The sequence below is a fragment of the Centruroides sculpturatus genome, unplaced genomic scaffold (assembly GCF_000671375.1).
Source record: "Centruroides sculpturatus isolate CEXI.00-Female unplaced genomic scaffold, Cexi_2.0 scaffold1213, whole genome shotgun sequence".
NCBI classification, from domain to species: Eukaryota; Metazoa; Arthropoda; class Arachnida; order Scorpiones; family Buthidae; genus Centruroides; species Centruroides sculpturatus.
In genome coordinates, this window is record NW_019385456.1 from 71705 (window position 1) to 143793 (window position 72089).

Consider the following 72089-nt stretch of genomic DNA (forward strand, 5'->3'; position numbering starts at 1 on the left):
ACAGAAATATTGAAGTTTTACATTATTCGAATTACTAGCTTCATTTAAATAAAATTTATTTTTCATCTTTTAGCAAGTATAAGTTTCAGTCGCCATCTAACTATGATTTACCCTACAATTTCAAGTTTAAAAATAATTATCATATTTTATATTGTATGTAATAGATCAAAAGACAACATAATTTCTCAAATCTTTGCTATCATTAAAATTTTTTTTTTGAGTAAGTAGAAACTAATAAAGAGTTTTCATTTTCATACTAAAATAAAAGTATACAATGTTGACAGATTAACAAAATACACCTTAACTTTCTGGGATAATTTATTTAAACGTAATATAACGTTTTCGACCTATTCAATAGGCCATTATACAATTTTTACCAAATATAATCGTTAACCTATAATATGAAACCATTTAAATAAATATTAAAACAACGGGATCGTTTATCATGAACGTTAAAACATTTATAAACGATTACATTAACCGTTTACATTGCCAATACTTTTATATTCTAACAAAATGTCCCTGCGTGCATCTACACATGCACCGGTATTTAAATTAATAGCATTTACATAATTTTTGATGCAATAATGTTCGACAATATGTTTCGTTACAAAATTTTCTATTTTATACAATATTTTGATATTATTTCGGTCCATAATAAAATTTGTCACACTACAATTCTGTTGCCACGGGGGGGATTCAGTTCTATTTAGTCGAATTGCCGCCTCGTGTTTTTTCAGTCTCGCTTCAAGTTTTCTTCTTGTCTTGCTAATATAGCACTTTCGTTCCGTACATGTACACATATAGTTATAAACGACTCCTGCCACTTCCACAGAATCTTTCGACTGTTTCACGTTTCTTTTGTTAATCAAATAAACACTCTTATTTAGCCTATTTCCCTGTTTACCCACTAAGTTGACAAAATAATTTTTTATATTTTTCGTAAAGTTTTGTAATATATGGAATTTTCATATATAAATTATCTATTTATATTCTATTTGTAATTAGTATTGATGCATATTAGTTACAATTACTTATAAAAATCACCAAATCGCTAACAACAGGATTACATTTTTATGGGTGTTTCTCTCCGTGTGACTCGAAATTCATCTTGTTTATTGTTTATGCAATCCAATTATCGGCTGAATGTCTTGCGCCATTCATTCTTTTATCGCAATATTGCGAATCTATCTAATTTGTTATACTTTGCTTACATTGTAAAAAAATTAAGTATTATTAATAGATTTTTACAATTTTTAAAATTATTTGGGGGGATGATAATTCTATGACTTTAATCAAAACACGAGAAATATAATAAAATAAATGAGTTGATTTTTGATTGATATGAATAGACTAAGCAAAAAACATTTTTTTTGTATTGAATTTCGTATTCAGATGTATTGAAAATAATTAAAAATTCAAAATTGTTCTTATTTGAGATATTTTTATAAATTATTAATATTAGAAGCAGTTTATAAAAAGAATATAGGCCCTAATAAATAATAAAATCAATTCGCTTATAATAGATTTTTTCATTGTGAACCTGATTTTATTTATGGTTTATCGAAAGATATTTCTGATTTTTGTTAAAACTTTTTAAAAGCATTTTCTTTTTTCCTCGAAAGAGAAGCTTGTTTCTTGCTATTTTTAGTTGCTTCATGACCTTTTTTTTTCCTCGATGAAGTTTTAATGTAGATTCTTGGAAATGACATCCGATTAAATATGAATACATTTAGAAATTTGAAATGATTTTTGTCATTAAGCATAAAACAATATGCATTTATTCATTATCTTTTATCGTTTTATCATTCTTAAAAGTTCAGACTCTACTAATATTTAAAATCTAAGTTGAAAAATAAAAATAATTTTTATGTCTTTTTTTGGTATTATATTTTATACAATTTCTATTTTAAAAAGTTAAATAATGCACATTTAAATGATTTGAGTTTTTACAGAATATTGTTATTTTATATACAGTAAGCTTTTGTTTATTTATGAACCTTAAAAATATTTTACTTTTTATTCAATAATTATTAAGGTTTTAGTATATTTTAATAATATTTCTCGGATTTCTTACTTTATATCGTTCTATTTTTTTTTGTTTCTGAATTAACATTTCAATATTTAGAATAATCATTTAAGATAATTGGATGATTGTTCATGTAATATTACAAGAGACTCATAAAAAATAGAAGATAAAATAAAAAAGAAGTTCTTTGATTGGAGAATTATTTTTTTAAAAAGATATTCACAATTATTTTTAGTAATAATTGTTCAAAAATAATTTTAAAAATTGCNGATAAACGACGCTCTACTGTAATCTTGATTTGTTTGTACATTTACCTCATAATTTATTAATATGTCTAATGAAAGTAAACTGTAAATTAATATAGTGGTAATATATATTACTGTATATATTATTCATTTTACTTCCGTTAATGTAAAATTATTTTAAAAGTTTTATATTGTGTTAAGCTGTTGCTGTTCAGTAAGTATTTTACAATAACATAAACAACATAGAGATTATAATTAATTTTTTATTTGTTATTTTACATTAGCATTTCTCATTTCTACAGATTGTTTACAGAAAAACTGCTTCGTGTTAGATACTTTTAAATTCTCGTTTTAAGATTGAGATTTTTGTTAGAAAACTTTTTCCTGTGATCGTGATAAAATATTTTAATTAATATATCTTTAATAAATTTACTGAATACATCGTATTTAGTAATTTATCACATTCTCAATTTGCCAATCTGTTGCTAGTGGCAAAGCCACTGATCCTCATTTTCTTGCTGGTCAGATGAATGTTTCGGTGTTTTTGTCTCGATCACACACCTAAATTAAACAGATTTTTACAAAATGTCATCTCTGGTGATACCCTTTCAAGCAGATTACTTAAATTCTCAGCTGTCATATATAATCGAAGTGCAAAAAATTTATTGTTTTATTTTAATGTATTAATGAAAACTCTAATTACTTTAATTTTGTCTATAAATTTATATAAAATTAGGAATATAATACAATAATTAAAAATCTAGGAGTTGACGCTTGTAAACACTTTTTCTTGTTGCTTGTCCACATTCGGATTCGGGTTCCTCAGAACAATAAAGTTATGTTTTACCTATAACGGATTGTAAAACTAATTGAATTTATTTAATGCAACACATGGGCAATTTGCCAAAGAAAAAAAGTTTTTAAGGAGGACTTTCCATGAATAATTGCTTTTTTAATACGTATAAGTTTAAAAAAATCCAAAAAATGCTATACAAACAATCTACTGTATTGGCTAATCATAAACTATCACTAACTTTGTTTAATTGTTATATGCACTTGCCTTTATCCAGTTTTACATACGTTTGGTCTTTCATAAACTATTGTTCACTCTTATGATAATTCACAACTTTTCAAATCATGCCCATAGTTTCATATTTAAAAAAGTAGAAATTTACAGTGTTTTGGATAATGCTTAGTTTTTCCACAATAAATATTTATTTGATCTAACAGTATATATTGACTAGTATGATATTTTTATGATTATTGTAGAACTAGCAGGTGGGCCCGGCATTGCTCGATCAAAAGTAACGATAGCGAAGATTAAGATTATTACGTTATAGGGTCAACCTTACCCGTTTTCACAGAATGCAAGAATTGGGTCCCCCTGTTTCCAGACTAATTAGAGAATTTTTACATGGGTCTAAAAATATCTTCAATTTCCTGCAAAAACGAAAACCAACTGCACTTTCTCTTAAAACGTCGCTTTCTCTTAACAATTCCATTGTTACGTAACACGTCCATTGTTACGTAACACTTCCATTGTTGACACTTCCATTGTTAACACTTTCATTGTTACTTAACACTTCTATTGTTGATGGAAGTGTTAAGCTTAATCCTGTCCCTCTCCCCCCAGGGGGGGCATTTCGAAAAATCCCTTCTTAGTGTGCGTTTTCGTGACGTACCCTAACTGTGTACCAAATTTCAGCTTACAACTCCTAACCGTTTAGGCTCTGCGCTGATTATTATTATCAACTTGTCTCCATTATATATATATAGATAGAAGCATAGTAAGCTACCAGATTTCTACTACGTGATTAACTATATGACCTCATTTCGAACTAGCAGCAATGAATTTCACAATTTGTCTAACTCTATGGTTAGTAGTGGTTTGACACACTCTAATTACAAAATTAATTTCTAAATAACAAATAATTTTTATTGTTGAATTTTAAGAAAATTTTACTAATTGTAATCGAGACAATTGGTATTTCATTCATATGACATTTTCCAGTTGTAAATTTTTTATACCTGTATTACTGAGATAGAGACTGGCGTTATATGTAATCAATAATTTTTGCATTCTTCGACTCAAGGGACTTTAAAATGTTAAAAAATGCAACAAATCTGGGTTTATTTCTGTATGTGTGTAGTACTCAAGTACTCAAGGTGTCTTGGAGGCTCTTATGGACAAGTTTACCACAAGGAGTTTTGTGGTTCCTCCATAACGGACTTATTTCAAGAGAATATGGAGTTACTCTGGGTGTTTTGCTTTGCACGTTTTTTCTCTATATTATTCCATTGAATTCTCTCGTTGCTTTAATTTTAGTTATTAATTAAGTTTATTTTTCTCATGTTAGTTATTAAGTTTTAAATACTCTGTCTAAACTATTTTCTACATATGATAACTCTGTATACATTGCTATTCTGTAATAATATTTTATTGTTATTCTGTATTAATGTTATTAATGTATTAATTATTCTCTCTGTAGTATTTTGTATTTTACTGACAGTTTTGTATACACTGTTAATATGTACTATTGTAAAATGTATATAATTTTTCTTAGCTGTGCACTTGCGGTGCTGAGTATGTGCCTCGAGCACCTAATAAAAACGATTGATTGATTTCATTGATTGATTGTATGTGATTGCTTTGAAATGTTGACACAACACGGTTTGTAAGATAAACAATATTAAAATAATGTAATTACTTTCAAGTAATCTTTTTTTTATTATACAATTTGTCTTTTCATTTTCAGACGGCCACTTTGTAGCTTTTGCCAATTGTCAATCAATAATAAATTTAAATGGACTACTTTATTCATCTTTTGTATTTAAATTTTTATTTGTTTTATCTGAAGATAATACAATTTATTGAAAGACAGTTGTTTTCAATTTATTTCTGCTGTTTATAAACACGCAATAAATAAAATTATTAGTACCATTTTGTCAAGAAAAATTTTACTTTTATTAGTAGAGGAAAAGGTGGTATTATGGAACACTGCAGGTATTATGGTACCACCCCATTTCGAACTGATAATAAAGGCGAACTGTAGCGGAATGTGGCTGAACTGAACTAGGAAGACATCCATAGCGAGGGGAAAACCCGTTTTACTTCAGTTAAACAGTTGTCCGTATTTAATCAGCAAATTTGTTTTTTTCAAAATTCGCAAGTTTTGAATGCTAAGTGAATTTAATTATTTTTAAAATATAAATCGTGTAGTTGTAGGTTCACTGGTGCATGTATTCCGTTCCAGAGACTTAGGGGTACATATTAATCTGTGTGATGTTCACGTTTTTTAAATTTTGGTCTTGACAGACATAAGTTAATTCGAGATGGCGATGCGTGAAATACGGACCCCATTGGTGCTTTTACAGTAATATGGAACTCAACTCCTCCGAACTTTCTATTTGCAAGCAGACATTCCTCCAGAGCAATTTGTGAAAAAGACACTAGGTAGAAAGCCAATTCTTCCTGAGAATATCGAAAAAGAGCTGCTGGAATATATATTGTTGATGGAGGTCATATTTTTCTATTATAAAAGCATTTTTGCGATAAAATACATTGGAGTAAATAATTTGGTAATTATTTAACATTTTTTGTCCTTTCCTATTTGTTTTTGGCTACATTAAAGCATTTTTTTGAAAATATACAGTAAGGTTCCATATTACCACCCGATTTTCTCTAAGCCTACTTTCGGACTTTTTGTACAAAAGCCTTCTAAAACCATATTTATAGTTACACTAGCGAAAAATCCAATTAGGAACATTTAGTTTACTAGTTACCAGTACTTTACGCACAAAAAATGTGGGTGTAGTTATGATACTTCGTTTACAATTCACTAAAATATAATTGGGGTTCCATAATACCACCTCCTCTACTTTTTCTCTATTGCAACCTACTAAATCTACAGTTACCTTATTGTAAACGAGGTAACTGTATAACATATTATTTTACTGTTTATATTATAATATAGGTCCACCAGTAGTCAAGCAGTTCCATTTCCTGAACATTGAAAGTTCGGTCTTGGGTTCACGCCTCGCCAAGACTGTCTGGCCACGCGGTGCTTTCCGGTATTTTCCACATCTGTAACGCCTGAATATGAGCCAATTACTTTTAAATACACTTCCCAGAAGGCATACCTTCCGACGCAGATCGTCCAAGTGTTGCGATGTCATAAATAAATAAATAAACAAACTTTATATTATATTAGACTTTTTTTATTTTCACTATTACTTCCACAGAAAAGTCAAAGATATGGTCAAAATAGAAAGGGTGCACTCCTATGTGGAAAAAAATAAGCTGTGCGTCATAAGATTCAACTGAATTAGACTGACAGAGTGAAGCAATGCAAGACATGCCATCTGCCTAAAAATAAATGCCTACAAACAGGAATTTTTGTGAGAATATGTCCAGTATATACTGTATGACTGGAAAAAATATTCCGGAAACTGTACCAGATCATCCTGCGAGTCAAATTCCAATCCGCAAATAATGTTCGTTGGTTTTACAAATTGATGTGTTGTTGGATATGCAAGAGGGTGGTTAACAGTAAATAGTGGTCCTCAACAACTACTTCCTCTTCTTGTTCATTATCGTCCTCTAACTTGTGGATTTCCTTACACTAGAAGGAGATAAACCACACATAGTACTTTACATTGCCACTTAGCGTACACGAAATTATCTCCCGAAAAATTACGCTGCTTCGATCGATAATAAATACGTAACTTATTTTAGATTTCAATGTTAGAAATTTAAGAAAGAAGAAATAAACAAATGAATATTTAACTTTGCAGTTTACTTTTGAAACAAAAGAACAATAGCATTTTGAATTTTTAATCAAACGTTTTAATTAAAATATAATTAAAATTGTACAATATAATTTGAATTTTCGATTAGTTAAAAGTAAACATTAATTAATGTTTTATCGATGAGAATAAGTACGTCAGTTGTCATAGAGAAAATCCATTTGTTACATTCGTAGTACACAATTCCCTTAAAGTATATTTCAGGTAATCGACGTCTCCTATGCAGCGTGTGAGTATTTATACAGTATTACTCTTAAAACTTATAGTAGTAATTTACAATCGTTTTATTTATAATATATAATCACAACATGACTATTATAAAAGTTATAGAAATCCACCGCCGATCAAATCAAACTAGAAAATTGTTCGAAACAAACCATGTTTTATTGGAAGTTACAATATCCAGGTCACACACGTTGTGTGGAAGCCATTTTCCCATCTTTGCCGTTACGTGACGTGATGTTTATTTTTTATTGTGCTTTATACAAAGTTATTGATTAGTTTAATCCATAATAAAACGTTATTTATTTTATATAAATAAAGTTCTGGAGAGTTTCTGGGAATTTTTGTACCAAGCACTATTCAGATGAAACAGTTACCAAAATTCGAGTTCGCTCGATAACCTTATGTGTTAATCCTATACTTTGCGAAAAAACGACTTTAATCTATATCAGTTCAAAGTAATTAGATTCCACTTTATCTAGATATAAAACCAGTGTACATAGGCCTATAGTATATACAATATTCCACTGCAGATACACGTAAAATTTTACATAAAAATTCGTTTTTCTAATATCCGATATTCTATAATTTTTGAATAGTCTAGCAATTTTCGAAAAGTTCTCAATAATGCAGACTTTTCTTACTATTATATCGCAAGCTATTATTCTTCCCATGTGTTGGCATATTATAGTATATGTATAGTACACAATACACAGTGTGTATCTTCAGAATACAGCAGACCCCCTTATAAAATGTGTTCAAACAATACGGATTCGTATATAACGGCGAAAAAATTCCGATCGTATTCGTATAAATACGCTAAAAGAGACTCGTATAATACGGTAAAACGTCATCGCCGACTCGTGTCGCAACAGGATTGGTCGAATTTAGACTAATAGCGAATATTGCACAAACCGTTCAGTTTAAACGAGCAGCGGACCTACATAAAACCGTTTATTATTTAACAACCATAAAAAATTATATTTATATTAATTATGTTTTCAAAGTTGAGCGAATTTTTCGCAGAAAAATAACTTATCAGGGAACACGCGCCCGCCGTTATATGCGCCGCTCCACGATGAAAACAAGCTTAACTACCCCTTAAGGACATTGAGATTTTTGATATTTTATAATTATTTATTTAATTAAACGTAAAAAATACTTAAAACTAGAAAAAAACGAAAGAAATGCATTAATTTTGAAGAAAAAGCTTCAAATTTTATTTTCTTTTGTCTTGCCTTTCTGTGAAAACTTAACACTGATGAGTCATTGTTTACACAGCTGGATGACCTTGAACACAGCTAGAGTCGGATTTCCCGGGACATTCTCATAAACTTCTAGGGAGGACAAGGGTTTAAAGTAGGATGAATATAAGCAACACGTATATTTAATAAAATATTTTAAAAAATTATAATTTTTATTGCGATTTCCAACCCCCCTAATTAATTAAACTTATATATAATAAAATCTATTAATTAAAAAAATTAAAAAACTATTGAAAGTCGTTTTCGACATCAGAAAGCAGCTTTAAATAACTTTACCGAAGAAAAATTGGTGCACTACAACTTTACAACGATTAATTAATTTTGATAAAAAACTCCCATTAAAAAAACATTAAAAGACAATTAAGCCTCAATCGAGCCTTATCAAAGGCTCATAAAAATCGTGATAAATTTTTATCGCGCAGGCAAAAAATTCTGAAAAAATTTGGGGACCTAAAAAACATTCCAAAAATTCAAAAAAAATTGGGGTCACCCAAACCTCCGTGTTTATCGTAACGCTATGTAACTTGCCCGAGTTTTCTCGGGTTATGGGCTTAAGGTGTTTTAATAAATTATGCAATGGCGTCATCAAACGGTGTACACTCGGTAAGTAATCCTGTAATTCGTTTATAGCTTAGTTTATACGGATTATTTCCAAAAAATTATACGTGTTTCGGAAATATTGAGTCAAATTAGTCTAAAATCGATTCATTTTATGGAAGAAAACCTTTCAAACAGCCATAGTCCGTAAACTGCACTCGTCTGTGATTGGCTCATATATTCAAGTGATCGTAAAACACGAATTTATATAAAACGGAGCGTTTTATCGTATTATAGGAGGGTTTAGGATATTATAGCAGGACATATCCAGCCGCTGCCACACCATGTTACAAATTAACTAAAATATAATTATTTACAGTATAGCGTCGCTTATCCGAATCAATTGGTGACTGGGGTTGTTCGGATAACCGATTATGTACGAAAAATTATATTACCCTATTTCATCCTAAAATTTTTTTCTGTTGCGTGTCGCTTTGCAGTAAATTTTCGTCGATGTTAAGCGTAACGTAAACATTTTACAATAATAATCATGGCTATTGTATCGTTAAAAATTATTTCTTTATTTCGTAAAAAGAAAATAAATATATTGAAAAATATAAAAACAATAAAAAATTATACTTCAGAAGTTAATTTAGTATCAAAAACGTAAAATATTTAAGTAGCCCAAGACATAGACAAAGATTGCAGCACCACAGCACTAGCAAAAATTTAAATTTGCCAACTGGAATTCTTTCGGATAACTAATGTTTCGGATAACCGACTTTCCGATAAACGACGCTCTATTGTATATTAAAATGTCATAGATTGTAAATGAACTTACTATGTAGAAAAAATTACAGTATGCTTTTGTACATTAGCGTGCTTTTGTACTAAATGTACAAAAAATCTCAATAATTCAGATTGTATAACACTTATTAAATTATAAGAAGATACAAAAACGTGCACAAATCTAGCACTACTCCAGTTTTTTAAATTGGTCACGAAGTATGCAGGGAAAATGTTGTATGAGGAACTGACTGTCATTTACTTTTTATGCACGTAAAGAAAACTTTCCAATCTCTACTCGGCAAATTCATTGATTTTCAGCAACACGTGAAAAAGTAGTTATGTAGTCACGAATATGCTAGACTAACAAACTTCTACTGTAGATTTATACACATACACAATAAACTATAAATATTTATAACTTCTTTATATCTATCCGTTTCTATAAACTATTTTATAAATTATTTGTTCGTTTAAGTTATAGAATTACACCATTAAAATAGGGTAAAGAATTATTATTTACTTGTTTTCTTTGAAATAATTACACGATTTGTTTATGGTTTTGATTTATTTTACTGTAGACGAATATTCGACATGATACTTGAATTGGAACTACGTTTTGTACTGATTACTTTTACTAAGATGCATTACTTACAGAATTTCGTTGATAGTAAGTATTATTCTACATTCTTGTTGAAAATGATAATGTAAGAAAAGTAAAGCTTACTTTTTGTATGGATTTCAGCAATAAGTCTCTTTGTTTACATCAGAGGTTACTTATGAGTTTTAAATGTATTAATTGATTATAGAAAAATATCGATATAAATAAATGTTTTTAGACAAAATAGACACTATATTATTCCAGTAATATTTGAGTTTTCAGATGTAGAATTGAGTTTAATACCAAAACCATAATTTATATATAAAAATTAAATTAATGTTTTTTGATAGTTTATAGCTTAGTGTCGATCTAGGCTCTGAGAAATGTCCGAACAAACATAAGTACACTAAAGTTTGTACACATACAAAATGTATGTTGCAAATCTTTTAATTTAAGTAACTTCACAAATAAATAAAATTTGCGTTAATTTCAGGATCTATTCCAAGCAAATTCATTCAGAATGAATACATCGTAGATGTGGTGGAAGAGCGCATCCTTTCTGGAAATACAGTGACTTTCTTTTATGATTCTGGTAATCAACGTTTTGCATTTACTGAAAGTATTGAAAAGCCTTCATTTATACAAGTAGAAAAAAGTTACGTTAAAATTGTAAGTTATTAATATTATTTATTTACTAAAACTGATTCAACATTTAACACTTTAAATGTTGACTCGTTAATATTTAATAGATTACAGTTTATAATATTGACCGAATTTTACATATTTTCAAAATGGCGTTATTAATTTATTTTTAATTTTTCGTGCTTTGTGATGAAGCTACCTAACCTCACTTTATGAGTGCCACGCAGACATTTCAGAGTTTCCACCACACTCAGACTTCTAAATGAAACCAATTTTTTTATAAAAAGCAATCCCTGGAGGCATCTTTTTTAGCACATCGCTTAAATTTCGAGCTGCCATATCGAAATAATAAATCTGTTTTTGCTTTTATTTAAGTATATTAATGAAAACGTAAATCATTTTAGCCTACCACTGGCCGAGTGGTCTTCGTACCCTGAACACTAAGAGTTTGGTCGTGGGTTCGCGCCGCGATCGGACAGGCAGGCTGATTGGAGTTTTCCGGGTTTTCTCCTTGCCGATAACGACTAAATATAAGGTGAGTTCCCCATAAAAGTCCTCTCGGAAGGCATTCTTTCCCCTCGCGTAACATCGCGCCCCAGAGAAGGCAACGGTAAAACCACTGTGGATAGTAACTTTTCCTAGTAATACCTTGACGTATTATTAACTACTTCCTAATCTGCACAGGGTGTCGCCGACGTCAGGAATCTGATATGGGGAAATCACTTTAATATTGTCGATAATTTCATTTAAAACGTTGTAGATGGTATGTAATGGTAGATTTATCATTTCGGCTTTTTACACTGTAGACACCAAGAGGTTAGTTTTTCATTTTTGCGTGGATATAGCCAAGCTTAAGGTCGATCGTGCAGTGAGGGCAGAGACTAGATATAATTAAGACTTAGAGTGATTACTGTATAAGCCCTTTTTGTGATTAATCGTTTACATTCAATCTTGTGTTCCTAAATGTAATAAAATTATGCCTTATTTTTTTTTATCAGATTCAAAAATTAATTGTATTTAATCAATGTAACACATGGGAAATTTGCGAAAGAGAAAAATTCCTCATGAAGATTTTCCATGAGGAACTGTTTTTAAGTACGTATGACTTCCTTAAAAATAATTTCTAAAAACTCCATACAACTAGCCAATTGCGAAGGCTAACCAAGACTAACTAATTTCGTTCAACGCATTTAACCACTCGTTTAGTGGTGAGCTTTTTTCACCTGACCAATTCGAGTCAGAATGATGCAGTGTTAGTATATTTCAATATTTTGTATCTGTAATTAAGAATACTTTAATTGTTCATACGTTTAGTCTCTCACAGACTATTAGTCACTAGTATGTACTAGAAACATCTTTCGTTTTCTAAATTAGACATTCTACATCAGCGGTTTTAGTGATCAGCACCCCCTTGAATCTGAAAATAAGCTTTTGCATCCGCTTAAAAATGTGTGTATATTTTTTATTTTTAAGAAAAACATTTATTGCATAAACAAATGCCGTGTTTATTTACAATATATATATTACTATGTAACATAAAAAGCAATACGTAAATTTTAATGGCTAGGTTGTTGTTGTTTATTCATAATAATTCTATTAAATTTATCAATGTAAATTTATGCTTTATTTTGCACATCAAAAAACAGTCGTTATACAATGATCGTGAATTTTGCCAAATCCACAAAAAAGGCAAATGGATTCATGATATTCCTAAAACAGACCACAGCCTGAATATGTCTTGCAGTTATTTGATCCATCGCATTCAATTATGGATATACAATAGTGGTAGGCTAATGCTTTAATGAAGAGTTACAATATTAATTACAATATTACAATTACAAGAGTTACAATAACATGAATTACAATATTAAGATCACTTGTTATTATTACTGTAATTATACATTATTTACAGATTTAATCATTTGTTTGCTTAAATTGTTGTTATTATAAAATGTTTCAGTGCAAAGTTTATCCAATGATTTCCTGTAAGTTGTACAATAGGACAAAAATAATTGAAAAACAATCGTTCATACCACAGGAAATATGTATTGGAACAAATTTCGTAAGTATAAATATTCTAACGTCTAAATGTTTTTTTCCTTTCACAATTTAAAACACTATAACCTTGTTTATGTTTAATGTTGTAGTAGTTCAAATCAGTATGATCAACCGCGGCCATTTGGTCATATTTTTCTGCTTCCTCTACCACATAATAGATAAATCGAATAATGTGAATGCATTTTACAGCTTCTGATATCTTTAAGAACCCCGCAAAAGTATATATATTCATTGTTTTCTGATAAGTAATAAAGTTATGAACATATATATATTTATTGTGTAATTATGTAAATTATAAGTCTACAATATTTTGCAACATTTCGTTACCGAATACCTAAATTTTTACTGCTTTAAATTGCACTAGCCTGATAGTGCAATATATTCCTTTTGTAAAAAATGATAATTAATCGGAATCACGAGCTTATTCCTCTATGAATAACATGTTGTAAAAAAGCTGTGAAGTCATTCCATTGAATTGTGGCTAAATTAATATTTTCAGCGGACATAACACAGAATAAAAGTAAGACTATGTCTAAAGATTCATTTTGCAATTTATCCAGGACATATAACTGCGATGGGCAGAAGACAAAATGGCGCTGGTTATTCTACAGTTAAGTAATATTGGAACAATAAGAATATTTTGTACAGAAAAGAGAAATTTGCTTATGAATTTGTCTCTCTTTAATCCGATAAATTCAGTTCGGTACACTATCAATACAGCTTTCAGGCTAGATACTTCTTTTATTGTTTTGACATATGCATTTCGGACTTATATAGATGTTAAATCCCTCTTCAGTGCAATACTACAAATTGTTAAAAAAACACAATTAGTAACATGACAAAAAATTCTTCGCGTGTAGGTCAAATTTACTGACAAAACTATCATACTTAAAACTGTCACACTTATACGATACCCATGGTTCTGTCTTCTAAAACCACGGTGTATAACGGGTAACATTGGAAAGATTTTAAAATACAGCCATTAAAAACACAAATTAATTATACGTAGCATAGTAATATTATCTGTAAAAAGATTATAATTGCAATGACTGCGACATTATATTGTAGAACATACAAATTCTTTAAAAGTTGCACTTATATAAGATTTTATGAATACATGTTAAAAGTGAGTATCGTGTTATATTGTTATTTTATTAAGATATATGGTGTTATAAAGTAAAAAATTATAAATTTCTTAATGTATTAGGTTTACCGTATTATTGTTGGGAAATGTATTTGAAGTGTTTTTAATGGCTGTATTTTAAAATCTTTCCAATGCTACGCGTTATGCACTGTGGTTTTTAGAAGACAGAACCATAGGTATCGTATAAGTGTGACAATTTTAAGTATGATAGTTTTGTCAGTAAATTTGACCTACACGCGAAGAATTTTTTCTATTTTTACGTTCCTGGCTCAATTGTTTATAATGGAGAAATTTCGACGATTCGTCAAACATTTTACAGTCATGGACTTAAGGCTGCTTGAGAAAACGAAAGATGCAAAAAAAAAATTTAAGATTTTTTCTGTATTTATTATTAGTGTGTATGGTGGGCACGATTTTGTTCAAGCTATTTTTTAGTCTTATTAACTGCTGCTGAAAATTTTTGAAATTTTGCATTGGGAGTTTGTATATTAGAGAGATTGATACTGTTTAATTTTGTTAGTTGAAGGTCGAAGAGATAAGAAGAAGGGTTTGTCTGTTTTTTAGAGTCAAACTTAATAACAATTTTACTGGTTATTCGTATTTCAATGTTTAATAAAACTCATTCATACCCTCAAAATTACCATTTTGCAAGTTCAGAATAATTAACTAGATAAAAGGTTTTATAAATAAAATATAATAAGAAATAACATTTTAAACTGAATTTGATTTAGTTTCCTAGAACATTAAGAAATTTGTTGGTAGGTTTTTTAGTTGGGCATTATAACGCATTTCAGCATTAATGCAAAAAAGAAAATTACATAACGATTAGATAGAATTGTTAATTGTCTGTACATTCAACTTTTCTTAAATTCGAATAACTCTGCACTTAGTTCAATTTGATTTCTCCGTTGAACTGTTACACGTTAAAAGTGTAATTTTAACTATAAACTTACAAAAAATAATATTTAAAATTATCTAACAATAATAACTTGTTTTATAGGAAACTTACATAAGCGAGAAAAACGAATCATTTATTCATAGATACATTGACCTATTAGCAGAAGTTTTTCATTCTACGTATGTTTTTTTTTAATAAAAAGTACACGTAAATCATATTAGATGTGTTAAATACATAATGCTTGTTTCCTTTCAGGTTGTACATCACCGCTCTCGCAGACGATGTAATAAATCTATATGAAGTAATTACACTGTCCTAATAAGTATTTTAATAATTTTATTTTATTTATCAGACAGAAATGGCCATTTACGGTGGTAATCTCAGAAAATCTTACTTGTCTTATTCTTCTTCCATAACACACATTCCAACTACGTTTGCAATACATAATGCAAGACCTTTAGATAAAGCCTTTATTTTGGTAAAACCCTTCGATGTAATGGTAATGTTTCGAAAATCATTATTTTTTTCTATATATTAACGTGTTAGATATTAAAAGAAAACCAGAACAACCACGTTGGTGAACGTTGGTGAGAAACAAACTCGAACTCAATTACAAGAGTTCTGTTGTGTCTTCTGTTTGGCCACCACTTGGCAATAAAACATCGAATGTCAAATGTTTGAAAATAAATCGTATTTTTAATGTAATTTGAAATAAAGTAATGAAACATTTCATTTTTCTAACCGCAGAAAAGATGCCAATGATTTTGCTTTTAATAATTTTAAAACTTTAAAATAATGTACTCTTAAAACCTCTCAAGAGCGACTACTGAAATAAAGATGAAAACTTTTTATGGTCCTTGCTTGGAGGTTATTTTATATACAAAAACAGCAACTTTTGGCCAAATAGCTGCAATTTATACATGGTCGTTATTAATTATTTGACTGTATTATAAAACATTAATATTTGAAAAGATTCAAAATAATTATTATGATCATTCTGTATTTCAGATTTGGTGTTGTATTCCTTTTTCTTTCTTTATTATTTTGTTAACTTTGTACGGAATAATGAAGAAAGATAGTGAGTATAGCAACAAGGAAATGCCAAAATTTTCCGCCATATTTTGGATTATATTGAGAAACTTCCTTCGACAAGGTGATCATTATTATACTTTGCATGACGTCAGTTTTCATAAACCGAATATTTTACCAAAATAATATATATATATACGAGGGGTGTTCAAAAAGTATCGGACTTTTGGTCGGCATAAATACATTTATTGATTTTGAGGTACAAAACCCTAATCCCCTTCAAAGTAGTCTCCTTGGTAATGTATACACTTCTCCCAGCGCTTTTGCCATTGCTGGAAACACTGCTGGAACGCATCTTTTGGAATGGCCATCAACCGGTCCGTCGCATTCCACATGATGTCTTCTCTTGACTAAAATTAGATTCCTTTTACCGACATTTTCAGCTTGGGAAATAGCCAAAAATCACACGGAGCCATGTCAGGAGAGTACGGAGCGTGACGAACCACAGGAATGTTGTGTTTGGCGAAGAAAGTCCGAATCAAATGCTCAGAATGGGTGGGTGCGTTATCATGATGGAGCTGCCAAGTTTTGGTTGACCGCAGATCCGGTCGTTTGCGTCGCACAGCATCACAAAAACGACGAAAGACCTCCTAGTAGTTCTCCATTGCAATGGTTAGGCCTTGTGGTGCGTACTCACGATACACCACCCCACGGGAGTCGAAAAAACTGTCAACATGACCTTGACATCGCTGTGGACCTACCGCGCGTTTTTTGCCTCGAGGATCGTCCCCGAAAGCTTGCTTGTTTCTGCTTGGGCCAAGCTTTTGGCAAAATTTAATGCATTATCGCTGCTCACGTTGTTCAGTCATTTTTCAACTTAGTGAAACCCGACGAGCGCTCATTACACGTCCTCACTCATAGGCCGACTGCCAGCGACTGACGCTTCCTGCAGGTGGGAAAAAATTCAGGACTGTGCATGGCTGTCCTCTCCACAACTCCACCGAAAGAGACCTCCTGTGCATCATTGGTTTACACGGGAAAAATAAAGGTCCGATATTTTTTGAACACCCCTCGTATGTGAGAAGCCGAGTGTCGGTTAATACCGATTTACACCCCTCTGCTCGGCAACGGGGTCTGGTGAAGACCGCTCACTTTGTCACTGCATGGCTTTTTCCGTTTTCTGACGTAAGAACAAACGTTCCCACGTTAGATTCTATTTTCCTGATACCAGTTACGAAATACCGCGTCTTAACTTACGATTTTCGTACGGAGGGCTCTAGATTGAGTTGGAGAGTCGCGGATATGTCGGTAGAATGACCGTTTTTCGAATTAAGACAGTCAAATAGGCTAACTAAACTAACGAATTTAATATACAAAATAAAGCATAGGATACAGTTATAGGTGTATGCATTCACAAGCATATGCATACGAGCCGACATCAATGGAGTCAGTGTTCTAGCCTATATTGAAACGCTATCTTTTGTTCTGCGTTGACAGAGATTGAGAGTTTACATAAACTGAGTAATTATCTTACCAGCAGTGTCTGTCGTTTACCAGTGAATTACCTGTAGAGAATCCGCGAAGATGTTTGGAAGAAAACTTGCACAAAGCACATAATTATAAGATAATTCTTAGGGACTTGATTATCACTGAACCTGTTTTATGTCTGCCTCAACTATGGCAGCACGATTTTCGGTTGTCGTCTTTTGATATGCCCGTCCTGAAAGTTGGGTAGGTGACCGTTATATCACTATCGGGCGTGGAAATTTGGTCTCGTGACCTTTTGTTTGTAATGATAACACTTGCCCCGTTTCATCGATGGGCCGGCTAGGGCGGTGGGAATTAAATTCGTTGTTCTCTCTCTCGCTAAATTGTTTAAATTCGCGTTTCTTAGTTGATTGTTTACTGTTAAAATTAACGTTCAATCATATCCCGTTTCTAACTTCGTGGGGAACAGATGGATTTCTAATGAGGTGTATCTTTTTTTTCAGTCAAATGTAAAAAAAAATAGCAATTAGGTTCTCACATAAATATGTCACATAAATACAGTCGACCCCCCTCTTAACACTGTTGATAATTCCGTTTTATATGAATTGCATGTTGTACGAGTCACTTAGACTTTACAAATACGTGAGCCGTTTACAGCCCGGCACACGTATTTGTAAAATCTAAGTGACTCGTACAACATGGAATTCATATAAAACGGAATAATCAACAGTGTTATAGGGGGTCGACTGTACTGTATTATTATTTATTAAGAGATCGATAATTATCTAAAGTAAAACGTTCTTATTCTTCTGGTAAATACATTTGTATTTTTTTAGACACAGGCATAAATCGTTATTTTCTCATAACGTTTCGTATCCTAATTGGCTGTTGGATTTTGATTGCATTTGTCCTGACATCAGCATACATCGGCACCTTGCCATCTTTTATGGTTAATCCCGGAACCGAAGCCATTCCTAAGACATTTCAAGAATTGGTTCGGTCAGTGAAAGAAGGACGATACAATATCACTTATTTCAGTTATAGTGATGAATGTCGTTATTTTGATCAATGTTCAATGAGTGTAAGTATCATTTTATTTTATTATGCACAGTATTGGTTATGAATTTAAAATATGAAGTAATTTAGAATTAAATGTTTTATATGATATTGGGGTGTATTCAGTATTAAAATTCGTGAATGAGAAAGAAAAATGATTGTTCATATTATTCGGTATTGTTATTCACGTTATAATAACAAAAATTGAGAAACGTGAGATTAAACTTATTATTCGCAGGACAAACAAACTCTATTTCTCACTGTAAATGAAAGCTATGAGCTCCTCATAATCGCGTTAATTAACACGTAAGATATACGTCGTTTTTACAATGAAATGCCAATTAATAATTGATCAGCTACTCAGATAATACTAGAGAAAGGATCCAGGCGATGAAAATCTATTGTAAGTGAAAATCATATGTTATATGCATCCCTACTGGAAGACAATTTAGATATTTCTACATTATACCAATAAACTTCGCATATAAACGTTTAGCCACATATAACAATATTTCCTTTCATTTAACCTGAAATACAGAATTATTGTTTTTACGTTTGTATTTATCAGAGTCTCTGTGGTAAAACACTAGCTTAATCTACACCTACAAAAACTTTGTTGCTTTGAATAATTGATGCACTTAATTCACCTTTGAAATGAATATAATATCTTGAAAATAACTATAATTAAATACGTTCGTACATAATTTTTAAAGCATCATAAAGTTGTGATTGTAAGTTACTTCGTCTATAAAAATATTATAGATTTGTGTGTATTTTAATTTACGTGAATTTCATTTATTCATATATTTGTAGATGTACTTCAAAAGGACAGTAATTAAAAATGATGTCATCGAAATATTTTATGAAAATGTTAAAAAATGTAATGAGTGGGGTGAGAAATCAATTGAAAAAGTACTTAGTAGAACTCATGCCATAATTGCATCGAGACAGCAAATTGAATTGAGCATGACTAAACGGCAAAAAGAAGAGGTCTTCATCTCGGAAGACATACTTTTTACGAAATTCCACTTTATCCAAATAAATTTAGTTAAAGTGAATTATGGTGTGGAAATCTCTAAAACGTAAGTATGAATAATGTATTTCTATTACATAGAATTTTCCTGTGGATAATGCCACTAAACATTAGTAGTTACTGTTTCTCTGTGAGAAGAATCGCCTAGAGATCAAGACGTCATTTCAGCTAAATCAATTAGTATTCTTCTTTATGATATTAGCGCTTTAGTTTAAAGTATTACATAAGTCAAAAAATGTACTTAACATGTACAGAAATTTAAGAGTATATATTTATATTTAACAGGGTAAATCGCATTGCACAAAGTGGATTATCTGAGAAAATTGACAAAGACATTCTTGATGAGAAAACAAGAAATAACTTCTTTTACGATGATCACACAATCGATACTAATAAAGAAGAACCTCTGGAAATGGATGATATTAAGGGTTTAATGTATTTATTAGTTGCTGGTTATTTGATCTCTTTTGTAGTATTTCTTGCAGAAGTTCTAGTAAACAAGATGAAAAAAATTACTAGAGGAAAATGCAGAGTAAAGCCGTTTAATATTGTTAATTAATGTTTAATCTTATTTTAAAATTTTCGTAATAGTGCTGTATTTGTTAAAATAGTTTCTTGTTTTATTAACTTTTTTTATCATATTCTACTGTTTAGAACAACAATACTTATAAAATGTGACAAAACCAAGTTTCACGTAAATTGAAATAGGCTTTTTTCGGTCATAGGCTGCGAGTATGTCACATAGATTGCGAGACAAACTCGCAGTCTATGTGGGTTCGCTCCTCATCAAGACCAACTGGCCACGTGGAGTTTTCCGGGTTTTCTCCACGTCTGTAACGCCTGAATAGGGGCCAGTTACTCTTAAAAAGACCTCCCGGAAGGCATTATTCTTCGAGTACAAACAAATATATATCATGAATATCTACGTCACATTGCACGTCACAATCTACCACGGGACACCATAGCCTGGTAGCTCACATCCAACCTGAATAAACAAGAAAAGTCACAACACTTCTTACTTAAAAGTTAATTTTATACGTTTTTTTCAAAAGAAAGTTTAATGGCTACTGACTAGAAATGTCCATTATTTGAAGATTCGAGTGTATATGCTTTTATTATCGATATTATAAATATATATCGTATATTTTTCATTTGTACTCCAGACATTAAGCCAATAAAATGATTATATCACTGATACGTTTGTGAAGTTTTAATCTTCCCAACTGAAAAAAAAAAAAAGAATTTAGCAACGAGTTGTTTAACTTTTTCGGTATTATTCTAAAGTAAGTGTGTAGTTCTATATGTTACGTTATCTTATTTAGTACCTTTGTATGTTTTTAATTATTATAAAATGGAATCTTGCTGAATGTTGAGGGTATAAATAGAGTTCATGAAGAATTGAAAATGCTGGTTACGCGAGAAATCGTTATTTAGTCCGACCATAATCGAGATTTGTCATACGATTCGCTTCGTCTCTCCATCTCCTCGAATTTTTACCAGGTAAATGTAGTATTGCCAATACTTCTACTGACCAAATCTCTGCCAAACTTCAGGGTGAAAAAAATCGTGGTTTCCCCACACACAAACATTTATACATACAGACAACAAGCTCCAAATTTTTTGAAATTCACTACATTTTAGTGGTTTTTTTAGCCCAAAAATGTAAAATCTTTGGGGGTTCATTTTTGCCAGATTGCCATATTTTTCGTTTGTTATGATAGCCATAAAAATATGCATACTTCCACTTTTTTAACAGTATGGAATTTACATGAGATCTAACAGAACAGAAGATTCTTACAACAATTTAATTATAATTAAGAACATACTGTTGTGAAATATACGTATTACATATTATATAATTTCCAGTACTTTGAATTTCTTATTAGGGAATTAAATAATTTTCCACTATATTCGGATATAAAATTCGAAGTCGTTTGCAGTGGTAATTTCAAGAGACTTCCCCTTTATAAAAAGAAATAACTGCCAAACCGAAGTACACAATTCTCGATTTAAACTAAGTAAGTTTCATGATCAGTTAAAAGCTACGGTTGTGAACGGAAAATCGGCATCAATGTCTACTGCACGAGCCAGGTTTAAGTTACCCATTAAAACAAATGGGAGACAATTGGACAAGTGAAAGAAAAAGAAAATTTCAGTCGGTTAGTTCCTGTACCCTTTAGAACACAATTTTTCTTGTATCAAATTTATACTTTTACTCGCAATTTATTATACTTCATACAAGTACATTCATAATTTACAGAATTTTTACCATACTTCGCTCTATATAATACAAATTTGCCTCTATTATAACTATAATAGACACGCCATTTCAGCTATCCAGACTATTGTAAAATAAAGAGGACCATCAGGGGGTCATGTCTTTCAAAATACATAGTTTATTAGAATTGATAAAGCCTGTATATCCAGTTTTTGTGTGTTCCTGTATGAATTATTTTCAGCCAAGCAATCTTATGCTTATTCTTAATAATAAGATAATGTTAAACAGATGCGTATTAGTTAACTGTAATGAAAATTATCTATATATATAAAAATGAATGTGTGTGTGTGTGTGTGTGTGTGTGTGTGTCCTTTATGCATTATCACACCGTTTATCTGATTGCCGTGAAACTTTGGACAGTTTTTTAATACACTCCCGCGAAGTTTTCTGGCATTTACCCTACGATAGATGGCGCGCGTTTACACGAGCATTCGCGCACAGCGTGTTTAATCGATTTCAAATTTCGAAAACCATTACCTCTCCTTCAAAAAATATCTCCATATATGCATTTGTTATTTACGATATTTGTAATAAATTTTGTTTAATCACTTTATTTCAACTTTTTTTGCTAATTACGTATTCGCTCGAACTTTGTTAAAATCTTAACTGTATCCCGAACAACAACCGAAGTTGTAGGAGGAAATTCGCCTATTTTACCGATCTAAGTATCCCCTTTTCCAAATTTTAATATTATGTAATAATTTAAAAAGACAAATTACAATAAAACAGTTTATTATCCAACTATTAGAAATTTCACAACATGCCAAGGAAGAGAGGAAGGAACACTTAAATAATTAAAATTATAAAGGATTTAAAAATATATATAAAATGGGAAATATCGCACTTCTGACAATCGCAGCGAGTGTGTGGGCTAAATTTGGAGAATCCGTGCTTCTCGCATGGACAACTGTATGTGGCCGGCTCACGCGTCGAAAAACCTTCCGATTTATTCGTGTACGCACCAGACGGAAAAACAAAAAATATCGTGTATCCACAAAACTCCAATAAATAAATAGAATTGAAACGACACTTTGAAATGTTTTCCCGATGAAAAATGAATAATAATAATAATTAGTTTCAATAAAAATAATAAAATGTAAATTGAATTTTGTCATAACGAGTTTGCTTGAATTTCGTTTCTTCTGAGATCGCAGCAATGCGCGACAGGTAAGCTAGTAATTTATAAAGTTATAATAGAAGTGTTATGTTTTGTATATTTTCATGATTGCAGACTAAAGAGCTAATAGGAGGCAAATAAATAAATTTCCCATTTGTGTTCTGATTGAATACGATAAACAAAACGATCTGACAAAAAGAATGGCGCTCAGGAAAGAATGTCGTGTTGAAAAATGGTTCCACTTTTGGCGTATATACACCAAGAAAAGTTGGAAATGTAAACATATTCAATTGGTGAAATCAATTGTGTTTGTTTACATTTTGAAGTTTACAATGAAAAATATTAAATAATATGTTTTATATTTTAACAGCATGCTTGTCCATTCCCGAAATTTTTACAGAATCTTTTATATTTGGAAATATTTCATAAAATTTTTGAGCTCGAGAAATTTAAGTGTACGGGCATTAAAGTTTCAAATACATAATAAAACAGCAAAATTTACATAATGTATGAAATGACAATATATATGAAAAAGAAAAGAAATCACTAGATGCAACACAGTTTACAATTAAACGATATATAAAACTTACATTCATGTAAATTAGATTATAGAAACACATGATCCGCATACGAACATTCTCGTGAACTTCGTGCATTATTAACAATATATAAGTTTATTTGTGGATTATTGTATTTAATGAACTGATAACCTGTTGATACGAAAACGTCCTTCTCTCCCCATTTTCTTATCATGGATTCGATTCCGCTTCTTGAGGCAAACAGAAAATGAGTTGCTTAAAGTACTTTTTCAATACGACGAGAACTTTCACTATCATTTTGATTCTTAAAACCTTTCTGAAACGTTTCAATGGCATTGTTGGTGATTCGCTCTATTTCAGTAAAGTCGTGTAAAGATGCGTATAAAAGTAATATTGTGATGTTCTATAACTGTATAAATAACACCAATACTTATTAATACCTTTTAGCAAATAGAAAAGTATAGTAATCTCTAAAGTATTGGATAAGTGAATGAAAAATGTGAAATGTATAGTATTATATAAAGGCCTCGACATTTTTCAACTTAAAAACATTTTAAAACATCGAGACATGCAAAAAAATTGTTTTTTCTTTATTTGTATGCATATTAGTGTCTGTGTAGTAAAAGATTTTTTCACTCTGTTTAAGGATTAATAATTCCTGTGTTTTTTGTTGAAACTTCCGACATATGACTTGAAGGTCGGGTTATTCAATGGATTAATAGTATTAAATTTTCGTGAATTAACGTCGATAGGATGGGGAAAGGAAAGTAATTGTATTATAATTCTCGAATATGGTCGGACATAATGAGGATTTTTCGTGTTATTCACATTCACAATTTTACATAAACACCATCGCTATCTTCAAAATTAAGATTTTTCCATTTTATAGCACTTAAAAACAAAAATGTTTGTAAATAATATTTACAGGTAACCCCCGTATTCGGGGGTTCGCCTGTAAATATAATTGCAACACAGTTATTGGAACGTGACCCTCGTATTTGGGGGTTACGTTCCAAAAAATTGTAGTGTTATGCGAATCCGTGTTATACGAAACAAAGAACTAGTGCGAAAAGGGGGGTTAGGTTCTAAAAATTAAAAAACATGTTGTTAAATCCTTATTTAGATCGGATTTATTATTCATTTTTTCATAGGTAAAATAGACTACTTATTTATTATTTAAGTAAATATTTTACCAGAGGATTATTCATTTTATATGATGATCTCAGCATGAGCATCATCAACTGGTAACAGTTTGTGGATGCGTTCGTTAATAGCGGTCGGTCTGCAAAGAGTATGCACTGCTGTTTGTAGGCATTTAGGAACGACGGTGAAAGAAAGATGGCGGCGACTGTACTATCGATACTATCGATAGTACACGATACATTCGATGATGAGGAATCTATAATTTTAAAATGAGCTTTTAGAGGCAAAAGAAGGGTCCCAATTGTAAAATTTAACCATTAAAATTTAAATGGATTATTTGTTGAAAGAGCATTCAAAGTAGTCAAGAAAACAATTACAATGCTCGCGCGGACTTACGCAGAGGTATAAAAGAACGCACCATTTATTACATTTTATGTTGTACGAGGGTTTTACCCAATTCTCGAACCGTGTTAGAGTGAACCCGTGCTATAAAAGCACCGTGTTATACGGGGGTTACCTGTATATACGTTACAGGTAGCATTACACGATCAGTTTGAAATGATAACGGAAAAATTAAGCAAGTTGTTGTTGGATTTTTTATTTTTTCACTTGAAAACATTAAAACTCCAGATACGTAACAGTAATATAATTATTTTATTGACTCAATGACTCGAGTACATAAGAAAAATTTTAGATATATATTTTTAATATCAATCTTAGAAGCATATATAATCGAACTGTCAAATAATGGACAGCTTTGATCTGCGGCCATTAAACTTTTTCTTGTAGAAAACGCATATATTTACCTTTTAAGGAAGGAGTTAACTCCGAATAACAGCCATGTCGCACGTCTTCTTTTGTCTTTTATGTTAGGCAGAAGCTACTAAGCTATGGTGCCTTGTGGTGAGATGTGACGTACATTTGCGATGTGACGTAGTTCGTAATGATACATATTTGTTTATACTTGGAGAGTAATGCCTTCCGGGAGGACTTCTATAAGCAACTGGTTCCTATTCAGGCGTAACAGACGTGAAGAAAACCAAGAAAACTCCACGTGGCCAGCTGGCCGCGACGAAAAGCAAACCCACGACCGAACTCCTACTGTTCAGAACGAAACTGCTTAGCCACTAGTCGGCCATGTTGTACGTTTCTGTCTGTGGCCATTATTCAACAATTTCAATGTATTAATTTATACTTAATTATGTTATAGTATATCTAATATTAAGTACACATTAATAAGTAAGAAATGAAACATACATTTTTGTTTGGAGTTACAACACTTGCAAATACATAAGCTTGATACATTTGTTAATAACGATTTGTGCTTATATAAATTTTTCAATAATTATTCTAAATACTATTTTTCAACTGATACATTATAAGTTAATATGAAAAGTACAGTGTAAGATGTCAAATTAATGTACGTTTCCACTGGCGATTTACTCAGTTTGATGATGATACAATACAGGTAGCACGTTCTTACCTTTTAAACCATTTTACTCCCATCAGGAAGTGCAACAAAAAGTATATTGCATAACATGTTATAAATTAATATTTTTATAGTATATTTTACATTTTTCATTATTTTATTTTTTAAAGTAGTGTATAATGTACCGGAATAAATCATAACTTTTGAAATATAATACACGTTCGATAATCTGGCATACATTCTATTCTAATGTGATCTACAATATTCTGCGTTATCGTTTTCATGTAGATGCTACTCATGTCTCCTGTGTTCCTAATTATTAAAATTTCGTTTTTGTATATAGCATTTTTCTCGGTGTACCATTTTATTTTTCCTCGACACAGAAATGAATCTAGAACATTGGCAAAACTTTCTCAGTCTACGAACGAGACTATCTCAATCCATCTACCACATATTAACCATTATTAAAATGCTTTAATTAGTGTAAATGAAAGGAAGTTTTTTGAAAGAAAATAAGGTAATACATAAAAAGGATGAAAAAACAACGTTCCTAAACCGAAATTACATGATATATGACATGCCATAGATGTTACTCTATGTATTAAATGTTTTCATTATCCTAATTAACTGTATGCCTAATTTCTAAGGTAAACATATCTATTTACAATCTTGCTTATTGTACATAGTTTGTATATAGTTAGTTTTAAGTTCGTATCTAGATCAAATAATTGTTGTTATTAACTTATGTACTTATTGATTTATTCTATTTTATAATCTATACTTTTTCTTTATGTATTTATTTGTATGTATGTTTATTTAAAACGTATCATTTGTTTAAGTGTACATTTCTCTTGAGTACTGAAAACTAAACGAAAGCGGGACCGGTATGTACTTTGTTTGTACAAATAAAGATGATGATGATGATGATGATGCTATTCAAACTGTAGTAGTAATTTTAACATTCGAAAAAAAAAACCTGAACACGTTGTGCATTACAACAGTCGTATAACATAAATTAATTACAGTTGTATTTCAATGTTCACTATGAAACAACGTTTTTTAGTATATTTATATATTTTTCTATAGGCCCATATCTACATTTAATTAATCATTTTCCATCCAATTCTTTGGCTTTCGATCATTAATTTACATGCAAAGAAATCAAAAACTTAACTGTTAATCGTTGAAACCTTGTTTTATTACATTTTATGAGTATTATTGCTCAAAATAGTAGAATATAATAAAACAGTTAATAAGAACAAGAATCTAGTTTAACGAATACAGCAATATTACGTTAATTTACATATTAATTAACAATATTGAATGGTCTCACTCTGCATTTTCTGCTTCTAATCATTTTTATCTTGTTGACTAGAATTTCTGTAACAAATACTACAGAAGCGATCATATATCCTGTAAGTGATAAATAGAGTAGACCCGTGATATCGTCCATTTTCAGAGGTTCTTCAGCATTAGAATTGATTATCATCGTCTTATCATCGTAGAAGTCGTTTCTTCTTTTCTCATCAAGAATGTCTCTGCCAATTTTTTCAGATAATCCATTTTGTTGAATACGAATTACTTTCTTAAATATAAATAGATACTATTATTCTTCCTTATTACACTTCTGTATATATAGAGTACAATACTTGAGTTATACAACATATCAGAGTTATTTAAGTTACATAAATTATTTATTCAAAACATATGACGAAAAAATTGTTAAATTTATTATATAGTTCAATTACATCATTTATTAAATAAAATAATTAAATAAAGAAGTTTAATGACAAATAAAATACNTATTCGTTACATCACTAATTTATACATAAATTTTAAAGCATAATAAATTTGCAAGTTCATGTTAAATCGTTTATAATAATATTAAAGTTGTATTATGTATATTAATTCACATGAATTTTATTTATTTATATATTTGTAGATTTTTTTCGAGAAAACAATAATTAGAAATGACGTAATCAAAATCTTTTATGAAAAAGTTAAAAGGAATAACGACGTGTATAAAAAACCAATTGAAAAAGTACTTAATGGAACTCACGCCGTGATAGTAGCAACACAGAAAATTGAATTGAGCATGACGAAACGGCAAAAAGAAGAGGTTTTCATCTCGGAAGACATACTTTATACGAAATTTCACTTCATACAAATAAATTTAGTCAGAGTGAATTATGCTGTTGAAATCGCTAGAGCGTAAGTACGAAAAATGTGTTTTTATCACTACAATTTTTTAGTAATAATGAACGACTAGAGATCAACGTCAGACGACACGTCATTTCAGCTAAACCAATTAGTATACTTCTTTATAATGTTATCACTTTAGTTTAATGTATCTGGTAACAATTACTATAGAGAACTTCGTGGTATTACAAGACCAGAACGTGAAGCTTCCATCACACAGTTTTGAAAGGCGGTGAGGTGTCTAACAAATGAGAAAGTAACAGAAAGTTACTTCCCACAACTAAGCGATCAATATCTGATACTTATCAATTAATAAACAAGTAGTATTTTTAATTCATATATAAATTATGGGATATTTATATCAATAATCCAAATATCCATATATATCAATTTATATCAATAATCCAATATATATTGGATTATTGATATAAATTGATATATATGGATATTTGGATTATTGATATAAATATCCCATAATTTATATATGAATTAAAAATACTACTTGTTTATTAATTGATAAGTATCAGATATTGATCGCTTAGTTGTGGGAAGTAACTTTCTGTTACTTTCTCATTTGTTAGACACGTCACCGCCTTTCAAAACTGTGTGATGGAAGCTTCACGTTCTGGTCTTGTAATACCACGAAGTTCTCTATAGTAATTGTTACCAGATACATTAAACTAAAGTGATAACATTATAAAGAAGTATACTAATTGGTTTAGCTGAAATGACGTGTCGTCTGACGTTGATCTCTAGTCGTTCATTATTACTAAAAAATTGTAGTGATAAAAACACATTTTTCGTACTTACGCTCTAGCGATTTCAACAGCATAATTCACTCTGACTAAATTTATTTGTATGAAGTGAAATTTCGTATAAAGTATGTCTTCCGAGATGAAAACCTCTTCTTTTTGCCGTTTCGTCATGCTCAATTCAATTTTCTGTGTTGCTACTATCACGGCGTGAGTTCCATTAAGTACTTTTTCAATTGGTTTTTTATATACGTCGTTATTCCTTTTAACTTTTTCATAAAAGATTTTGATTACGTCATTTCTAATTATTGTTTTCTCGAAAAAAATCTACAAATATATAAATAAATAAAATTCATGTGAATTAATATACATAATACAACTTTAATATTATTATAAACGATTTAACATGAACTTGCAAATTTATTATGCTTTAAAATTTATGTATAAATTAGTGATGTAACGAATAGTATATTCGGCCTCAGGTTGAATACCGAATATTCGGCCAGGAGCGTGGCTGGATAGCCGAATATTCGGCCAAACTATTCGGCTTGATTAACGCATTACAAAAATTGGCGCACAAACCGCATTATGGCAAGGACCCTGCTTTCTATTGGCCCGCTGTCACTATGCTTCGCCAATCCCGTTAATTCTTGTCAGTTGTAGCGGACAGACAAGAGCGTCATGGCAGTATGTGATAAATGATGATATCAAATGTGGATAACAATGAAATGACCTAGACGTGTAAATAACGAAAAAAAATACAGAGAAGGACCGCGAAAATGTGAAAATAAATATTAAATTGAGTTAATAACATAATCGAACAAGTCGAGGCGGCTTATTGGCGCGAAATTCGCTGCCGTCAATGCCAAATAATTGTTTTCATAGATTTCAGAAAGCTAAATGCTTGTAATGAAAATCACTTAGCGTGCACGGGAGAAAGCCTGGGGCCGTTCGGGCTACCAATCTGTCTCGAATCTGTAAAATCGTAACTGTGACTTATATCGACGTCCTGTCTATCTCTTTTTGTCAGGCTATGAGTCACGTAATTGTAAAATGGGAAATCTAAGACGAAAAAATGACGAATCGAAAGTATCGAGAGCGCGTATTATGATGTATGCGTAGGCATACGTAGACTAGAGCGATAGAAGAAAAAGAAAGGGAAGAGCAAAGACAAGCTCTTAAAAAGAAGGATAGGCAGGGTCGGACCCTCAGATGTGCGACGATTCTCGAACGAATAGGTGTTTACGTGTGCTGACGATTGTAATTATAAACTGTGAATATGTGTGACTAATATTATTTTCTTTTTTATTTTGTGCATGTGCATGATTTATAAGTTATATATAAATATAAACAAATAACACTAACCCGATAACATTAAATCTAAATACCAAAATGATTAATTTACTGTGTATTTGTTATTTCTTACTTCGGATTTTAGGTATTCGGTTTTCGGCCGAATAGCGGGTAAATATTCGGTATTCGGCCGAATAGCGAAAAATAGGCCGAATAGGCCGAATACCGAATAGTAACCGAATATTCGTTATATCACTAGTATAAATATATTTATTTATAATTATTTTCAAGATACAATAATTTTAGTTGTTAACTGTTTCGGTGTTTTTGTAGATGTAGATTCAGTTAAAGTATTTATGATGACTACTCTTTTAAATACTATACTAAAAAAGGTATTATGTAATATAAGTTGAATTAAGTGATACAATTTTACATTTAGTTGGCAATTTCTCTACAATGTTTAATCACATTATATAGAAACGTCTGAATTATCTGTATCGTTAATAATACACATTAAATAGGATATACACTCAATTTCCCTTCATTCAACCGCTTAAATCTTTTTCAATACCTATCTGAATTTCTGTATTTTTAATAACATGATACATACGTCGAAATTAAGTCGATTAAAGTAAGACTGTTCAGGACTGTACATGAAGTAAGTGATATTGTATCGTCCTTTTTTCACCGACTGAGCCAATTCCTGAAATGTATGAGGAATGGTTTCGGTTCCAGGATTAAGCATGAACGATGGCAAAGTGCCAACGTATGCCGATGTCAGGACAAATGTAATCAGGATCCAACAGCCAATCAGGATACGAAACGTTATGAGAAAATAGCGATCTACATCTGTATCTGAAAAATATAAATAATAATAAACGATAACAATAATTAAGTACTTACAAAAGAAACTACGTTTTAGTTTTGGAATTATCGATTTCTTATTAGAGAGGTTGAGGCGCACGTTTTAAACGTGTAAACGTGTACGTGTGACGTTCGGCGCCGCTTTCCCGTAAGCCTAAAAGTTTGACAATGGTGTTTGGATAGTCGGTGGAATCACGCTCGACATTCCAAACACCATCGTCAAACTTTTAGGCTTACGGGAAAGCGGCGCCGAACGTCACACGTACACGTTTACACGTTTAAAACGTGCGCCTCAACCTCTCTACTATATAAGTATACAATATTTTTTTGTGTCATATGTAAGCGGTTGCAGCAATTGTGCAGGGAAAATTCTAAAATAGTCGAATTTACTAAAATACACTTTTTGTCCATAAATATATTTTTGTAAATTTTTTCTAAAAAAATTAACGAAAGTAAACAAGAACTTTTAAACGAACAGATGTGAACATATTTATGACACTAATTATTATCAACTATTATTAAAAATAATGATATTGCCACGACTCGCTGGTCCCACGGAGTGAAGGTCTCCAGTTCAAACCTCATTGGTTCAAACCTCATCGCTTATTTCTTTTTGTGGGTACGTTCTCCCGTGTGAGAACATATGTAAATACAGTAGAGCGTCGATTTTCCGAAAGTTAATCATCCGAAATATAAATCATCCGAAATATTTCCAGTCGGCAAATTTAAATTTTCGCCAGTGCTGTGGCGCTTCAATCTATGGCTATGTTTTGGGCTACTCAAATATTTTACGATTTTGATACTAAATTAACATTTGAAGAATAATTTTTTATTGTTTTTATATTTTTCAATATATTTATTTTGTTTGTACAAAATAAAAAATAATTTTTAACGATACAATAGTCTTTGTTAGGCTTAACATCGACGAAAATTCAACCCGAAGAGACACGCAACGGATAAAAATTTTAAACTCGGATACGTTAAACTATTATTTCGTACATAAATCGGTTATCCGAAATATCAGTTATACGAACAACCCCAGTCCCCAATTAATTCGGAAAATCGACGCTCTACTGTACTGACAAATGTTTTTACCATGCCTCTGCAGACTATAACAGCCAGCTTTCAGGCTGAGAGGGGGTCTTGTTCTCATACTGCAAGCTGCAGAAGTTGAACATTGTCTGAGTTAATAAATAACTTTGTGTTCCTAACGACTGATTGCCGTTTGTTCCCGCGACAATATTATAATCGATTACTTATAAAAATTAGTCCACTACTCTACTTGTACATACTATTTTTGTGAAATATTCGTTTTATGAGAGTTGACATCATACATAAAATAATAATGCTCACCTTGTGGAAGAAAGTTTCTCAATATAATCCAAAATAATATGGAAAATTTTGGCATCTTCTTGTTTCTATACTTATTTTCTTTTTTCATTATTCCATACGAAGTTAACAAAATGATAAGGAAAGAAACAGGAATGCAAATCCAAATCTGAAATACAAAAATCTCAGTTTTTTTTTTAATATTAATATAATGCTGGCGAGTTTGTGCGTCGCCAGCATTTTGGCCTTGTGGTTTTTCTACTTTTCTTCGAATATCTATCACATTGATATAAAAAAAAATTTCATAATTATGTGGTAAATAAATTATAAACATTATTCCTGGAAGCATATTTTTCTTTGTCAGGTGGCTCAAATGTTGGTGGAACATTTATCAAATATTCAATATTTCCTTCTCTATGTAAATTTCGATTTCTATAGAGAAAAATATATAGAAAAACTAATAATTCTTGAAACATTACTATTACATCGAAAGGTTTTACCAAGATGAAGGCTTTATCTAAAGGTGTTGCAGCACGTATTGCAAATGTAGTTGGAATGTGACTTATCGAAGAAGAATAAGACAAGTAAGTTTCTTTGATATTATGACTATAAATGGCGATGTCTGCCTAGTAAATAAAATTTAATTATAGTAATACGTTTCAAAACTGTACAATTGCAGCATATATATTCAATACCTGTTTTTTGTAATATATCATTGTAAACCTGAAACGAAAGTAGTAAAATGAATTTAACACATTTAATATCATTTACTTATACAGTGGTACTTCAGGTTACGAACGCCCCAGCATACGAAATTTTCAGGATACGATATGAAATTCGAACATATTTTTGCTCCACGATACGAACAAAAACTCACCATACGACGTTACATTAGTTCGTATTTTTCATTTGTTTTTCTTACTACAGTTATTTTTTTAAATGTATTACTTGGCTTTAATTTGAGTATGTTTTTCGCGTTGGAACGAATTATTTGGTTTTACATGTAATCGTATGGGAAAAGATGATCCACCTTACGACATTTTCATGATACGATCTCAGTTCGGAACGGATTAATTTCGTATCCTGAGGTACCACTGTACTATATAAAAAACATACTTAATATGAAATACACTTTCTAGTAGGTTAATATATCTCGGAATAAATGGATTACATTTCTTGTTTGTGAAATATTACTAAAAAAATAGTTGTTATAATTATATAATTTTAATTACTGTTCTGGCATTAAATTAAACAAATACATTTAATTAAACGAGCATGATTCCACTGATTTTCCAGACAGCCACAGGAAAAAAAACGTTTCTCTAATGCGAAACGTTAAACAGAATAAAAGGAAACTATAAAAAATAATATAATTACATTACTTTTCTGTTAAAGAACTGAAAATTGACTGAAGGTATTACTAAAAAATAGCAAAAAATTTCAGGTTGTAAGCTAAAAATATAAGTAAGCTATAATTTAGCATACAAAAAGTGAGCAAAAAGTATTAATATTTTTTTGTAAGAAAATCCAGGATGAGTGTAATATCTTTTAAAATATAACGTATAGTTATATACAGATATTTTCAAACCGAAATACAGTGAATTTTAAACCTACATACAAAATTCATATTGTATTTGAAATACTGAAACATAATATATATACACAATGTTATCTAATTTTAAATTGTTAAAGATAAGAACATATATACGTTAGATTTATTTATACTTACGTAACTTATACGAACGTTTATTCTTTCCAGTATTAACCATTTCTTTTCGATTATTTTTGTCTTATTGTACATTTTACGGAAAGTAATTTCATAATCTTTGCACTGAAACGTTTAATAATAACAACAATTTAAGGAAATAATTTATTAAATAGGTTAAAATAGTGTGTATCTTGAGACCGTATCTTCTTTTATCTGTTTTTATTGTCACGACTAGGTGCATAGATAGACACTGGACATTTCTACATCATCTTTATTCAGAATGTCCTATAGGCAGATAGGAATTTCAGGCATAAGCCACTCATCTTTCGGCATGACTTCCGGGATTTCTTGTAGGTGGTGTTGACACGTATACATTCCTCTTAAAGAATCAATACCACCTGCAATATACGTGCACCTAGTTGTGACGATAAAAATAGGTTACTAACATATAATTGCAATAATAATAAAAACAAGCTTAATAATATTATACTTACAGTAACGTCATTCAGAAAAGTGAGTAAAACTTGTTATATAGCAAGTTATTTTTCATTAAAAGTAATAACCAATAAAAGTGGGAAATCCATTATTAAAACTAAGCGATAAAAAATTTAAAACAAATTTTTGGGAATGGTGTGCTTCAACTATGTCGATCGATTTCAACAATCCATTTGCCTTCATTGTGGGTTTAGCTGATCCGACGATGACAATGAAACGACTGGTGATTTTTTATGCACAGAAAATCAAATCATTTTACATTCACAGAAGTGGCCATAGTTAAAATATCCCTATTGAAAGTACATTATACTTCCTTCTACCTGTATAAAAACCTTCCAAATCTTCAGTGATACTCGTTTAAGCAAACGTTTTCGACCCTACTAGGGTCTTCATCAGGCCACCGTTACAAAAATTCAAACAGTGCGAAATCGAACAGGAACCAAATAACTGCGATTCAAATATTCGAACTTCAACGTTAATATCAAAAATAGAACACCACGCTCTTGTAGCGATGTCGTCAAAGCACGCGCAACCTGCGCTTGCAATAAAACCATATTACACCTAATTATGTGTGGGGTGTTCCTTCGTAGCAAAACTTCCACGCACTAGAGATGCTGACTGCGTCTCTGGAGTTAATACATGTATTGTTTAATCCCACTTTATACATTTCTAAGGTCTCCATGATTCTTAGTTGGTCAGTACGGTGTGATAGCCTAACTAGAATTGCATTCTGCAGATCCATCGTAATTCCAGGCTCCGTGGCTACTGTTGAAAGGGTGGTGGAGTGTTTATTGTTATCAATATCATACTTATGCTCCTTAAGACGTTTGCGGAGGGAGCGTTTGGTTGAGCCCACATATACTAACTTATTATTAAATTATTATTATTATTATTATTATATACCAAGTTCTTACTGTATCCATGCTGTGTGGCTATTTCCTGGATATGCTCCAGCTCAGCTATGGTATCTTTCCATTCAGAATGGTGGGTGAAGGCTCTCTTAATCAATGCCCGAATAATGGGATTTCGTTCAAAGTGTTTTACAAAAAGTGTTATGTACCAATGTTCATCCCAGCTAACTCGGAGGATCCTTACTCCTATAAGATAGCTGCATTTCGGGCATTGACTAAGAGAGCCTTCACCCACAATTTTGAATGGGAAGATACCATAGCTGAGCTGGAGCATATCCAGGAAATAGCCACACAGCATGGATACAGTAAGAACTTGGTATATAATAATAATAATAATAATAATTTAATAATAAGTTAGTATATGTGGGCTCAACCAAACGCTCCCTCCGCAAACGTCTTAAGGAGCATAAGTATGATATTGATAACAATAAACACTTCACCACCCTTTCAACAGTAGCCACGGAGCCTGGAATTACGATGGATCTGCAGAATGCACTTCTAGTTAGGCTATCACACCGTACTGACCAATTAAGAATCATGGAGACCTTAGAAATGTATAAAACGGGATTAAACAATACATGTATTAACTCCAGAGACGCAGTCAGCATCTCTAGTGCATGGAAGTTTCGCTACGAAGGAACACCCCACACATAATTAGGTGTAATATGGTTTTATTGCAAGCGCAGGTTGCGCGTGCTTTGACGACATCGCTACAAGAACGTGGTGTTCTATTTTTGATATTAACGTTGAAGTTCGAAGATTTGAATCGCAGTTATTTGGTTCCTGTTCGATTTCGCACTGTTTGAATTTTTGTAACGGTGGCCTGATGAAGATCCTAGTAGGGTCGAAAACGTTTGCTTAAACGAGTATCACTGAAGATTTGGAAGGTTTTTATACAGCTAGAAGAAAGTATATTACCTCCAGTATTTGATAGGAATTTCAGTTGGTACATTATACTTGTGAGTGATAACTGGATTTACACCAGAATTTATATACAAGCTATGCATAGAATGAGGAAATAATTTTGCAAAGGAAAAAGAGTTTCAATCTTTCAGTTAGATGGCTTTTTATAAAACTCTACACGGGTGTGTAATTTTTTAACACTACAAAATCTCATGTATTGTTTCTGTAGTGGACATGCTTTTCAGACGAGTGCTTACTGATTAACAGAATATTTCTGAATGTGTGACCTAAAATTTCATGATGATTGTCTAAGGGTTTGCATCCGACTGCAGTTATGTTCCAGTGAGGATTCGCACGTTCAGTATAATACTATGATTTAAGTAATCCAAAGTTGCAACATTTCCGAGCAATGAATGGAAATTGCCTCCTTTCGAATCTTTTATAACTAAATTTTTTTTTTGCAACATTTTTCCGCAATCGTTGAATAATATGTCCAGGAATTTGGCTATCAGTTTGTATACTAGTTAGAGCTACAGAGTACTCTGAATAGGAAAACTTTAAACATAATGACTTTGTATATATGTTAAAGTCTATTATCCTTTATTTAACAGAATATCTAGTTATATTATACAATACTTAATTAAACAGGCCCGTTAGAGTGTATAATTTTCTAACACGTAATAATATCGTATTACATAACGTAACGATTATCGCTCAATTAAAGTATAAAATATTAATCGTTTTTGTTTGTAAAGGACAAGGAGTGATATCAGTGATAAAGATAACAAGTTGGAGCTATTTAAACCAATGTTGTAGTAAATTCAAGTTATTAATTCAACCAAATGATCGCCTTAAACCAGTGATGGGCAAACTTTTTAAAGAGCGGGCCAAAGGAAAAGAAGAAAACTTTAGGCGGGCCAATATAATTGTAACCTAGCGCTGCATCTGAAAATCCAGGTGGCGCTATAAAAACATGTGCAGGCCGTCCGCCATATTTCTTTTTCTCTCTTTCGGCTACGCTACGCACGACGAGTGGATGTTCTGTACCGAAGCATGCTTGTAACCGATCGAGCTTTTACTCAATAGGTGTAAAACAAAATGTTGTACATGATTGTAAATAAACTTTCATGGTGAGATATAAAGCTTCGGTTATTTTATACAATCAACGAACACTCAAGTTAAGTGGTGCATCAACCACCACAGCCTGTATTCTTTTTTACTCGTCAGATTAGGAATAATGTCGCGCGGGCCGGATAGAACATTTCAGGGGGCCGCATCTGGCCCGCGGGCCGTAGTTTGCCCATCACTGCCTTAAACAATTGGGTTTTAAGTTAGCTTTAATTTACGATTAGATACCAAGTGATTTCGATACTAAAAGTACAGTACGTTTTAACATGTCATAATATAAAACATTATGTGATATGAAAAAATTCATGTCTTTTTTTTTATTATGTATCCATCATAAGAGGAGCATACGTCCGAAACTCGTATTGGCTCACAAGATATTTTTGAATAAATGGTCATGTCAAAGATGCCCAGTATCCATCTTTGCATTCAGTTGTGACAGGAAAAAAACCATTTCAGAATAAACAAAGATATGAAATTGTTTCTCAATGTTCGCAAGTTATGCCAAAAAAGGAGAACTAAAGGTGTTGTATAGCGAACGGTATTTTCATATCTGAATTAAGATGTAAGTAGCTCTAATAGATTTTCAGTCTCAACCTGATAGAAATTTAAATTTATTTTAGTGTACCAAAATCATTCGACTAAGTTGGTAATTTTAAGGTCCCTCTGAACAAAGAGGGCCAAAAGCGTTAGTATACACTTACTTGATATACTGCTGTTTCTGGATGCACCCTGCATCTTCCTCTCTGATAATTGCCGTGAATTTGGCAAAAAGCCTAAAGAAGAATTGAAAATATCTTGGAGAAAACTTAAAATTATACACGGGAAATCAATTGAAAGTCAGAGCCAAGAAAGCGTAAGGTAAGCCATCCAAGACATAGAAAATATGCTAACAACATGGATGCAACACAATGTCCATCTTAAAGTAACTGTCTAAAATGTATTAAATTTGTGAAAAATAAAACTTTCCACTCTGACATAAAGACATCACCTTACGAGGCTATGTTACTGTGTGCAGCCAAGTGAGATTGTCAACAACTCCCATACCGAGGTAAACGTAAGATGCATTGAATAATGATGATTTGCCAGATGCCCTATCCGCCACACAAAATAAAGACACTTTGGTTGAAGATGTCATATCTATATTATGTGACATTTGCTTAAGGACTCTGAGAATCACCTAGAAAGCTACATTTCAGAAAATGAGTTTGATCAGATCTGTAGATTACGTTTAAATAAACTGACTGTCCAAAAGAAAATAGAAAAAGTCAAAATATATTTGGAAATTTAATGCAAATAAAATGAAAATACTGTAAAAAATATCACATTCTGAGCCATGTGAACAAATGACGGTTTCAAATCAAATTAATTCTGAAATCTGATAAAGATAAAACATAAGCATATTGCCTGAAGAACCCAAAACTGAATGTGAAGAAGCCATAAGAAGAAGTGTTTATGAACATCAACTCTTAGAATTCTAATTATTGCATTATATTTTTATTTTGATATATAATTATAGTCATAATTAAAGTAATTTGAATTTCCATTAATACGTTCAAATAAAACAATAGATTTTTTACTTCGATGAGATATGACAGCTCGAGATGTAATCGAGCTGCTCGAAAGGGCACCTCCAGAAAAGACATTTTATGAAAAATTGTCCTCATTTGGGTGCGTTATCGGGACGAAAACTCTGAAATTCAAACTACTAATAATTATGCAGTGAAAACTTAAAGTATGAAATGTATAATCAATATAAATAAATAAAAAATATGATTCACTTACAATTTTAACGTAACTTTTTTCTACTTCCATAAAAGAAGAATTTTTTACTCTTTCAGTAAACGCAAAACGTTGATCACCAGAATTATAAAACAAAGTAACTTCATTTAAAGAACGAATATACTCTTCCACAACTTGCACGATGTATTCCTTCTGAATGAATATGCTTGGAATAGATTCTGAAGGTTTACGTATAGAAGGTTTACGTATTTGTAAAATTACTTTAATCAAAAGAATTTAAATATGTATATAAATAAAATCTTGTTTCTTTGTCTTTTATAAAATATTTATTCTTAAACTGATCAGTATTAAAGTTTGTACCTGTATTTTTCAGAACCTAAGCTAAATACTGCCCATAAACATTGATTAATATCTTATATATAATTTTTGTTTTTCTTAACATCTAACGACTCGAACACTTTCCCCTGTTAGAAAACTTTTCGGAAAATTAGCGATTTTACGTGTTTGAAATTTACGTCTTATAAATCTTATTTCTTATTAACTAAAACATTGTGTAGTTTTTCCACATATTTCTCAAGCCTCATTTCTAAAATAATGTTGTATTTACTTTGAATAGAAGGAATTGTTCATAAAAATATTAATTATAATAAAATAACATTTCCAGAACATACAAATGACCTTTAATTTAAACGATAGAAACATGATGCAGTAATTCTCATAAAATGTCAGCTTTATTTTCTATAAATTATCATGAACAATAAAAACAATTTAATTCTATGTAGTAAGAAAAATGCAAAAGTAATACTTACTATCAAGCCTATGTTGAAATCGTGGATTAGCAATATAAGTAATCAGTAGAAAACTTAGCTCCAATTGAAGTATCATGTCGAATATTGTTCTATATCAAAATAAATCAAAACCATAAACAATCCTTTAATTATTTTTAAAACATAGAATAAATATTAATGCGTGGCATTATCTTTATGGTGTGATTCTGTAAGTTAAACGATATTCACAATTCTTTGTTAAAAATTATTCTCTGAGCAGAATTCACTATTGGAATAAGCCGTGATAATACTCCATATACTGAAAAAAGCTAAATAACGAGATTAGAAACTAGGAGTATAAAACCATCTTTTGCTTTTAACTATCTGGCATAAGCGGCCGGATGGCCGAGCGGTCAAGGTGGTAGCCTACCGCTTTGGGGAACCCGTTCTCGAATCCGAATGGGTCAAAAAAATCCCCAGGAATTTTTCAAATAGTGGTCCGTTCAGATATGTTGGGTCCCGTCCCTCACCACCCGGCAGCCCCATTGTGGGCCTGGCCGAACCCATAATGGGCTTGCAAAAAGAGGCCCTTTTAGTGCCCACAGGTCGGGAAGAGATTTAAAAAAACCATCTGGCACACCCATTAATAGATCAATTTGTAAAACCAAAGAGCATAAATTTCGGATTTTGGCCTAACACGCAAACGGTCTCGTAGAAATTTCCGCGTACTCTTCACGTTTTTAATATATGTACTAGGATCAGATTCCCAGAGAATTTTTTTTTCGCAAGCATCAAACATAGGCAGATTGCATGTGTATTGCATTGCTTTACTTTGTCGATCTAATCTAATTGATTCTCCTAACGTACAACTTACGGATTTTTTTTCACAGAGAAGTATAAAATTCTAACAAATCCCGCACCTTTCTGAACAAAAATAAACAGAATAGAAAGGAAATAGTATATTATAATGTAACCTGTAAAGTTATATTTTTACGTTAATGTTGCATACAGTTACTCTTTTTACAAAGAAGTAACTGTACATTTAGTAGGTTGCAATAGAGAAAATCGATTAATAAAAGTAAAATTCTCTTCACACAATAAATCATTTTATTTATTACATATTTATAAACAGCAGAAATAAACAGTAAACAACAATGTTTCAATTAATTGTATTCTTTACAAATACAAAATAATGCATTTAAATACATTAAGAAATTACTTTTTTTAAAAAAAATACACTAAGAGTTAACGGAGGCACTATTTGTCAAATTATGTCTCGGGACCTTTTCTAACTAACTGGAAAACAGAAAGTTTACATTGACAAAAATATTCTATATAATAAGACCCGCCAAAATAACGTATGGGCGGTTAATCATGGATCAATAAAGAAGTGCACAAATTGTATTTAACCTCCATAATTTAGAAATTTTAACTGAATTAACTTGATTTTTATCACAATGAATCGAGTTAACTAGATTCTGCAGTAAACTTGTAAAATAGTTATATAGAGTATACACACACACATATATATGTTAACCTATAAATATTATAAGAAATTATTTTAAATTTTACGTATAATACTGCAAATACACTCACATTCGGTGTAGGAGACTTCAAAGTACTGAAATGTATTTCAGTATAGTTTAATTTAATATACTCACAAATTGATTTTCTTTGCCACAACCGACGTAGATGTTAGAGAGAGAACATCAATGTTTTCTTCTAATTAATCAAAAAATATTCAAATTATATTGTACAATTTTAATTAAATTTTATTTCAAAACTTTTACGAAAAATAGAAAAGCTATTGTTCTTCCAATAGTTTTATTCAAATTACATTCATTAACTTAAACTAGGTGTACATAATTATTCACTTATTGTGCATGGAATTAGAACATAAAAAATATTCAAATTATATACCATGTGACCCAATTTATGCCAATACCACATTCTCGAAAACCTCTTGTAAGTCAATCTTATTAATAGAAATAAGCTTTTCCCATTATTTCTTGACTGAAAATTTTACTTCATTCCACATAATCCAGTCATACCATCCATACATCCCAATCAAATAAAGTGCTAAAACTAAATATTTACCTTTGAACTAATGACTAAGTAAAATAAAATAATTAAAATGAAAGTTTTGACTACGTTATTCACCAATATAAAATAAATTAATATGAAACAAGAGAAACAAATATGACAAATAAACAAACATGAAAATTATTTGGTTTGAGTATATGTCTCTTTAATCTGAATCAATAAAAACCCGGTAGACTTCCTCTCAGATATAAGGTTAGTAGTATAAATATGACATAGTCAATTTAAAAAAATACCTAGCATCATAAGTCGGAAAGTATCATGTAGTTACGATAATAATGTTGGCGAATCTGGATAAAAGTAATGAAAACATGACGTATGTATTAGGGATTGTATACTGGTTTACCGATAAATTGACAAAAAAATATTCGGTAAATGAAAAATTCATACTAGAAATTTTTATGTAGAGAATACTGTGTTTATAAATATTTAAAAGGGCTAAAGGAACATTGAAAAAAAAAAATACAGATAAGTGTAAGCAACAATATACCTAATTATTAATTTTATGTGAGATATTNTTTTAGGATTTAATGTATCATTTTCTTCACGCGGAATATTTTTCCTCGAAAAACAGTGGGATGTATACTAATTATAAATTATTTATCTTGAAAGTAAAATTAATTTTTATTACATATTATGATACTTTTCGTCTTAAAAATTTACTTGTCTTTAGAAACAGATTTCATAAGTAATCTTAATTTTACTATAAAAAGCAATCTATTAAAAATTCTCAAGCAGAGTATACATTTTTCATTGCTTTTTTTTTATCAATTTAACACTATAGAAGAAATGGCCGGTGTAGCAAGAATACAGAATAGCATAATGAATATTTTAAAATAATATGTTTTGCCCATTTTTAAAATGTAACGATTTTTCGATTATTTCAAAAGGGGTACGGTAGCTGTACACTTAATCCGTTGTCATAGAGAAAATCGATTTATAAAACTAATGTTTCTTTTCACGCAATATTACCAATCATTTCATTTATTGCGTGTCTAGGACAGCAGAAATAAATTAGAAAGAACAGTGTTCCAATAAACTATATTGTTTCAAATATGAAATAATACATTTATAGAGACTACATCATCTATTCGTTATTTAAAAGTAATGACTTAATACATAAAGTGAATCGAAAGAATTAAGTGAGGCCACCAAGTTGTCATCTAAAAATGAGAAGGAAACTGAGAATGTATAATCGAAAAATAAAATACTATTTCTATAAATAGTTCATTTCAATATTGTTTTTCGTTTAAATAGACTGGATTACGTTAATTTCGTTGTAATATATTAACTAAATTCAAAATAAACATACGTAAATTCGATAAATACCGGATTCACTTGGCATTTACACAATTACTTATATAATTGGATAAAATTCTTACCACACATTTGGAAACTTGTTTTTTTTTACATTTCTCAATAAATAATTTTATATGATTTTTTATAAATACCACTTATTTTTGTTTATTTAATTAGGAATAAATGATAATTATATACTAAAGTTACCTTATATGCGTATGGTTTACATAAATTCGTTGTTATCAATAATTCCTACTGTAACCTGTTTCTGATTTTCTTTTAACTTCTGTAAATAAATATTTAATTTTACGCCAGTCTGGATGACAAGAATTACACGTGAATTATCATTATAATAAGAGCGACTGTATAATATACAGTAGACCCCTATAAAACGGGTTCATATAATGCGGATTCGTATATAACAGCAAAAAATTGCGACCGTATTCGTATAAACACGCTAAAAAAGATTCGTATAATACGGCAAAACGTCATTGCCGACTCGTGTCGCGACAGGATTGGTCGAATCTAGAACAATAGCGAATATTGCACAAACCGTTGAGTTTAAAAGACCAGCAGACCTACTAAAAACCATTTATTATTTAACGGCCATAAAAATTATATTTATATTAATAATGTCTCCAAACTTCAGCGAATTTTTCGCAGAAAAATAATTTATTAGAAAACACGCGCCTGCCGTTCGATGAACCGCTCCGTGACGAAAACAAGCTTAAGCAATGGCGTCGTCGAACGGTGCACACTCGGTAAGTAATCTTACAATTTTTTGTTTATAGCATAGTTTATATAAATTATTCCCAAAAAATTATACGGGTTTTGGAAATGTTCAGTCAAATTAGTCTAAAATCGATCAATTTTATGGAAGAAAACCTTTCAAACAGCCGTAGGCCCTAAACTGCACACGTGCTAGGCTGTGATTGGTTCATGTATTTAAGGACTCGTTAAACATGAATTTCATAAAACATGGAACGTATCTACCGTGTTATAGGAGGGTCGACTGTACAGTAGGAAGTGCATTTTTTATTACAAACAGCACAATAAGATTCCAAATAATGCAATATTATTCTAATAATGTTTATCTAATAAATATATATTTAAATATGCTCAATTCTTCTCGTATCAGTGTGTCGAGCGAATGGGACGTTTTTAAAGGCCTTTTCTTTATCCAAACATATTAGTGCTGCAAAATCCACCAAGCAGTCTTTAAAAACTTTTCTATCAGTAAACTGTTTACTTTTCAAGCAGTTTCGTGGGATATGGCATATTTCGCCTTGGCAGTAGCGTTCCTGGATGTGTGAATTTTCGTTCAAAGATTCTCGTTCATTTTGCAGTTTAGATAGTAAAACATCTGACTCTTTGACACGATTTTCATCATACAAGTTCTTATATTTTTCTGCATGTTCGGTTACATGACACCGATTGTAATCCTTGAACCCAGTGACTTCTGCACTACGATTTAAGCATACAGCTTTTAACTTCTGTAAATAAATATTTTGCAGTTCATGCCTTGCCAGTTTTCTTTTACATCCTTCGTGGCACTAGGTCTTGCAGCCTACAAACTGCATGCTAATATTAAACGTAAAAAGTAAAGTTACGTACGCCGTTCAAAAGAATTTTACTTTTCCTGTTTTCTAACTGCTCTCTCTTTATTTTTATCTATTAAGCACTTCGTCTACGGGCAGTCTTTCGTTTAACTGTGTGTATAGATGTAAGTGTGTGTGATAGGCACGATTTTGTTAACTCTATTTCAAGTTTAATAACTCTTGCGCTTTTGTCGAAAATTTCTGAAATTTTGCAGAGAAGTTTGCTATTTACGTGGATTGATTCTGTTAAATTTTGATGATTAAAAGTTGTCAGGGTGAGGAAATAAAAAGTATATCTAATAGGGTTAGACTTTATGACAATATAACTCGTTATTATCCTTAATGAATCATTAAACATTTGATGCTGAGAAGTGTTTATTTCAATGCCGTTTTCCTATACTGCTTATATTTTTTGGCTGATGCCTCCATATTACTGACTAAATATCATACTTAGCTATTTAAAGTTTACGGGAAAAATTATAAAATTTGTATTAAAATGTGAAGAGCTGGACACATCCAATCATTTCCCAAATAAATCTGTTTTAAATTTTAAATCCCCACTAAATAATTTAAAATTTTCTTTTAATTTTAAATTATATATTTTGTTAAATATAATAAAAGCAACAAAAATGTAAAGCAACATCCTGAAAAATTGGTGACTAATTCTACTTTTATGGGAAAAAAGAAAATTTGGTTTCCTTTTCTCAACTTGTTATCACCTTTTTCCCAACCATCTGGACGTTGACACACCTGATCTTCCCGTCAGCTAATGTGTTTATCGGGTGGTGATTGGGGGGAAATCTAGATAAAAATGCAAATTTTCACTCACTCTGGAAGTTCTCGACATTTTTGTTTGGTGCTACTACTCCTGCTACCCCTTTGACAACTAAATGGTTATCCTGCTCCTCACTACAACAGACAGTCTCTCCACAAAAGCATTTTAACAAGATAATATGATTTGATTGTAAACTCTATCTCTAGGTGAATACAGACCATAGGTCTTATAAATTTTCCAATTATTGTATTTTAATTTTGTGTTTTATTTTATTCAATTATTGATTTGGAATTTTTCAATCACTTCCTCGGTATCTCATTGCATTTCTCATTGCACAACGCCACAACCTTTCACTTAAACTCTTCTAATTAAGATTAAGACATTCAGTAACAAAGTGAGCGGATCCCTCAGATCTGATGATTAAAGGGCTCTGACCCCTCGTCTGTATTCTCACAAAAATAATTTTAAAATTTTTTATATCACTAAATTGAATTCTTATTGTGAATATTCAGATGTATACCAGGAATTATACATTAAAAAATCAATGATTATTATTACATTTAATATTCAATTAGCAATGCTTATCAATTAAATAGTAGACCCCCCTATAACGCTTAGATACGTTCCACGCTAACCGAAAATTACGTTGTAGGAATGATTAAATACATGAGCCAATCGCAGCCCGATAGGTGGGAACTTTACGGACTAAGGCTGTTCGAAAGGTTTTCTTCTATAAAATTAACCGATTCTAGACTAATTCGACTCAACATTTCCAAAACACGTATAATTTTTTGGGAGTAATCCGTATAAACTATGCTATAAACAAAAAATTATAGGATTACTTACCGAGTGTGTACCGTTCGACTACGCCGTTGCTTAAAGCTGGTTTTCATCGCGGAACAGCACGCGAAACGACGGCCGCAATTTCTGATAACGAATTTTTGGCGGAAAAATAACTTGACCTTTGGAGACATCATTAATATAAATAATTTTTATGGCCGTTGAATAAGAAGTGTTTCTTTCACAAGAAATGTATAAAATTAGTGCTGTATTAGACTTACGGTACCTAATTTACATACTGTGCAGACGATAATAAACTCAACTTACTAGCCTAAAATCTCCGTAGCGTGTTGCCAGGCGGCAGAAAGCATATATATAATTATAATAAAGTTACAATAAATTAAGTTAATATATAATTATATATACAGTACCTAATTTATATATAATTAATATATAATTATATGTACAGTACCTAATTTATATATAATTTATATATAATTATATGTACAGTACCTAATTTATATATAATTTATATATAATACTAAACAGACAATAGCAAACTCAATTTAGCCACTCCGTAGCGTGGCGCAGGGTCGGAGGTAAGTAGTTCGGCTGCTCATCCACTATTCGTCCAGACTCTATCAATCTTGTCGCGAAACGACGTTATAGGAGGTACTTTATACGAAAGTTTCTACAATTTTTTCGCTACGTTATAGGAATTTTCGTTATAGGAACGTACGTTATAAGGGGGTCGACTGTATTTAAGAAGATTAATATTACCTCAACCACCAGTTTAAGTTTTATATATTACTAAATGAACATGTAATAATGTAATTCCTTTAATTATCAGATATTTATAAATTGATCAATAATCCTTAAAACTGTATCGAAATCACTTGTTAAGCTTTCATCGATCATTAATAGAGATAAAATATGCTCCTCATGACTAGAAAAATAAACATTTTCATATTAAATAATTTTATTTTCTCAGTATTATTCTTATTTTAAACATAAAAGTATTTTATATGAGACATTTTTACCATAAAAAAATGTTTTTATTATGAATTATTGCGAAAAAACATTACCTACGATGACTACAACCACGATAAATTTCTTTGGAAAACATTCATTGTAAAATTTTTAAAGATTATTTAAACTTATATCGATATGTTGACACGTTATTATTAGCTAATATATTTTATTATTTTAGAAAATTTAGTTTAAAATATTATAATTTACATCACGTATATTTAACAATAGCTGCAGATTTAGCCTGGAATTGCTGATAAAATGACAAAAACTTAATTAGAATTCTTTAACGATATTAACATGTATGTATTTATTGAAAGTGGGATTAGAGGAACAATAGAAAAAATTGATTTGCAAAAGCAAATATCCCTCCTAATTTTAGAAACACATGATAAAAACCAGCCTGATAATTAGATTATTTTCATAGATGCAAATAATCTTTATTGTTTTGTAATGAGTTTACATTTACCAATAAATAATTTCAAATGGCCATCTGAAAATAAAATAAATGCATTAGTTATTTATAATATACCAGATGAGAATAATACCGGTTATATTATAGAAGTAGTTCTTAAATATCCTGAAAATGTCTACAATAGTCATAATGATTTACCGTTAGCTCCAGAGCATATTAATATTTCATATGATTTATTATCGAATTGTCAAAAATTAGTATTTACTAAATTAAACTTACAATGTAATAATAATAATAATAATTAATTAATTCCTATTCTTTTTGACAAACAAAACTATGTGATATACTATAGAAATTTAAAGTTTTATCAACAAAAAGGTTTAATATTAACGAAAATTCATCAAACATTTAATAAAGATGACTGTCTGAAAAAATATGTATATTTTAATAAAAATAATAATAAATGGACAAATGATTTCCATAAGTCTATGTTTAATTAATAAATAATAGTCTTTTTTATTAAACATGTCAAAATGTAACAAAACGTTTAAATTCAATAACTGCTATGACCCTGAATCAATGTCATAGATATTTGCTTCAACCATTCATACAAATTTCCAAATTGTAATCTACAATCTCACAAGTATGTTATTAATTTCAGATGAATTGTCGTAGAGATTTCTTACGTTCTCCTTAACTTCAGGTAAAACCATGTTGTTGAAGGCATAAAATATTGGGGATTTTTCATTTTGTATACATATTAGTATTTGTGTGTGAAAAACGATTTTACTCATCTTGTTGGAAGCTCAATAATTTTTGTCATTTTTGTCGAAAAATTTTCGAAATTAGGCTTAAAAGTTTGATTTTTCAGATGATTATTAGTACTAAATTTTATTGGTTAAAGTTTGAAGTTGGTTTACAAGAAGAAAAAAATTGTATGATGAATCTCGATTATGATAGAACTTAAAACAATTTTTGGCAATACTAACATTCACAGTTTTTTATAATTCATACCTCTACTTTCAGAATTAGAATTGATGCCATGTTATAATAATTAAAAATATAAAAACTTTTTTCATAAATTATCAAAACAGGTAACACCACACCCAGTTGATGACGAAAAAATTAAAGAACTTTCTGCTGGATACTTTATTTTTTAGTTGAGAGTATTAAAACATCAGAAACGTAACTGTGATATAATTACTTTATTGGCTTAATGTCAAAAGTACATATGAAAAATTTAACATATATATTTTTAATATCGATGTTAGAAGTATACACAATCGAATCTCCAAATAAGATTCACTTCTAATAAGAAAAGTTAAACTTTTTCCTTGAGGAAAGCTCATAAAATTAACTTTTTTAAAGAAAAGACATACGAGTTTGCTGTTTTCTGGAGTTAATTCTTTACTTTTAAGTAAAGAATTAACTCCGGAAAACAGCAAACTCGTATGTCTTTTCTTGTCTTTTATGTTAGGCAAAAGCTACTAAGCTATGGTGCCTTGGGGTAAGTTGTGACATGCATTTGCAATGTTACGTAGTTAGTAATGATATAATATTTGTTTATACTTGGAAAATAATGCCTTCCGGGAGGACTTCTATAAGCAACTGGCCCCTATTCAGGCGTTAGAAACGTGGAGAAAACCCGGAAAACTCCATGTGGCCAGCTAGCCTCGGTGAGGAGAGAACCCACAACCGAATTTATAGTGTTCAGGAACGAAACTGCTTAGTGACAGTCAGTGATCATTATGCAAAGATGTGACTTTATTTTAAATTAATTATATTATAGTATATCTAATATTAAATACTCATTAAAAAGTAAGAAATGAAACATTCAGTTTTTGGAGTTATTATAGGGGAGATCGGGGCAACTTCGGCATGCGGGGCAAGTTGGTCAAGCGCTTTTTTTAAAAAACAAATTAAAAGGAGACTTTGGTTATAGGTTAGGCAGTTGAGTTTTATTGGTGGCTTGTTGAGTGTAGTGTTTTTATTGTTCTCCAACAAGCGTAGTTGAATTATCAAGCAAATTTTCATTTTCGTTCAATTCCATATAATATTTTTTTTCCATTTATATTGAATTGGCAGGTTTTGTTATAATTCCATGATAACGAAAGTTACTTTTCCTGTTAGAAGGATGTAACTTCAACTTATTCACGTGGCCAGATCGTGGCTTGGCATTCTGTTCTCAGGGTTGTACTTAATGTTTCGAAATCATGACTAGCGGGGTAAGATCGGCAACATAAAGCCACATTAGAAGCAAAGGATAAAAATCAAACAGATGATAAATGAAAACATGTTTGCATTTGTTATTCATGTATATATGTCTTTGAACTTGCATTTCGTTGTAATAATATTAAATGGGTGTTGGATTTGTATTTCTTTGTTTTAATAGTGAATTCCAACTTATACATTGTTAATAACATAATTTTATATACGTGCCTATCTTGCCCCATTACTGTTGCCCCTATACCAGGGGCAACTTTAATAAAAATAATTAAAATAATTACAACTTTACAAAAAGAGAGAAGTTGCCGATCTTGCCCCTATACCCGGGGCAACTTCGTCAATTTCTCTCTTCTTGTAAAGTTGTAATTATTTTAATTATTTTTATTTCCAAACTGATTTTAACCAGTTCTATAGTAAGAAAACATTCCAATAGACAATATGCAAAGCTTTTTTTTCAGTTTACAGCAGTATTTATTACACAAAATTTAAGTAAAGCTTAACATGCCGATCTTGCCCCGATCTCCCCTACGTTCAAATACATAAGGTTGAAACATTAGTTAACAAAAATTTGTGCAGATATAAATTTTTTAATAATTATTATAATATATGTTAAAAAATATTTTTGAAGTAATGCGTTTTAAGTTACTATTATTATTACTCTGTAAGATATCAAATTAATGTACATTTACATAGGCATTTCAATCATTCTGATGATGATTTAATAAAAGCTGCACATTTTTCCTTATACAACCATGTTACTCGCATAAGAAAGTGCAACAAAAAACATATTGCATATTATATTTCGTGTTCGTTAACACCAAAATCAATCTAAAACTTTGGCACAACTTTCTCCGTGTACAAACAAAACAAGGCTATCTCAGTCAACTTGCCACATATTAACTATTATTATAGTGTTTTAGAGTAAATGAAAAGACTCTCCTTGAAAAAAAATAAGTTAATAAAAAAAGAATTGATAAACAGAGTTCCTAAACCAAAATCTCAAGATACATGACGTGCCACACGATTTTTTCTGATATGCAACTTTACACACGTATACCTCAAGTTTGTTAAATCACATGCATACTAAAGGGCAAGAGGTTGCGTAAATCATTATCTTTACGTAAACTTCATCCTTATACACTTTCGGTTACGGGCATGTTCGGGAATATATTTTTTATCTGTTTAAGAAATAAGCAAGTTATAGACTTATAGTGCTTTGTATATGTCTTCATTTGTATATGTATTTTGTTATATTTCATTTTTTTCTTACTATGGAGAAGCTGATTTCAATAATATCATACAATCATAACTTATTAGATCTCATTTTCAAATTTGTAATATTTGAACATATATATTGGCCTATATAATTATATGATGGATAACTAGGGTGTTTTATAGGCACCCTACACAGTTTTGTTTTAAATAACTTATTGCGTTGCCTATAAATATATCGAGATGCGTCAGATGTCAACCGAAATAACAAGTCATTCGATTTTTTTTCTAGATTTTTCTTCGGCCCATTTAAATGCAAGCAGTACCAGAGAAATTAAATCATATAGCAGCCCTCGAACTCCCTAATTTAAATTGATGTGTTTACATAAACGACAGAGATTTTACGATACTTCTTTTATGTCACATCCGCGAAATGTGAATGACAATAGAAATTAGAATATAATAAAAAAGTTAATAAGAACAAGAAACTACTTTAACGAATACAGCATTATTACCTTAATTTTGAAATATGATTAAATATTAATTAACAATATTGAATGGCTTCACTCTGCCTTTTCTGCTTGTAATCTTTCTTATCTTGTTTACAAGAATTTCTATAATAAATACTACAGAAGCGATCAAATATCCTGTAATTAATAAATAAAGTAAACCCGTAATATCATCCAATTTCAGAGGTTCTTCATTATTAGTATCGATTGTCTTATCATCGTAAAAAAAGTCTTCTCTTGTTTTTTCATCAACAATGTGTCTGTCAATTTTCTCAGATAATCCACTTTGTGCAATACGATTTACTCTGTTAAATATAATACATACCATTACTCTTCTTTATATATAAAATACATTACTTGAGATAGGAAACATATTAGAGATATTTAAGTTACTTAAATTCAAAATTTTTTATACTATGAAATTTTTGTATTGTTCAGTTACATCACTTATTAAATAAAAGTATTAAATCAAGAAGTTACTAAAAATTTTATGATTACACCAATTTAACAATTTAAATTATAAAATATTGCACTTTCAATTATTAATTTTCATCTTTAAACACTTAAGTAGTATTTAATTAAGTTTCCGTTACTGGTTTTTTATATACTTTAAAGAATTAAAAGCTAGTGGCTTTCTTTCTTCTGTAACACATAACACAAGCAACAGTTGATTTATGTATATTTTATTAAAGGAAATGCATTACGGGTTTTAATGACCCTACTTCAGTTTTCACATTTTACAAAAAAAAGGTGTGTTTTTTATGTATTATTTTGTATAATGCAACTCATATTTATTTCTTTTATTCGTATAAAGTCTAATGATTGAAGAGGTGTCATTAAAACTCGAAATGCATATCCTTTAACAAAATATACTTAAATCAAGTGTTCATTGGGTGGTGTATTACTGAATAAAAAAAGCCACTAACTATTAATTCTTTAAAGTCTACTTAATTAGTAGTTCTTTTCTTATTGGCTATGAAAAATTACTTCATATTCTTTAACATATATGGAACGTTCTAGTATCAATTTCTGGCATAAACTCAGAAAGTATGCAGTTCGTTTGAATTATTGAAATATATATTTAATAATTTATACACGAATTAGAAATACAACTTGTGTATTAAATAATGAGTATCAGATATTGATCGTTTATTTATAACAAGTTACGTCCGATTTCTTTTTCATTTGTTAGACGTGTAACCGTTTTTCGAAACAGTATTATGGAAGCTTCACATTCTGGTTTTACCACGAAGTTCGCTATAGTAATTGTTAAATTTATCAATATCGTTAGTTATTACACTATATGAACAATTAACGAACAGTAAAGTTGTTCTGTCGTCTTGTGAGAAAAAATAAAATAAATTTTACATATTACCAGATACATTAAACTAAAGAGCTAACGTTATAAGAAAGTATACAATTGGTTTAGCTGAAATGACGTGTCGTCTGACGTTAATCACGAGTCGATTCTTTCCACAGAGTAACCGTAACTATCAATGTTCAGTGGCATTGTGCACAGAAAAATTGTAATTGATAGAAACAATTTTTCATACTTACATTTCAGAGATTTCCTCGGCATAATTCACTTTCACTAAATTCATTTTTATGAACTGAAAATTCGTAAAAAGTATGTCTTCCGAGATAAAAACCTCTTCTTTTTGTTGTTTGGTCATACTCAATTCAATTTTCTGTCTTGATGCTAGCACGGCGTGAGTTCCATTAAGTACTTTCTTAATTGGTTCTTCATATGGATCATTACATTCTTGAACATTTTCATAAAAGGTTTCGATAACATCACTTTTAATCATTTTCTTGAAGTTCGTCTACAAACATATTAATAAATAAATTCATGTGAATTAATATACACACACAACTTTAATTTTTTATAGAAGATCTAACTTGCACTTGCAAACTCACAATGCTTTGAAATTTATGTATAAACATATTTAATTATAATGATTTTCAAGATATTAAACATTTCAGTTGTGACTAAACTGTATCAAGCAATTAAAGCAACAATGTTTCATTGATGTGAATTCAGCTAGTGTATTTACGATTGATAAATACAGAATAAAAACAATATTACATGTTTCAAGTTAAATTAAGAGACATGATTCTATATGTGACTGGCCATTTATAGACTATGTTTAATGACATATGTAGTAACATCTATATTATTTTTTCCATTAATAATACACGTGAAATATGAATTAAACTCACGATCGATTGTTCTTCATTTAATTATCTGAATATTTTTTCAATATTTATATCAATTACTGAAAAATAATTAATTGGCATTTGATTTTATAAATTATAATGGCACAAGCTAATAACGTAGAAGATTATTTTGATTCTGTCGACTATATCTTTTTATTTACAGCGAAGAATACAGTCCTTTTATCAAAAGAATAATGCGGTTAACTTCGCCTACTTTAATCTTTATTATAATAACGTAAATAACAATTCCAGAAAAAACGAACATTTCAAAAGTTTACTTCTGACCTCAGAAAGAGCGTTGTCACGTTTCATGCAATATTGACAATTGATAGTTATGTAATTTATGTAATTATACAATCTTTTTAATTTTTTTTGTAAATTTTAATACTAAATCCACACCCAGTATCATATTGAACGAGTCTTTAGAATGGTTTGATATTTTAGATTTATAACTAAAATTATTTTTAATAAAATGATACGTACGTCCAAATAAAGTCGAAGAAAGTACACATCTTCGTGACTATTCTGGAAGTAAGTGATATTGTATCGTCCTTTCTTCACCGAATTAGCCAATTCCTGAAATGTATGAGGAATGGTTTCGGTTCCAGGATTAACCATGAACGATGGCAATGTGCCGACGTACGCTGATGTCAGGATAAATGCAATCAGGATCCAACAGCCAATCAGGATATGAAACGTTATAAGAAAATAGCGATCTACATCTGTGTCTGGAAAACAATTGGCAATTGCACAAGGAAAGCACTAAACATGTCAAATTTACTAAAATAATGTTTTCGTTCGTAAATAAAGGTCAATGATTTTGAAAATTTTTTCTAAATATTAATTAACGAAACTGAACAAAAACTTTAAACAAACAGATGTAAGCTTACTTATAACATTAACATTCATCACCTCACATTGTAAATCATAACAGCACAATTTATTACACACAAAATGTCATTTAACTACTCTACTCTTACACATTATTTTCGTGATATATTTGTTTTATGAAAATTGGCGTCGTACATAGTATAAAATACATACCTTGTCGAAGGAAGTTTCTCAATATAATCGAAAATAAGGTGGAAAATTTTGGCATTTCCTTGTTTCTATATTCAGTCTCTTTTTTCATTATTCCATACGAAGTTAACAAAATGATAAGGAAAGAAAAAGGAATACAAATCCAGATCTGAAACACAGAATTCGAATAATTATTTTGTTCTTTTTAAAATAATATTTTTATAATACAGTGAAACCTGCAATAACGACCATCTGTAAATGGCAGGTGTTTGTTCAGGAGTGTTCTCTTGTACATAAAATAACCTACAACCAAAGACCACGTTATACAAAATTTCATGTTCTTATGAGTGGCTGTTGTTGATAGATCCCAGAGTATATTATTTTATAAATAATTAAAATAATAAAAAGCTAAATCGTTATACATGGAAAATACGTTTTATTTCGATATATTCCACGTGAATTTGTAATAGCCAAGCCATGGCTAAATAGACTACACTACTGGACTTTTCTAGTTGGATCTGAGTTTGTGTTTCGTCAAAGTTCTGACTGCGTGGTTTTTCTCTTTGTATTCTAATATTTATCATGTTAATAGGATACATTTTCATATATATGCGTTAAATAATCTATAAATTATTTTCCTAAAAGCATATTTTCATTGGCAGACGGCTCGAGTATTGCATTGATTTATACTAACGATCAGTAAATCTGATACGTTATCAAATATTTAATATTTCTTTCCCCATGTAAATTTTGATTCGTACAGTGCAAAAACGTTCTTTAATATATAGAGAAAATAATAATTTTTTAAACATTACCATTACATCGAAAGGTTTTACCAAGATAAAGGCTTTATCTAAAGGTCTTGCAGCACGTATTGCAAATAGGGTTAGAATGTTATTTACGGACGAAGAATAAGACACAAAAGATTTTCTGATATTAATATCCCAGATGCCGATGTCTGCCTAATAAATAAAATTAAATTATTGAAATACATATTATAACAGTATAATTGCTTGATATAGATTTATTACCTCGTGTATGTAAGCTGTTATTTCCAACCTAAAAGGAAACAAGCAGAATGAATTTAACACATCTAATATGATTTACGTATACTGTATGAAAGAAAGTATACTTAGAATGAAGTCCATCTGCTAATAGGTCAATATATCTCCGAATAAATAATTTTTTATTGTAGAAATTTGCCTGAAAAAGTTATGATTATTATATAATATTAAATATTACTTTACGTAAATTTATAGTTTAAATTTTACTTTAAATATTTAATACAGTACAGCGTCGATTATCCGAAAGTCAATTATCCGAAAGAATTCCAGTCTGTGAATTTAAATTTTCGCTAGTGCTGTGGCGCTGCAATCTTTGGCTATATCTTGAGCTATTCAAATATTTTACGTTTTTGATACTAAATTAACTTCTGAAATATTATTTTTTTATTGTTTTTATATTTTTCAATATATTTATTTTGTTTGTACAAAATAAAAAAATATTTTTTAACGATATAATAGTCTTCGTTAGGCTTAACATCGACGAAAATTCTATGCAAAGCAACACGCAACGGAGAAAAATTTCAACATCGGATACGTTAAACTATTTTTTACGTACATAGTCGGTTATCCGAAATATCAGTTATCCGAACAACCCCGGTTTCTAATTGATTCGGATAATCGATGCTCTACTGTAGTTCTTTCTCTTCGTTATAGAAAATATTTTTCTGAATATACAAATATGTAAAAAATGCCTTAAATGGATTACACCAAAAAAATTTATCTAAATTGGATTATGACTGGCTGAATTAAAAATGTTTTCGAATATTTAAAATTTTTTGTAACTAAATCGTCAACAGAAAGTGTTTAGTTATGTTGTAAGTGTGATATTACTTTGCATTTATAACATTAAATTTTGTATTAAATTAATAAATTGTTGAATAAACTTCGTCACTGTCTGAAAATGAGCGATGTTTTACTAATTGTATTGTCAAATATTAATGAAATAAGAGCTGATAATATTAAACCAATTATTATAATATACATATTTACCTCACCTTTAAAGGTAAAACACATGTTTCTCTTATATTCAGACACACGAAATATCAATATGTGTTACTTGAGATACTTTATAAAAAGTTAATATTTCATTAGTTTATTTATTTATGCTATTTAATTAAATCATATTCAAATAAAAAGCATGCTGTTTGTGGGAAATTGGAATGTCTAATATCTTTATTAGTGTCCATTATCGTTTTTATTTTTTTACAGCTGAACCGATTATTCTTACGTTTATATTTTGAAACATTTTGTTGTATGGGTTATATACGAATTTATTAAATTATACATTACTTTTGCTTGTTGATTACTTTTTTGTCTACATTCTTTGTCAGACTGATGAGGAACATGGCCCAAAATGCATTTCTGACAAACCAAAAGACTAAAAAGCGCGAAAAATTAGAATTTCTGATTTTTAGGGCATGCAAATCCTGACCTGACAGTACAAATACCAACAATTTAACTTAAGAAAATAAAAGTATTTTTATAATTTTTAATTGCTCTCAGGCTTATTTATTTTCATTGATATATGACAATAAGCAACGTGTTACTAGAAAATCAAGTTTTGTGATGAGAAGAAATTTCTGCTGATAACAATGCTGTTCCTTTCGAATAATTTACCTGTATTCATTCATCATCGTAAAAAAATAATTTCACATTTATTGTATTACATTTACATGCACTTTCGTCTTATTCTTGCTATCTTTTGACTTGAAGCAATCGTAGAGCAACCGAGTGAACAAAGAAGCGATTTCTTCAGCGAACAACACTTTTGAAGTCTTCATATGCGATAATATCTGCTTTGATAACTTTTCTTCCTTTTTTCTTCAGAAGCAACTATCTCTGTGCTGCAGAAAATAATTTAACTGTGTTTAAGAAGTGTTTGCTGCAGATGGTGCAGAGAAAATACAAAATGTTGCAAAAAAGTAATCTTGCCTGAATCATTTCGGCTTTTGCCCATGACTGAAAATTTCTGGAAAAGTTGCAAAATGAAACTTTGGGCACAATATTTCTATTGTTCTGTCTTGTGCATTGAATACACTCAGTCCGTCAGTTTTCAGTGCAACGACATCACAGCTTTTTTACAACGTCCTATTCACAGTATAATATGGTTGCTATTTATCAGTTCTTGTATAGGAACGTTTGTATACAAGAACGTTTTATTGTTCGACCAATTTTCAAATAATTGAGGCCAATCTGAGGCGAACTCGTGATTCTTAACCATTTGCATATTAAAGCTTGTGCATGAATAATCATGATACTGTAGCAATGTGCTAAACACTATCCGCAGTTTTCCATTTGCCAAATCTATAACACTCTACAGGCTTATGCTATTTGATGCAGTAAAATTTAGATATTCGGTAAACAGATGTTGCAAACATTAACTATAAATTTACATTAATTTTTTTTATTGCATAAATGTAGGCATTAAATATATCTTTTTCTTGAGAGTTGCTTAACTTATCAGAAGCTGTAAAATTTATTCACATCATTCGATTTAACTGTTATGATAGTAAACGACCAAAAAGATATCAAGATCAAATGGTCGAGGTTGATCATGCATCATACTCCGAGTGATCCGGGATCAAATTCAAGCAAGAAATGAAAGAATATTTTATAAATGACTTCTCCTGCCTTTGCTGAACCATGTCGTCTACTATTTGGCAGCTCTCAGCTTCTCACTGGCCAAATAACTGACACTGGGGGAATAACGTTCCTGTAATGCCCTCAATTTAAAAAATGAAAAAAAAAAACATTAAACAGAATAAAAGGATACTATAAAAATTAATGTAATTACATTACTTTCCTGTTACAAAAGCTAAAATTCACCGAAAGTACTACTAAACAATAGCTAAAGATTTCTAATTGTTACCTAAAAATAAGAATGCCATAAGTTAGCATTTATAAAAAGTGGGTAAAAGATATTATGTTGTATTATGTTTTATGCACAAAAATCGAAGATAAATGTAATAACATTTAAAATATCATGTAGATTAAGATACAGATTATTTCGAACCGAATTACAGTGAATTTTGCACACACATAAATTCATATTGTATTTGAAATGTTACACAATATTACCTTATTTTAAATTGTAAAAGATAAGAAGAATTATACGTTAGATTTATTTATACTTACGAAATGTAGTCCAACTTTTATTTTATCTGGTATTAACGATTTCTTTTCAATTATTTTTGTCCTGTTGTACATATTACAAGAAGTCATTTTATAATTTTTGCACTGAAACGTTTAAAGATAATAACAATTTAAGGAAATAAATAAATAAATAGGTTAATAATATATAATTACAATAATAATAACAATAAATGAACTTAATAATATTGTACTTAATGTTATTGACAAAAGCTAGTTGAACTTGTTATAAAGCAAGTTATTTTTCATTAAACAATAACCTACCAAAGTGAGAAATTTATAATTGAGTTTGAGTAATCAAAAACTTTCAAAAATATTTAGGAAATGGTGTGTAGATCGATTTCTACAATCTATTTGTCTATAATGTGGGTTTGTTTGAACCGATGATGACCATAAGACGACAGTATTTTAATGCCCAGGTAATCAAATAATTTTACAATTACAGAGGTGACCATAGTTAAAATTTCCTTATACAATGTACTGTACATAATACCTGTAACTGATAATCGGATTTACTTTAGAATTTATATACAGACTAGGCATAGAATGCAAAAATAATGTTGCAAAGAGAAAAGAGTTTAAATCTGTCTTCACAAAACTGCACGGTCGTGTAGTTTTTCTTAAACACCTCGAAATCTCATGTATTGTTTAACTAGTGGGCATGCTTTTTGCACGCGTGTTTACTGATTAAGAGAATATCGATCATTGTGTGCCCTGTTGCTGTCGTCTAAAATTTCATAATAATGGTCTGGGGTTTACATCTGATTGCAATTAATATCCAGTGATGATGCGCGTGTTCAGTATTCGTTTAAGTATTCTAAATTTGCGAAATTTCCAAACAATAAATGCAAAAGTGCCACATTTCGGAAGTTTTTAAACTCAATTTTTCTTTCGCAATATTTTTCCGCATTCGATGAATGACTTATATAGGAATTTGGCTGTAAAGCTACACGGTACTCTGAACAGGAAAACTTTAAACATTGTGACTCTGTATATTTGTTATCGTTAAAGTCTGTTATCCGTTATTTAATTAAGTGAATATGTAGCTATTTCATGAAATAGGTAAACAGGCCCGTTAGAATGTATAATGTTCTAACATTTGGTCATGATAATGATGAATTGGTCGTAAGCCATTTAAACTAATGTTGTAGTCAATTCAAGTTATGATAAATTCATAACTTGAATTCAAGATGTCAAAAAGATCTAGTAAATTTTCAGCATCAACATAATAGAAATTACAAGTTTATTTTAGTGTACCAAAATCACATGTCTAAGTGTGTTGTTTAAAGGTTCCTCTGAACAAAGAGAGTCGAATAAGTTGATAATCACTTGTTATATTGCTGCTATTCGATGCTAATCCAGTTTGGTAATGGTTTCGAATTTGGCAATAAGCTTATAGAAGAGTTAAAAAATATTTTGGCCAAAACTTAAAATTCTGCAGGGGAAACCAATTAAAAGTCAGAGCCAAGAAAGCGCAGAGAGAGCCAACCAAGACAAAGAAAATATGTTAACAATCAATGTCTGGATGCAAAGCAATCAATGTTCATAGTGGAGAAACTATCTAAAATTTATTCAATTTATTAGAAATAAACCTTTCCCTCTGGTATAAAGAGATCTTTTCACGAAGCTATGTTAGGGTGTACAGCCAAGTGAGATTTCAACAACACTCATACCAAGGGAAGCGTATGATTCATTGAATTATAATTATTTGCCAGATACTCTGTCTTCAACACAAAATAAAGAAACTTTGTTTGAAGAAGCCATATCTATATTATGTGTCATTTGCTTAAGGATTCAGAGAACCACCTAGAAATGCTACATTGCAAAAAATGGGTTTTGACAGATCTGCATGTTATGTTTAAATAAACTGACTGTCCGAAAAGAAAAAGACAAAGAATGTTTGGAATACAAACAAAAAAAATGAAAATACTGTAAGAAATATCACATTCCGATGAATCTCAAGGAATAACGATTTGTATCCTGGTGGCTAAGTTTGAGAAAGGACGAGGGGATGACAGATTCTTGCTGTTGTTATAGAAAAAACTACTCAAGGATTTTATCGATTAACAGGTCGGAATTTCAAAAATGCTCATGTGAAAACAGTGCGACAATAAAATCTGTGCTTGTCTAAAAAATAATATTTTCTGCAATTACAAATGCCACTTCAGCACTCCTTATTCTAATATATAAAAAGTGTTATACTTTTGCAGTATTTTATTTATTATATTAAATTAAGTTGAGTTTCACATGCATTTATGTTATTATTTCATTACGTATTCTAACTAACACTGGTTAGTTAATACATAGAATACATAGCTATTCCATAGAATAATTAGCTAAATTATGTAATTTTTAATACATTGACTATTTTACTTAAACCACTAAAAAGACTAATTTAGTAAACGAAAGATAACACGTTTTCGTACTAACACTGAAATACATTTAAATTTGCAAATGATAAAAGAAATATAAAAGGAATCTAATAAAACTGCAGAATGAACAGTTTATGAATCTGAAACTGGAATAACACACATTTTAACACTCATAGAGTTAGCCAAATTGTGACATTTATTGCTGCTAGTTGGAAGTGAAATCATATAGCGATCAAGTAGTAGATAACAAGTAGATTACTATGTTTTTATCTCACAATAATCGTAAAAACTGTCATACCAGTCAATAAATACTATTGTAATAAATAAATATACAGCTCTCCCTTCATAGTCCGACGTTTTTTAATCCGACATGCTCAGTAGTCCGACGCATCTCTCATCAAGGTACCTGTCCCCGTTACGTGTCTGCCTGCACAGAAGCATGTCGCGACGTGAATCTCCCCATCCAATTCTTACACGATGACACACATTTCGTGTGTTTTCTGCGAGCAGTTCTGTTAGAACAGTTAGAGTAGGGAATATCGTAAGCTACTGCTAGCAAAACAATGCAAAATGTGTAATTATTTTCGGTAATCCGGACACTTTTGGTAATCCAACACCCCTTTGGTCCCATACCTGTCAGACCATTAAGGGAGAGCTGTATATTGTGGAAAGACTAAGACTTTTGTGAACAACAGTTTATCAGAATCTAAGCGTATAGAAAAGTGGGAAAAGCTGAATGGCGACTGAATAAAACTATTAAACAAAGTTAGTTGGTGATGGTTCATGCCTTGTCAATAAATTGGATGTAAGGCATTTTCACAATTTTTTCAAGAGACTCCTACATATTAAATGAGTAGATCCCTGTGGAAAGTCCTCCGAGAGAGCTTTTTCTCCTTGACAAATTGTCCAGGTGATGCATTGAGTAAATTCAATTAATTTTACAATCCGATAAAGGTAAAACATAAGCTTACTGCTCTGATGACCTAAAACAGAATGTGGACAAGCCACAGGAAGAAAAGTTTACAAGCGTATCAACTCCTAAATTTTTAATTATTGTATTATATTCCGAATTTTATATAAAATTATAGACAAAATTAGAGTAATTTGAGTTATCATAAATACATTTAAATAAAACAATAGATTTTTTACTTTGATATGATATGACAGCTAAAGATTTAAGCGTGCTGCTTGAAAGGGTACCATCAGAGAAGACTTTTTATGAAAAAGTGTTCTAATTTAGGTGTGTAGTTGTGATAAAAACTCTAAAATAGACATATGGACAGCGAAAAAGTGAGGATCGGTGGCTTTTTAACTGGCAACAGATCGACAAATAAGAATGTAATAAATTAACAACGTCATTTTAAAACATTTAAAGTCAGTAGATATTATAAACTGCAAACTACTAATAATTATGCAATAGAAATTTAAAGTATGAAATGTTTAACTAGTTTGAATAAATAAATAACTTACAATTTTAACGAAACTTTTTTCTACTTCTATAAAAGTAGACTTCCAAAACCCTTCAGTAAATGCAAAACGCCGATCGTCAGAATTATAGAAGAAAGTCAGTTCAGGTTGTGAAACGAAGTTCTCAGCTACCATGTGAAAAATGTATTCTTTCTGAATGAATTTGCTTGCAATTGAATCTGAAATTTACACACATTTTACATATTTGTAAATTACTTTAATCAAAAGAATTAGAATATTTATAAAAATTAAAACCGTGCCCACCAGTGGACGACTGGACTCCGTCTTTGCTCACCTGTGGAGACCAGACCCTAAACACTGGGAGTTCGGGCGTGTGTTCGCATCTCGCTCGAACGGGCTTGCCACGTGAAGATTTTCCGGGTTTTCTCTGCTTCTGTAACGCCTAAAAGGGGCCAGCTTCTTCTAAATGTTCTTCCCGAAAAGGCATTATTCTCGCGCGTTTTACGGTTCCTAACATTTACAGGGAAAAAAAGCCAAGTAGCCCAACATGCTATCAACCGAGCCAAAATGAAATTTTGTCTGTTTTATAAATTTTTTTTTCTTAAACTGATCAGTACCGAAGTTTGTACCGATATTTCTTAGAGCCTATTTCATTATCTAGCACATGCAATATTTAACTAGCATATTCAATAGTTCTTCCACGTATTTATCAAGCCTAATCTCTGTGATAATATAGCATTTACTTTGAATAAAAAGAGTTATTCCTAAAAATATTTATTATACTAAAATAACATACCGAAAACATACAAATAACGTTTCATGTAAGGGATAAAAACACGTTGTAGTAATTCACACAAAAAGTCAGCATTATTTTTTTTATAAATTATCATTTTAATTATAAAAACCCATTTTATACAGTAAGACAAATACTTACTATAAAAATAATGATGAAATCGTGAATGAGCACTATAAGAAAGCAGTACAAAGCTTAGCTCCAATTGAAGTATCATGTCGAATATTGTTCTACATCAAAATAAATTAAAACCATAAACAATTGTTCAATCATTATTAAGATATAAAATAAATATTAATACATCTTGCTATATTTATTTAATACCTCTTGCTAACAAAATTAAAAACTGGGTGTTGAAAATAAACTTTTGCTTATACCCATCTGGCACACCCATCAACAGATCAATTTCTAAAACCAATAAGCATTAACTTCGAATTCTGTATTCTTCGTGTGTGTAATAATATCTACTGGGATCAGATTTCCACAGAAATTTTTTTTTGTAGGCATCAGTCATATACAGATTCCGTATGTGTTGTTATTCTTTACTCTGTCGATCAAATTTAATTGATCCTCCTAACGCACAACTTATGAATTTTCTTTCACACAGAAGGAAAAATTTTAACAAATCTTGCACCATTCTGTGGAAAACATGATCAGAATAGAAGGGGACTAGTACAGTGTAATGTAACCCGTAGAATATTATGCTTTTCAAGTTAATTTTGTTTACAGTTACTCCCTTTTAAAGGAAGTAGCTGTAGATTTAATCGCTTTCCATAGAGAAAATCGATTAATAAAAGTAAAATTTGCTTCACACAATAAATCAATTCATTTATTACATGTTTCTGAACAGCAGAAATAAATAGTAAAAAAACAGTGTTCTAATAAATTCTATTCTCTTTAAATACAAAGTAATAAATTTAAATAGACTAAAAAATTAATTTTTAAATAAATACTTAAGAGTGAACAGAGGCAGCATTTGTCAAAAATTTTCCTAGTACTATTTTTAACTGGACCAATTCAAAGTTTACATTGACCGAAAGAATCTTTGTAATAAGACCCATCGAAATACCGGTTTATTATCAATCAATGTTAAACAAGTGCACAGTTTTGTTTTTAACCTCTATAACTCGTAATTTTAAATGGATTTTTCTTACTGAATCGAGTTAACTAGTATAATACCTTGTGTAATAGTTATGTCTCTGTATACACACACTTATACATATTAACATATAACAATTACAAGTTATTATTTTAAATTTTAAGTATAATACTGCAAAAATACTCACATTCGGCATAATAGACTTCGAAGTACTAAAATGTATTTCAGTGTAGCGTGATTTAACATTCTAACAAATTGATTTTCTTTGTCACAACCGACATACTTGTTACAGAGGAAACGTCAATGTTTTCTATTAATTAATCGAAAAATATTCAAATTATGTTGTACAATTTTAATTAAATTTTCTTTCAAAACTTTTATGAAGAATAAAAAAGCTATTGTTCTGTTTGTATGTTTCTGTTTGTTCGACAAATCATTGTGTTAAATAAGCAGTCGCTTCTATATTTAATTTTAATTAAATTTCTAACACTTAAATGTGAAATTAAATTATTTTTTCTATTATCGATCAAAGTAGCTTAATTTTTAAAAAAATGCTTTTGTTTAAGCAAGATGGCAATGTAAAATTTTAGGTATGACGCTGTCTGGTGTAAGAAAATAAGCTTAACACAGGAAACAATTTTTACGTAATCTCGTCTTTGTTATATTTTATTTAACAAAAAATAAACTTTTTTTTATTGATATAAACTTTTCAATTGATATAAAAATATAAACACGAGTTTAACGAAACACAAAAAGCAGCAATTTAACAACCAAATTCAAATTATTGCCATACATTTCAGATATAACTTTGAAAAATAATTCGATTTTTAGGATTTAATGTATCATTTTCTACACTCGGAAATTTATTCCTCGAGAAAAAGTACAGTTAATACTAATTATAAATTATTTATTTTGAAAATAAAATTAATTTTCAATTCATATTATGATACTTTTATGCGTAAAAATGTACTTGTCTTTAGAAACAGATTTCATAAGTAGTCTAAATTTTACTATAGAAAGAAATCTCTAAACAATATTTATAACTTCAAAATGAAAGGATTTTTTGATAATTTTAAATGGGATACGGTAGCTGTACACTTAGTCTGTTGTCATAGAGAAAATCGATTTATAAAACTAATGTTTCTTTTTGCACGATATTACCAATTATTTCATATATTGCGTGTTTATGAACAGCAGAAATAATTTAGAAACAACAGCGTTACAAAAAATTTTACTGTTTTTAAATGCAAAATAATAAATTTATAGAGCAATTCGCTATTTACAAGTAATGATTTCGATACAAGAAGTAAATGGAAGCAAATAAGTAAGGCCACTAAGTGGTCATCTGTAAATCGGAAAAAAGCTAAAGATGTATAATCGAAAAATAAAACGCTATTTCTATAAATTTATTATAGCAATTCTATTTATAAATACAGCAAAAATTATTAATAGGTTTTAGCAGAGAAAAGTATAGTAGTCTGTAATGTATTTTAAAAACTAACCTACTTTGATCAATAATTAAAAAAATAACTTAATCTTACATTTAAATGTTAGAAATTTAATTAAAATTTAATATAGAAGCGACTGCTTATATAACACAATGATTTGTTAAACAAACAGAAACATACAAACAGAACAATAGCTTTTTTATTCTTCATAAAAGTTTTGAAAGAAAATTTAATTAAAATCGTACAACATAATTTGAATATTTTTCGATTAATTAAAAGAAAACATTAATGTTCCCTTTGTAACAAGTACGTCGGTTGTAACAAAAAAAATCAATTTGTTAAAATGTTACATCAAACTACACTGAAATACATTTCGGTACTTCGAAGTCTCCTATGCCGCATGTGAGTATTTTTGCAGTATTATACTTAAAATTTAAAATAATTACTTATAATAGTTATAGGTTAATTAACATATATAAGTGTGTATATACAGTGACAAAACTATTATACAAGGTATATTGGGAATCTAGTTGACTCGATTTAGTAAGAAAAAATATTTAGTTAAAATTTTCTATTTATGGAAGTTAAAAATAAAATTGTGCACTTTTTTATCTGTGATCCACAATACACAGCCCATAGATATTTCAGCGGGTCTTATTACATAAAATTCTTCTATCAAATTAAAAGGGGTAATTGTAAACTACAATAACCTGAAAAACATACTATTTTACAGGTTACATTATATTGTTCTAAATCCTTTCTGTTCAACCCATTTGTTTAACAGAAAGGTTCTAGATTTGTTAAAATCTTACACTTCTCTGTTAAAGAAAATTCATAAGTTTTGAGTTAGGAGAATCAATTAAATTAGAATAACAGAGTAAAGCAATGCTTGTGGGGATGCCTACAAAAAAGAATTTATGTGTAAATCTGATTCAGTATACATTTTAGACACGCGGGCGAAAATCTCTACCAGACCATTCTGCGAGTCAGGCCAGAATTTGAAATTAATACTCATTGGTTTTACAAATTGATCTGTTGAAGGGTGTGCCAGATGGTTAAAAGCAAAAAATAGTTTTCAACATTAAGTTCCTAATCTCGTTATTTAGCTTTTTCTTTTAGCTGTGTGGATTATTATCATGGCCTATTTCAATTGAAAGTTCTTCTCTGAGTTCTTAAAGAAGTGTGAATAAAAAACTAACTGATTTTTACATTTGAAGGAAGAATAATCAAAGCATAATTTCTCTGTTGTTTATTTCGGTTAATCACGGTATGATTACATTTTGTAAGTTTAAATGATGTTAGAATAAAATACTTGACAGAACACTACAGTATTCTTCATTTTCAAATACGTAATTCGAACCAAAATTAAAATCTCAATTAATATTCATTTCGTTACGATGTGTAGAGAGTCATTTGTTTTCAATATTCCAAAATTTATATAATTTATCAAGTTTCAAATATTCCTGATAAATTTCTTTCCACAGTAAAATCTAAGGTACTTATGAATGCTGATATTTAAGAAGAATAACATCCACAAACACATCTGTACACATGTATATCAGATATATATCTACTTTCTGTTTTTCGACTCGTTTGCTTAGTGGGTATCAAGTGAGCCTTTCTTCCCATAAAACAAAACAAAAATATGATAATTACAGTTTAAAAAATTTAATTTTTTTTTTTGAAAGCTTAGATGATAGAATCATAGACAATGTTTATTTCGAATCAATACAGAAAACATTTTTTAAAACACTCCTCTTTTCTATCTTTATGTCAGCAATATTAAAAAATATATATATTTATAAGAAAGAATTTGTCATTTAAACTAATTTGTGCTATACCTTCTGCTTTTTCAATTTAATAATGTCATTATATTATGATAATATATAATATGATTCTTAAAATAATATTTTAAAAATAGAAATAAATAAATATTATACAGAATAAATAAACCAGGTGAATAGAGGATATATTCCGCTTATCTATATCCTCTTAAGTTATTTTGAGTATGAGAAATCACTCCTTTAACGTAATGATTTAAATAAGGTGCTTCACGTGAGAAGGAATGAAGGAATAAATTTATATCCTGGTCTTATTAACGAAGAAACAATGTTAAGGATAAGTCAATATACGTGATATCATCCATTTGTTTGTAATAAATTAATTCTGTGCCTTCTGTTTCACTTATATATTTTTTAATTCAGCAATAATAAAACAAAAAACTACGAAATACCACGCCCGTGGTCACTTTCGAACAATAGTATAATTACACCGATTACGTTCTGTCACGTGATTCAGAATAACCTCCTAGCAACCAATGACTATTTACTACATAATTAATATAGTCCTTGTAGACAAGGCATTTTACTTTACTGAGATTAAGTATAAAAAACAGGAGCACCAAATGACACGTAGAGTATTGTTTCATAAAATAACCTTCTCAAGGGAGTAGTATTTCCTTTCACTTGTGTTCTCCATAAACGAGTGGATTGCGAATGCATTTAGTACGTAATCCCGTTTCACATTTACTCTCGTATAAATTAGAATAAACGTATACGAGCGTTACTCGTAAGCAACAATATATACGAGGCAACAAAAAGCATATTCTACCCATTGCAACGCTCACGCTTAGCGGTGTAATAGCTCCCCTGCCAGCCACTGCGAAAAATTGTTTTGTCCCCCTGAGCATTCTCGAAATGCGATATCTTTCTTATCTCGTATGCAACGGTTTAACCTTCTGTGAGTCGCATGGGTCTGACAGTGTTTATGAACAGCAGAAATAAATAGTAAAAAAACAGTGTTCTAATAAATTCTATTCTCTTTAAATACAAAGTAATAAATTTAAATAGACTAAAAAATTAATTTTTAAATAAATACTTAAGAGTGAACAGAGGCAGCATTTGTCAAAAATTTTCCTAGTACTATTTTTAACTGGACCAATTCAAAGTTTACATTGACCGAAAGAATCTTTGTAATAAGACCCATCGAAATACCGGTTTATTATCAATCAATGTTAAACAAGTGCACAGTTTTGTTTTTAACCTCTATAACTCGTAATTTTAAATGGATTTTTCTTACTGAATCGAGTTAACTAGTATAATACCTTGTGTAATAGTTATGTCTCTGTATACACACACTTATACATATTAACATATAACAATTACAAGTTATTATTTTAAATTTTAAGTATAATACTGCAAAAATACTCACATTCGGCATAATAGACTTCGAAGTACTAAAATGTATTTCAGTGTAGCGTGATTTAACATTCTAACAAATTGATTTTCTTTGTCACAACCGACATACTTGTTACAGAGGAAACGTCAATGTTTTCTATTAATTAATCGAAAAATATTCAAATTATGTTGTACAATTTTAATTAAATTTTCTTTCAAAACTTTTATGAAGAATAAAAAAGCTATTGTTCTGTTTGTATGTTTCTGTTTGTTCGACAAATCATTGTGTTAAATAAGCAGTCGCTTCTATATTTAATTTTAATTAAATTTCTAACACTTAAATGTGAAATTAAATTATTTTTTCTATTATCGATCAAAGTAGCTTAATTTTTAAAAAAATGCTTTTGTTTAAGCAAGATGGCAATGTAAAATTTTAGGTATGACGCCCTCTGGTGTAAGAAAATAAAAGCTTAACACAGGAAACAATTTTTACGTAATCTCGTCTTTGTTATATTTTATTTAACAAAAAATAAACTTTTTTTATTGATATAAACTTTTCAATTGATATAAAAATATAAACACGAGTTTAACGAAACACAAAAAGCAGCAATTTAACAACCAAATTCAAATTATTGCCATACATTTCAGATATAACTTTGAAAAATAATTCGATTTTTAGGATTTAATGTATCATTTTCTACACTCGGAAATTTATTCCTCGAGAAAAAGTACAGTTAATACTAATTATAGATTATTTATTTTGAAAATAAAATTAATTTTCAATTCATATTATGATACTTTTATGCGTAAAAATGTACTTGTCTTTAGAAACAGATTTCATAAGTAGTCTAAATTTTACTATAGAAAGAAATCTCTAAACAATATTTATAACTTCAAAATGAAAGGATTTTTTGATAATTTTAAATGGGATACGGTAGCTGTACACTTAGTCTGTTGTCATAGAGAAAATCGATTTATAAAACTAATGTTTCTTTTTGCACGATATTACCAATTATTTCATATATTGCGTGTTTATGAACAGCAGAAATAATTTAGAAACAACAGCGTTACAAAAAATTTTACTGTTTTTAAATGCAAAATAATAAATTTATAGAGCAATTCGCTATTTACAAGTAATGATTTCGATACAAGAAGTAAATGGAAGCAAATAAGTAAGGCCACTAAGTGGTCATCTGTAAATCGGAAAAAAGCTAAAGATGTATAATCGAAAAATAAAACGCTATTTCTATAAATTTATTATAGCAATTCTATTTATAAATACAGCAAAAATTATTAATAGGTTTTAGCAGAGAAAAGTATAGTAGTCTGTAATGTATTTTAAAAACTAACCTACTTTGATCAATAATTAAAAAAATAACTTAATCTTACATTTAAATGTTAGAAATTTAATTAAAATTTAATATAGAAGCGACTGCTTATATAACACAATGATTTGTTAAACAAACAGAAACATACAAACAGAACAATAGGTTTTTTATTCTTCGTAAAAGTTTTGAAAGAAAATTTAATTAAAATCGTACAATGTAATTTGAATATTTTTCGATTAATTAAAAGAAAACATTAATGTTCCCTTTGTAACAAGTACGTCGGTTGTAACAAAAAAAATCAATTTGTTAAAATGTTACATCAAACTACACTGAAATACATTTCGGTACTTCGAAGTCTCCTATGCCGCATGTGAGTATTTTTGCAGTATTATACTTAAAATTTAAAATAATTACTTATAATAGTTATAGGTTAATTAACATATATAAGTGTGTATATACAGTGACAAAACTATTATACAAGGTATATTGGGAATCTAGTTGACTCGATTTAGTAAGAAAAAATATTTAGTTAAAATTTTCTANTAAAGGTTCATCAAACTCAGTACATATGCGCACATTCGCAAAAAATAAATTACATCGAAAACAGTGGGAAATAA

General features: G+C 30.1%; 1 protein-coding gene across 1 annotated transcript; it reads right to left on the minus strand.

The window, feature by feature from the left end:
• Window positions 1-27651: 27651 nt before the first annotated feature.
• On the minus strand, window positions 27652-59923 carry LOC111639170. The gene is made up of 13 exons (XM_023384970.1): window positions 59814-59923; window positions 56747-56817; window positions 56646-56673; window positions 56430-56576; window positions 55639-55783; window positions 55078-55322; window positions 53935-54200; window positions 52436-52682; window positions 38629-38700; window positions 33283-33408; window positions 32807-32951; window positions 31200-31444; window positions 27652-27930 (listed from the first exon to the last, which is right to left on the minus strand). Exons 1-13 carry the CDS (start codon window positions 59898-59900, stop codon window positions 27652-27654), a joined length of 2103 nt encoding a protein of 700 aa, XP_023240738.1. The 5' UTR covers window positions 59901-59923.
• Window positions 59924-72089: the final 12166 nt, after the last annotated feature.

Bases quoted from the DNA above. Each gene is read 5' to 3' on its own strand.
- LOC111639170 (XM_023384970.1), bottom strand. From the start codon at position 59,900: ATGACTTCTTGTAATATGTACAACAGGACAAAAATAATTGAAAAGAAA. The intron at 56,674-56,746 runs GTATACTTTCTT...GTTTCCTTTTAG, and splicing joins GCAGATGGACTTCATTCTAA to GTTGGAAATAACAGCTTACA. The intron at 31,445-32,806 runs GTGAGCATTATT...TATATTTTTCAG, and splicing joins GAGAAACTTTCTTCCACAAG to ATACAGATGTAGATCGCTAT.